The sequence below is a fragment of the Equus quagga genome, chromosome 5, assembly GCF_021613505.1.
Source record: "Equus quagga isolate Etosha38 chromosome 5, UCLA_HA_Equagga_1.0, whole genome shotgun sequence".
NCBI classification, from domain to species: Eukaryota; Metazoa; Chordata; class Mammalia; order Perissodactyla; family Equidae; genus Equus; species Equus quagga.
Window position 1 is genome coordinate 117,095,905 of NC_060271.1, and position 68,738 is coordinate 117,164,642.

General features: G+C 46.2%; 5 protein-coding genes, 2 long non-coding RNA genes and 1 pseudogene across 11 annotated transcripts in view; 6 read left to right on the top strand and 2 right to left on the bottom strand.

Moving 5' to 3' along the window:
• Positions 1-9,557: 9,557 nt before the first annotated feature.
• On the top strand, positions 9,558-10,540 carry LOC124240306 (glyceraldehyde-3-phosphate dehydrogenase-like; annotated as a pseudogene).
• An 8,484-nt stretch (positions 10,541-19,024) lies between these two features.
• Positions 19,025-34,562, bottom strand: TCF23 (transcription factor 23). Of its 3 annotated transcripts, none has more exons than XR_006888450.1 (4): positions 34,207-34,562; positions 33,226-33,468; positions 28,791-31,404; positions 19,025-19,594 (listed from the first exon to the last, which is right to left on the bottom strand). XR_006888450.1 is itself a non-coding variant. In XM_046660147.1 (3 exons), the coding sequence occupies exons 1-3, from the start codon at positions 34,393-34,395 to the stop codon at positions 31,225-31,227; spliced, it is 612 nt and encodes a 203-aa protein (XP_046516103.1). In that variant the 5' UTR covers positions 34,396-34,562; the 3' UTR covers positions 27,706-31,224. The 3 variants fall into 3 exon arrangements, 1 of the variants encoding a protein (XP_046516103.1); XR_006888451.1 differs by lacking the exon at positions 19,025-19,594 and having other exon boundaries at positions 29,072-29,083; positions 30,320-31,404; XM_046660147.1 differs by lacking the exon at positions 19,025-19,594 and having other exon boundaries at positions 27,706-31,404.
• LOC124238923 (uncharacterized) lies at positions 26,486-27,427 on the top strand. The gene is made up of 3 exons (XR_006888452.1): positions 26,486-26,495; positions 26,734-26,849; positions 27,248-27,427. It is a non-coding gene; the product is annotated as an uncharacterized LOC124238923 (long non-coding RNA).
• On the top strand, positions 33,380-35,749 carry LOC124238924 (uncharacterized). The gene is made up of 3 exons (XR_006888453.1): positions 33,380-33,486; positions 35,268-35,322; positions 35,435-35,749. It is a non-coding gene; the product is annotated as an uncharacterized LOC124238924 (long non-coding RNA).
• A 14,998-nt stretch (positions 35,750-50,747) lies between these two features.
• On the top strand, positions 50,748-52,077 carry PRR30 (proline rich 30). Its single transcript, XM_046660611.1, has 2 exons — positions 50,748-51,687; positions 51,718-52,077. The coding sequence occupies exons 1-2, from the start codon at positions 50,748-50,750 to the stop codon at positions 52,047-52,049; spliced, it is 1,272 nt and encodes a 423-aa protein (XP_046516567.1). The 3' UTR covers positions 52,050-52,077.
• A 2,138-nt stretch (positions 52,078-54,215) lies between these two features.
• PREB (prolactin regulatory element binding) lies at positions 54,216-58,112 on the top strand. Of its 2 annotated transcripts, none has more exons than XM_046661543.1 (9): positions 54,216-54,580; positions 55,151-55,343; positions 55,540-55,622; positions 55,950-56,030; positions 56,130-56,254; positions 56,445-56,618; positions 56,768-56,840; positions 57,033-57,192; positions 57,361-58,112. In XM_046661543.1, the coding sequence occupies exons 1-9, from the start codon at positions 54,446-54,448 to the stop codon at positions 57,453-57,455; spliced, it is 1,119 nt and encodes a 372-aa protein (XP_046517499.1). In that variant the 5' UTR covers positions 54,216-54,445; the 3' UTR covers positions 57,456-58,112. The 2 variants fall into 2 exon arrangements, with proteins under 2 accessions (XP_046517499.1, XP_046517498.1); XM_046661542.1 differs by having other exon boundaries at positions 54,217-54,580; positions 55,540-55,760.
• Positions 58,060-63,391, bottom strand: ABHD1 (abhydrolase domain containing 1). Of its 2 annotated transcripts, none has more exons than XM_046661539.1 (9): positions 63,147-63,391; positions 60,334-60,494; positions 59,788-59,970; positions 59,544-59,589; positions 59,256-59,368; positions 58,952-59,125; positions 58,726-58,774; positions 58,459-58,624; positions 58,060-58,334 (listed from the first exon to the last, which is right to left on the bottom strand). In XM_046661539.1, the coding sequence occupies exons 1-9, from the start codon at positions 63,354-63,356 to the stop codon at positions 58,141-58,143; spliced, it is 1,296 nt and encodes a 431-aa protein (XP_046517495.1). In that variant the 5' UTR covers positions 63,357-63,391; the 3' UTR covers positions 58,060-58,140. The 2 variants fall into 2 exon arrangements, with proteins under 2 accessions (XP_046517495.1, XP_046517497.1); XM_046661541.1 differs by having other exon boundaries at positions 63,143-63,259.
• Positions 63,392-67,764: 4,373 nt separating this feature from the next.
• The window catches only part of CGREF1 (cell growth regulator with EF-hand domain 1), a 13,672-nt gene continuing 12,698 nt past the window's right edge, over positions 67,765-68,738 (top strand). Inside the window, exon 1 of the mRNA XM_046663464.1 lies at positions 67,765-67,897. The gene's annotated coding sequence lies outside the window, so the exon portion shown is untranslated. The remainder of the gene's footprint in view (positions 67,898-68,738) is intronic.

Consider the following 68,738-nt stretch of genomic DNA (forward strand, 5'->3'; position numbering starts at 1 on the left):
CCATTTGTTAAAGTTCAAAACAGAAAAAAATTAAGCTCTCTTGTTTATGGACCCATACAAACGTGGTAAAATCATAAGGAAAAGCCAAGGGGGGCTGGCCCAGTGACACAGTGGTCAAGTTCCAATGCTCTGCTTCAGTGGCCTGGGGTTCCCAGGTTCGGACCCTGGGCACAGGCCTACCACCACTCCTCCAGCCATGCTGTGGTGGCATCCCACATAAAATAGAGGAAGATTGGCACAGATGTTAGCTCAGAGCCAATCTTACACAAACACAAAAAAAAAAAAAAAGAAAGAAAGAAGGAAAGGAAGAAAGAAAAGTCAAGGAATGATTAACTCCAAAGCTGGGGGAGTGGTTACCTTGAGGGAAGATGATGGATGATAGGATCGGGGAGGGACTTTGCAGGTATCTGCAATGTTCTAGTTCTTTGCTGGCTGAGAATATCATAAAGGTTCACTGTAAACCTTACAAATATGTCTTATATTCTCTATGTATATTTCACAAGATTTTTTAATCTAGAAATATATGACTGATTTCCAATATATTATTAAGAAGAACAGCAAGATGCAGAATAACATATAATGTGCCACCTTTTGTAGCAAAAACAATGAGGAAAAGACTACAATTGTCGATGAAAATAATCCATAACCAATGTGTAAATGAAAATTTGGGTGAGTTTATTCTGAGCTGAAATCTGAGGACCATGGCCCAGGGCCTTTCTTCCCGAAGGAAGAAAGGGCACCAAAGAAGTGAGGTATACAGAGTTGGTTATATACCCCCATAGAGGACGTTTCACATATGATTGAAATGTCCCTCCCACAATAGTCACAAGATTGCCCTGTCAGCACAGTGCTTGACGGTCACAGCAGGAGGCAAGTCTATTGTCTTGAGCTGGGTGGTCACAGGTGAGCAGCAATCAGTGCCTAGCCTAAGGAAAGATGCTTAATCCTTAAGGGAATGCCAGCGTTGGGAGGGGAAGGGAAGTTGCACCTTTATCTCAAGGGCCTTTGCTCTTGCCATAGGGAATATCTAAAGCAGATATACAACTGCATGCTCAACGGCCTCGGTCAGGCCCTTTTGGAAAGACAAGTTCAGGCTGAATTAGCTTTACACCAAATGGCTTCCTCATAATCTCCAATATATCCTATTGCTTGCCATTTTTATTTGTCACAATAATACTTGTTCGTAATTGCACAAACTCTCTCTGGAAGGATGTAGAAGAAACTAGCAACAAGGAACTCCTGTGAGAGAGGACCGGATGGTAAGACGGAGGTCGGAGGGTGGCCTTGCCTCTCATCTCTCTACACCTTTTTATACATTTTGATTTTTCACAATTCATATTTTACCAGTACTAAAGTATTTTTTAAAGTCCTGTACATCTAGAAGTTTAAAAAATACTTCTAAATAAGCCTTATTAAAGATAAAATCATCCTGGAAATTATAAACCATTTCGAGAAGGACTGCGACTAGAGCATTACATAGCAAAAACTGTGGTTTTAGGCAAGCAATCTTTTTTTTATTGAGGTAACATTGGTTTATAACACTATACAAAATTCAGGTGTACATCATTATATTTTGATTTCTGTACAGACTACATCGTGTTCACCACTGATGCGGGGTCGGTGAGCCGAGGAGTCGAAAGAAAGATTTCTTAGACTCTTAAGATCTGGCAGTAGTGCTCTTTTATTTAGAGAATAGTGTAGCATGGGGACAGGACCCATGGGCAGTCAGAGCTTTTGCTGCCGCCGCTTCTGCTGCCCCCGCTGGCATGGGGACAGGACCCATGGGCAGGCAGAGCTGGTGTGTGGGGACAGGACCCACGGGCAGTCAGAGCTCCTGCGGCTGCCCCGAGTTGAGGGTTAGGGCTAAATTTAAGGCATAGGTATATGATTCATCTCTTTACAAGACAAAGGAAAGAACATGAAAAAAAAGTTAAAATGGTATCAGTGCAGGTGGGGTCTGGTCATTGAGTGATCCCATGACTTTTAGACAAGAATCAAATCGGATTAAGTAAAGGTTAGAAAGGTTAGACGCCACCACCCTAAACCAGTTACATGAGATTGCCAGACAGCAACCAACTTAAGTTCTTGCCTTCCCCATTAAGAGCTTCTAGAGATAAGACCATTCCCCCTTCTTCCTGGCACAGAGAGGGAGGCATCTTCACAGATAGAGGTTTCCCTTAGAAATGTAAATGTCTCCCAACAAAGGGGCAAACAAATTCCACTCCTTGGAGCCTGAATCTCATCTGTAGTTTTAAAACTAACCAGCCTAAAAATCCTCATCATAAGCCATTTTAAAATTAAGCAGCCTAAAAATCCTCATCAACCACCAAGAGTCTAGTTGCCATTCGTCACCATGTCCTTTTACCCTTTTCACCCTCCCCCCACCTCTTCTCCCCTGGTAACCGCCAATCTGTTCTCTGCATCTATATATATATATATATATATATATATATTTTTTTTTTTTTTAAGATTGGCACCTGGGCTAACAACTGTTGCCAATCTTTTTTTTTTTCTGCTTTATCTCCCCAAACACCCCTGTACACAGTTGTACATCTTAGTTGCATGTCCTTCTAGTTGTGGGATGTGGGACGCTGCCTCAACGTGTCCTGACGAGTGGTGCCATGTCCGCCCCCAGGATCTGAACCCTGGGCCGCCGCAGCGGAGCGCGTGAACTTAACTACTCGGCCACGGAGCCGGCCCCTGTATCTATATGTTTGTTTGTTTATCTTCCACATATGAGTGAGATCATGCGGTATTTGTCTTTCTCTGTCTGATTTATTTCACTTAGCATAATACCCTCAAGGTCCATCCACATTGCAAATAACAAGATTTCATCTTTTTTTTTATGGCTGAGAAGTGCTGTGTTGTATATATGTACATCACGTCTTCTTTATCCATTCATCCACTGTTGGGCACTTAGGTTGTTTCCAAGTCTTGGCTATTATGAATAATGCTTACACAAGCAATCTTCTAAACGTTGACCAATCTGATGGGCAAAAAAAAAAAAAAAATTTAATTTGCTTTTCTTGATTACTATTGAGTTTGAACACTTGTTCTTTTTTCTCTTCCTTTTCTTCTTCTCTTTCTCCTCCTCCTCCTTCTTGTTCTTTTTTGATTTGGATATTTCTGTGAATTTCCTGGTCATATCCTTTGTTAGTTTAAATAATTGTTATCAAAATTCTGTATATAATCTGTATATTAATTCGATGCAACTTGTTTCTCCCACTCTTTCTCTTTTCTTTGAACTTTTATTATAGTATTTCTTTTAACAGAGGTTTTAAAATACATGAGAACAAATCTCCCAGTGTTTTATGGCTTCTGAGTTTTGTATCTTGTTTAGGAAGGCATTCTCCACCCTGATATTATTAAAAATATAGTTTAAAAACTTTCGAAGTTGATGAGGATTTTAGGCTGGTTACTTTTAAAACTGCAGATGAGAAGCAGGCTCCGAGGACTGGAATTTGCTTGCTCTTTCGTGAGAGATATTTGCATTTGGGAAGCAAGGGGGGATGACCTTGTAGGGACCTGAAATTGGCCACCCCAGGATATGTCTCTTTGGCATCGGGACTGTTTGGGGCTGATTGCTTTTGATAAACTGGGACAGGGAAGGAGGCTCTGAGGAATGGAACTTGCCCTTTGTTGGGACACATCTACATTTGTAAGGTAAATCTCTATCTGTAAAAGGTACCTCCCTGTCTGTACCAGAAAGAAGAAGAGAGATGACCTTATCCCTAGAAACTCTTAATGGGGAAGGCAAGAACTTAAGTTGGTTGCTGTCTGGCAATCTCATGTAACTGGTTTAGGGTGGTGGCGTCTAACCTTTCTAACCTTTACTTAATCCGATTTGATTCTTGTCTAAAAGTCATGGGATCACCCAATGACCAGACCCCACCTGCACTGATACCATTTTAACTTTTTTTCATGTTCTTTCCTTTGTCTTGTAGAGATGACTCACATACCCATGACATAAAATTAACCCTAACCTTCAACTCAGGGCAGCAGCAGCGGCTCCTCCTGCCCGTGGGCCCTGTCCCCGTGCAGCAGCCTGACTGCCCACGGGTCCTGTCCCCATGCTATTCTATTCTCTAAATGAAAGAGCACTACTGCCAGATCTTAAGAGTCTAAGAAATCTTTCTTTCGACTCCTCGGCTCACCGACCCCGCATCAAAGTGTTTTAACTTTTTTTCCCTAAATGTCTAACTACTTGTGCCATCTGTGGTTGATGTGAGAGGGTAGGAGGTTCGACCTAATGCTATTTTCCCTTCAGTAGATAGCCAGTTATCTCATGTGATTTATTGAAAAAGCCACCCTCGCTTCACAGATTTATTGTCGCCTCTATTGTAAGCTTCATTTGCACAGATATATGGATCTGTTCCTGCACATCATTCTATTCCACTGAACTATTTGTCTATTTTTATCCTTTTAGTTTTATATTGCTAAATCTATTTGTATTGTGTTGATAAAGCTTTATGTATTCTTATATTTACATTTCCATATATTGTAGGGTAAATTCCCACTCAATAATCTTTTTCAGATTCTTTTGGCTGCTATTGAACATTTTCTCTTCCAGAAAAGAATCGGAATTCTTAAATTCCAATTTAAAAATCCTGTTAAGCTTTGCTTGGGATTGCGTTAAATTTACAGGTTAATTTTGATTGTCCTGGATGGCAACACCATAGAAACTGCTTTTCCTGGGTTATGTAAGCAGCAGATCGACTGACTTTCCATGCAGTTTCCTTTGCGAATTTTTGTTACTTAATTCTGACAGGCGATTCCAAGGAGCCATCGCTCTGTCTGAATTGTCCACAAGGGGTCCTCGATATCCAAGGCACGGATGGTGCTTGTAGTGGGCGCTTCTCTGTCTTTGGATAGGCACTATAATTTCGAAGTAGCAAACAGGTTTAGATGCAAAAGGCCCATTTAACTTGCAATATTTCCATGCAGAAATGCAGCAGTAATCCTGACCAAGCTCTACTTAACCACCTCAGCAGATTGAGATGCTCCCCATTTAGTCTGCAAAACATACTGACTGGTTGCCAAAACTGATCAAAATCCCAGAGCTAGCAGGCTCCTATCTAAAGCAATCATATGCCCTTGTCTCCTGCTGGTTGTGACACATACTTGCCAAGAATCAGTTCTGTTTTTTCCCAAACCTGTATTTGCCATTTCTACTTTTTCTTGTAATTACATACAAATCACCCTGTTGTCAGGGGGGAATAGAAGTCCGGGTTCCCCACAGAGCCTGTTTTGACACCCTGGGAGGGGCAGGCTCCCTGCCAGGCCTCTGCTGACAAATCCTGGCTGGTGGAGGAGGGGTGCTCCCTACTGGTCTCCAGTGACACTGTGGGGGTGAGATTCTACTTTCTGACTCTGTTGATGTGCCTATTCTGAACATTTCATATAAATGAAATCATAAAATATGTGGTCCTTTGTGACTGGCTTCTTTCACACAGCACAGTGTTTCAAGGTTCATCCATGTTGTAGCATGTATCAGTGTTCATTCCTTTTTATTGCTGAATGGTATTCCGTTGAGTGGATGTATCACATTTTGTTTATCCATTCATTAGTTGATGAACATTTGGGTTGTTTCTAGTTTTTGGCTATTATGAATAATGTTGCAATGAACATTCATGTACAATCTCTTATGTGGATACACGTTTCCTTTTCTCTTGGTTATATACCCAGGAGTGGAATTGCTGGGTCATATGGTAACTCTATGTTTAACCTTTTAAGCCATTACCAGACTCTTCTCCAAAGTGGCTGCAAATTTTACATTCCTACCAGCAGTGTATGAGAGTTCCTATTTTTCCATATCCTTACCAATTCTTTTTTTTTTTTAAAGATTGGCACCTGAGCTAACAACTATTGCTAAGGTTTTTTTTTTCCTGCTTTATCTCCCCAAACGTCCTTACATAGTTGTATATCTTAGTTGCAGATCCTTCTAGTTGTGGCACGTGGGATGTCGCCTCAACGTGGCCTGACGAGCAGTGCCATGTCCATGCCCAGGATCTGAACCAGTGAAACCCTGGGCCGCTGCAGCAGAGTGCGTGAACTTAACCACTCGGCCACCAGGCTGGCCCCTACCAATTCTTGTTATTGTCCATCTTTTGTATTCTAGTGGACATGAAGTGGTTCTCATTGCAGAGTTTTTTTTATATTTTACTTTTGCTTTTTTAGGGCAGTTTTAGGTTTACAAAAAATTGATTGGAAAGTACAAAGATTTCCCATGTATCCCCTCACCTTGGGCAGCAATTTCCCCTATTGTTTACATCTTGTATTAGCAGTACATTTGTTATCATTGATAAACAATATTGATACATTATTATTAACTGAAGTGCATACGTTACATTAGGGTTTACTCCTTGAGTTGTACATTCTATGGGTTTTGACAAATGTATAATGACATGTCTACCATTACTATATTATACAGAATAGTTCCACTGCTGTAAAGATCCCCTGTGTTCCACCTATTCATTCCTCCCTCCCATAAACCACTGGCAATCACTGATCTTTTTACTGTCCCCATAGTTTTGTCTTTTCTAGAATGTCGTATAGTTGGAATCATACCGTATGTTGCCTTTTCAAACTGGCTTCTTTCACTTAGCAATATGCTCTCAAATTTCCTCCATGTCTTTTTGTGGCTTGATAGTTCATTTCTTTTTATTGCTGAGTAATATTCCATTGTCTGGATGTACCGCAGTTTATTTCTCCATCCACCTACTAAAGGACGTCTTGGTTGCTCCCAAGTTTTGGCAGTTATGAATAAAGCTGCCATAAACATCAATATGCAGGTTTTTGTGTGAATGCAAGTTTTCAACTCATTTGGTTAAATACCAAGGAGTGCAATTGCTGGATCGTATGGTAAGAGCATGTTTAATTTTGCGAGAAACCACCAAATTGTCTTCCAAAGAGGCTGTGCCATTTTGCATCCCACCAGCAATGGATGAGAGCTCCTGTCGCTCCACCTCCTTGCCAGCATTGGGTATTGTCAGTGTTTTTGGATTTGGGGCATTCAATGGTTGTGTAATGTTTTAATTTGCATTTCCCAATGACATATGTTGTGGAACATCTTTCCACATGCTTCATTGCTTATTTGTCTTTGGTGACATGTCTGTGAAGGTCTTTGGCCCATTTTTTAAATTGCACTGTTTGTTCTCTTATTGTTGAGAGTTAAGAGTCCTTTGTGTATTTTGGATAACAGTCTCTTATCAGATGCGTCTTCTGCAAATATCTTCCCTCAGAGCAATTCCACTTTTAGGTCTTTATGTCACAGATTTACCCCACACAGGCACAAAGATGTACGTGGAAGGATAATCGTTACAGGGTTTTTTCCCCTAAAAAATAAAAAATTAGAAGGAAAACAAAACATTTGTCTCAGAGTGAGCTCTTGATTGCGAGCAGCAGAAGTGACTCTGGCCAAGGAACAGAAACCCATTTATTATAAATATAATTGTTGGGAAGGCTTGATGCTAAACCTCAAGGGATGAAGCCATAAATCACATATAGAAATAACCTGATGAGTAAAAGGTTCGGAGCTTTGTGCTGTGACCAAGAACTAGATGCCACAATTTGTACTGCTGCCCGGAACTTGACTGTGACTGCACCTATTACATCAGTGCCACCAATGTCTCCTCTGCATCAGGAATTTGCTTTGTAATCCCTACTGTCCCCAAAGCCAGAAGGCTGTGTTGCACCCTTGCCAGCAAAATGGATGTCCTCCTCACAGCACAGTGCCTCCTGGGGCCCACTTCCGATCTGCAGACTGGCACGGGTGCAACTGGTCGGTGGAGCTTCAGAGAGGACAGCAGAGTGAGGTTTTCCACAAACACGAGAAGTGTTTCAAAGGAGCTGGCCAACCAGAGAACATGACAGATGTCCATTATTGTGTCTATCAACAGGAGATTGGCTAATATCTTATGGCACATCCACGTGTTAGAATACTATACAGCCCTTGAACAGGATACGGTAGTTTTAAAGGTAACAACTTGGGAGGAACTCCATGATATGGTTCATGTATGTTATGTTCTACCATTTGTATTTAAAAAGGAGTTGTACGTTTTTATACATCTGTCCATGCATACAAAAGTCTGGAAGGATATAGAAGAAATATAACAATGGTTGCAATGGAGTAGGAGGAAAGGAGATTACGATGGAAGGGAGTCTTATTGTTCTGAATTCTATAGATGCCATGTGCATATATTTTTTTAACAAAAATGTCCGCCACACACAAAAATTGCGGCTATTAAACATCTGATAAATTTTCTCTGTTTTAGAATGTTTAGAAATAAAACCAACAAACAGTGGGTCTTATCCATGTTGTGACTGTAAGTGACAGCACAGATGCCATAGATGATAATCTTATCTCAAGATCACCAATGCCAACTTCTTCTGGGCTAAAGGTTGCCCGTTTCACACCCACGATTGTGAAACAATGTCTCTCTGTGCCATAAAACTGGCCTGCCTGGCTAGCTCTTCCCCGTGCAGCCAGTACAGATTTCTGTAGCTGTCAAAGGCACTGTGGATATAGAAAACTGTTAATAACTATTCCACCCTAAGAGGCAAGAATCACTGTCTTCTATACACCTTCCAAAGTCTGTGGGGGGGTTTCTGTGATTCGTGGAAGTGTGAGAGCTTGAGAAGGACCCATGTGATACTCTGGGCCAGTAGATCTTGTAGTAAAATAATTTTGTTTAGCTAGGTGGGATAAGATTCTTTGGCTGACTTCTGAGTCTATCTGTTAACCACAGCCGTTTAACACCTGCTGAGTGAGATTCAAAATACTTTCAGTTGAATCATGCAGCAGCATAAATAGAATACTTAACTATGAGACTCAAATAGTGAGGACATTCATTATTTGATCACAAGAAGTCTGGAAAAGAGAATTCCAAAGTTGCCTAATTCAGGTCAACAATGTAAGGGCTCTGGCTCAGTCTCTCTGACCCTCTCAAGTCTGTTTCTCCACAGTGACAAAATGACAGCTGCGGTTCCCAGCACCACATCTTCACACGAGCTGAGTGAAGGCAGGAAGCCTGAAGAACTTCCCGCATCACTCTCTCTTTCTCTTTCTCTCTATGTTTTTAATCAAGGAGGAAAATCTTTCCCAGAAGCCCCCAGAAGTTTCTCCTCAGATGTAATTGGCTGAACTATGTTATTTGCCCACACCCAAACCAATCACTGGCAAGGGGGAAAGGGATTGCCACGTTTGGATTGACCAATCACAGCTTATCCTCGGAACCTGGGGAATAGGGTCGCCTATTAGTTGTTTGTCTGAAATTCAGTTTGAACTGAGTCTTCTATAATTTTATTTTCTAAATCTGGCAACCCTAGTGGGTGACATCTCCATCTTTCCTGCACCTGTTAAGAGCCCATACTTAACAAAATCAGAGTTCCAGTGGCAAGCAGAAGAAGATAGTGCCTAAAAGTAGCCATCAACAGTCTGCCTCATTGCTTTACGAAATTTCCTATAGCTCATGAAAGTCCTGGTTTGGCTCTGTTCCTTCTGGTTCAACACACAGCCGCGTCTTCTTGTGCAGTGCCAGCTGCATCCCTGAGACACGATGGTAAAGGTCAGAGTAAATGGATTTGATCCTTTTGGGCACCTGGTCAACAGGGCTGCTTTTCTGGCAAAGTGGATATTGTTGGCATCAATGACCCCTTCACTGACCTCAACTACATGCCCTCCATGTTCCAGTATGAGTCCACCCATGGCAAGTTCAATAGCACAGTCAAGGCTGAGAGCGGGAAGCTTGTCATCAATGGAAAGCCCATCTCCATTATCTAGGAGCAAGATCCCACCAACATCAAATGGGATGCTACTGGTGTTGAATGTGTTGTGCAACCCACTGATGTCTTCACTACCTTGGAAAAGGCTGGGGTTCACTTGAAGGGTAGAGCCAAAAGGGCCATCATCTTTGCCCCTTCTGCTGATGCCCCTGTGTTTGTGATGGGCATGAACCATGAGAAGTATGTTAACTTCCTCAAGATTTGTCAGCAATGCTCCTGCACCGCAAACTGCTTAGACCTTGGGTCAAGGTCATCCACAACAACTTTGGCTTTGTGGAGGCACTCATGACCATAGTCCGTGCCATCACTGCTACCCAGGAGACCGTGGATGGCCCCTCTGAGAAGCTGTGGCGTGATAGCCAAGGGGCTGCCCAGAACATCATCCCTCCTTCTACGGGCGCTGCCAAGGCTGTGTGGCAAGGTCATCCCTGACCTGAATGGGAAGCTTCTTGTCCCCACCCACAATGTGTCAGTCATGGATCTGACCAATCACCTGGAGAAAGCTGCCAAATATGATGACATGAAGAAGGTAGTGAAGCAGGCATTGGCAGGCCACCTAAAAGGTATCCTGGGCTATACCGAGGACTAGGTTGTCTCCTGTAACTTTAATAGTGACACCCACTCTTCCATCTTTGATGCTGGGGCTGGCATTGCCCTCAATGACCACTTTGTCAAGCTCATTTCCTGGGATGACAATAAATTTGCCTACAGCCACGAGGTGGTGGACCTTATGGTCCACATAGCCTCCAAGGAGTAAGAGCCACTGGGCCAGCAGCCCCAATGAAAGAAGGAGAGTAAGAGAGAGGCCCTCAGCTGCTGGGGAGTCCTTGCCCCAACTCGATCCCCTGACATACTGAGAATCTGCCATCCTCCACGTGTTGTCTACCCCAGATCCCCCGAAGAAGAGGAGGACTTTATGGAACCCTACCGTGTCATGTACCATCCACAAAGGACACTGTACCCTTGCCAGAAAAGAAAATCCTGGTTTACGCGGCCCAGGGTTTTCACATAAGCACAAGTGTGGTATGTGTCTGTGTGTGTGTCTGTGTGTGTGTTTGTGTGTGTATGTGTGTGTTGGGGGGTGGGAGGGAGGGAGAACCAGGATCATAGTTTTATAATATTACAGAATAATACCAAAAACTTCAGGGTCAGCTGGCAAAGATAAACAGTGACAGAATTGTTAAAAATAAGATGTGTGTAGGGCATGTTACAACCTACAATTTACATTTGTGTGATCCAAAGTTTTAAAAGCCACAACCTACTGTTCTTTAGCTTTGCTGTGGCATCTAAAGAAGAAGAAACACCAACTCAGCTTCTTCCTGAGACCCTGGAGTTTTCTCCATGTGGAAGATTTGAGCATTACCGCCTTTTCAAAGACCACTTGGGATTGAAGATCAAGGTGCCATAAAAATGATGAGACAAAATAGGAATGTTTCCTATGGGAATCAGTGCCATTTCAACACTATTTTTATGCCTTTATGTAAGGGGATGATTATGATGTAAGTAATGAAAAGGCATTTCTGGGTCCTAATTATAAGTGTGACTACTGGAATGCTACTCATAGACATACACAGGCCCACAACTCCTTTGCCAAGTTGCCAGTTTACCACTATTAGCAGGCTGCCCCAGCTCCCAGCCCCGTGTAAAACCACTGGTTTGTCAGATCTCCATGAACTCTGGCCCACAGCCCAGGCCGTTGTTGGAAATTCTGGCTGTCAGACTGGAAACCGTGTGACAACCTTTTTAAAGTGTCTCCTCTGGGAAACAAAAATCCAATAGCTTGCATCGAGATATTTACTGGAATTGTGTCTGGTAAACATTTGTTTTCTGAGGTTGGCCAGAGAGAAACTTTGTATCTGTATATATATTCATGAGAAAATAATATCCATTTCCTAAACTATATTTATGTTGTAGACTTGATTAAGGAAGCGCTTGTGTAAGTAAACACGAAAGATTGAATATGTATTTATCCCTTCCCTCCCCAATCTCCACCATAATAACAGCAGAGAAATAAAAAGAACATAAACCCACAGGGTTAAGGAGAAGGGAGAAATGATGACAGGAGTCAAGAGACGTCAACACAATTTCGGAAAATGAAAGCAGACGGAGGAATGCGAACTGATTTAGCAGAATGAAGAGGCTGAAACCTAAGGGAGCTTGTAGGAGGGGGGCTGCGGGTAGAGGCCGGGAGTGGGGGGCACAGCAATAAAGAGAAAGTTGATTGGCTCAGCAGGACACAGGAATGGGTCAGGAATTGAAGGTGCAGTGTATCTCCGGCAACCACTGAAGGGTTCTCCAACCCTATACTTTTGCTTTTTCTAGGATGTTACATAAATGAAACCATGCAGTATGTGGTCTTTCGAATCCGGCTTCTTTCATTAAGCATAATGCATTTGAGAGTCATCCGTGTTGCTGTAGGATCAATGCTTTTTTTCCTTTTAATTGCCAGCTAGTGTTCCATTTTATAGATGTGCCACAATTTGTTGGGTTGTTTCCAGGTTTCGGTGATTACAAATAAAGCTACTGTAAACATTTGTGTAGTGGTTTTTCAGTTTTTCTGTGAACATAGATTTTTATTTCACTTGGGTAAATACCCAAGAGTGAGATTCCCGGGTTGTGTGGTATGTGTACGTCTAAGTCTATAAGAAATTTCCAAACTCTTTTCCGGGGTGGCTGCACTGTTTTGCACTCTTATCAGCAATATATGAGAGTTCTGATTCCTCCACATTCTGAGTACTTAGTATTGTCGTTTTCGTTTTGTTTCATTTATTTTTTTAAATTTTGGCCACTCTAGCAGATGTGTGGTGGTATCTTACAATGTTTAAGCATACAATCCAGTGGTTTTTTTGTATATTCACAAAATTATGCAACCATCACCACTAATTCCAGAACATTTCCATCACCTCCCTGCTATAGATCGCCCCCTAAATTCATATGTTGAAGGCCGATTTTATGGGACATAGAGACATTGCTTCACAATTGTGGGTGTGAAATGGGCAACCTTTAGCCTAGAAGAAGTTGGGTTTGGTGGTCCTGAGATAAGGTTAGCAACTGTGGCATCTGTGCTGTCACTTTGGGTCACAATATGGATAATATCCACTGTTTGTTGGTTTTATTTCTAAACATTCTAAAATAACTAAAACTTACCAAATGTTTAATAGCCATGGTTTTTCTGTGTGGCAAACATTTTTATTAAAAAAAAATGCACATGGCATCTATGGAATTCAGACCAATAAGTCTCCCCTCCAGCCTAGTCTGCTTTTCTCCTGCTGCATTGCAACCACTGTTATGTGGTCTCTCTGAAACCTTGCTTTCAATTCTTTGGGTATACGTCCAGAAATGAAATGGTTGGGTCATATGGTAATTCGATTTTTAATTTTTGAGCAAGCACCGTACTGTTTTCCACAGTGGCTGCACCATTTTGCATTGCCACATACAGTGTACAAGGGTTTCACTCTCCACAGCCTCGTCAACACTTGTTATTTTTAGATTTTTTTAATAGTAGCCATCCGAATGGGTGTGATGAGGTGTCTCAGTGTGGTTTTGATTTGCATTTCCCTACTGATTAGTGATGTTGATCATCTTTTCATGTGCATATTGGCCATTTCTATATCTTATTTGAAGAAAAGGCTATTCAAATCCTTTGCCTGTTTTTGAATCAGGTTGTTAGTTTTTCCAGCTTTCTTTTAATTAATGTCTGATGGTATATCTTTTTCCACCCTTTTACTTTTAGTCTATGTATATTTAAAATGAGTTTCTTCTAGACAGCATATAGTTGGGTCTTTTTTTAAAAAAAAATCTAAATTGGCAATCTTTTAATTAGTATGTTTAGATGAATTTACATTTAATATATTTATTAGGCTTAGCCTGATTAGTTTCCAGGCTTAACATGATTATTTTTCTCCTTTTCTTCTTTTTTTGCTCCTCTTTTAATCCCTTTCTTGGCTTTCTTTTTTATTATTTGAATTTTTTGTATTCTGTTTTAACTTATTTTTTGGCTTTTTGGCTATATCTGTCTGTATTATTATTTCTGGTGGTTTCCCTAAGGATTATAATTATATAATATGTAATTATTTTACCTAACTTTTTGCGGTTTGTTGAGAGCTAATATTCAAGTAAAATATAGAAGCCATACCACCATATATGTCTTTTTTCTTTTGGAGGAAGATTAGCCCTGAGCTAACTACTGCCAATCTTCCTCTTTTTGCTGAGGAAGACTGGCCCTGAGCTAACATCCATGCCCATCTTCCTCTGTTTTAGAGGTGGGACGCCTACCACAGCATGGCTTTTTGCCAAGCGGTGCCCCAGGATCCGAACCTGCAAACCCTGGGCCGCCGAGAAGCGGAACGTACAAACTTAACCACTGCGCCACCGGGCCGGCCCCATCTTTTTTTTTCAAAGATTGGCACCTGAGCTATCTGTTGCCAATCTTCCTTTTTTCCTTTCCTTCTTCTCCCTAAAGCCCCCCAGTACATAGTTGTATATTCTAGTTGTAGGTCCTTCTACTTGTGCTATGTGTGTCATGCTAGGTCCGTGCCCAGGATACGAACTGGTGAAACCCTGGGCCACTGAAGCAGAGGATGCGAACTTAACCACTTGGCCATGCAGCCGGCCCCCATATGTGTCTTTTTATCTTCGCTTTATGTTGTAGATGGCATATGTAACTCATCTTCACAGACTGAAGTCCCCCCAGCAACATCATACATTTTGCTTCCAACAGTCCCACAGATTTTAAAGAACTTAAGAGGAGAAAAATAATCTATTATACTTACCCAGGTATTTACCATTTCTGTTACTTTCCATTGTTCCTGAAGTTCCAACTTTCCCCTTGGTATCATTTCCCCTTCCTTTAGGCCTTCTTTTAGAGAAATTCTGCTGGTGATGAATTCTCGTAGTTGTTTTTTTCTTTCTGTTTATTTTCCTTTTTCTATTCTTCTTCTTCTTCTTCTTCTTTTTTTTTTTTTTTGCCTTCATTTCTGAAGGATATTTTTGCTGGAATAGAATTCTGGGTTGACAGCACTTCTACTGTCTTTTAACCTCCATGGTTTCTGATGAGAAATCCGCAGTAATTTGATTTTTTTGTTCTTGTATATGTAATGTGTCCTTTTCTCTGGTTCCTTTCAAGATCTTTTTCTTTGTCTTTGGTTTTTAACAGTTTGATTATGATGTGTCTGGGAATAGTTTTCTTTGAGTTTTCCCATTTGGGGTTCATTGAGTTTCATTTTGAATCTGTAAATTTATGTATTTCACCAGGTTTGGGAAGTTTTTGGACGTTGTTTCTTCAAGTAATTTTTCTGCACCAATTTCTTTCTCTTTTCTTTCAGGGGCTTCCAAGACATAAATGTTAGACCCTTTGATACTGTCCCACAGGTAACTGAGCCTCTGCTCATCTTTTTCAATTTTTTTCTCTCTGTTCTTGAGATTGGATAATTTTTATTGACCTCTCTTCAAAGTGTCTAACTCGTTTTTTTGTGATGAGGAATATTGGCCCTGAGCTAACATCTGTTGCCAATCTTCCTCTTTTTTTTTTTCTTGAAGAAGATTAGCCCTGAGCTAACATCTGTGCCAGTCATCCTCTATTTTGTATGTGGGACACTGCCACAGCATAGCTTGATGAGTGGTGTATAGGTCCGTGCCTGAGATCCGAACCTACGAACCCCAGGCTGCTGAAGCAGAGCACGTGAACTAACCACTATGCCACCGGCTGGCCCAGCTCTTTTTTTTATCATCTCCATTCTGCTATAGAGCCTATCCAATACATTTTTTTATTTCAGATATTTTATTTTTCAATTCTAAATTTTCATCTTTTTTTAAAAGTAGTTTCTGTTTCTCTACTGAATTTCTATCTTTCTCTTCATTTTAAGAATGTTCACCTTTACCTTGTGGAGCATGATTATAATAGCTGCTTTAAAGTCTTTACCTGATAATTTCAACATTGGGATTGGCATCTGTTGATTGTTTTTCCCTTTGAGAACTGGTCAGATTTTCCTGGTTCTCGGTTTTTGAATGTTATGTTGTGAGATTCTGGGTTCTATTAAATCCTCTGAATAATGTTGATTATTTTGTTGTAGTTTTAGCAAGCCACCAATCCAATGAGATTCAGACTACAAGCTCTGTCTCACTTCTGTGAGAAGTGGTTCCCATGTCAGTTTAGTTTTAAAGACTCTGTTATGCTGTTTAGGTCTGTCCCTTCAAGTATCACTCAGGGGTTGGTCTGGGACTCGGGTGTTGATTTATTTTCATGTTGTAGTTCCGTTCTTGAAGGCTTTGTATGCTTCTTTGGGTGTGTCCTCACATGCACAGCTTGGTATGAGCCTGAGACTTATTCATACACAAAATTAGAGCTATCTTTCTTCAGCTCTCTCTTCTGTAATTTCCACATTACAAACCATTTGATCATGTGGCTTTTCTTGCCCAGTCAGAGCTTATTTTGAATCATGAAAAGGATGCCAAATTCTAGTGCTGTAAATGTTTAGTGACAGCGTTTGGCTTTCATCTCCATTCCCTATTCTGCCTCTCCGGTCATCTACAACCACTGTGTTCACACATTTCTCGTGAAATAAACTCATTGTCATTCTGTGTTGTCAAGAGGATTCCCATTGACAGAATGTTTGGGAAATGTGTTGTAATATCCTGCACAAGGGCTGCCAAACAGCCATTGCACCATGTTATTTTTTCTGGCACTTTAGATACTCTTTAACCACCCTTCTGATGTAAAAAAAATTCTCCGCCAATTAGTTTTTCTCTAAAATAGACTCATGCCAGGATACAGACACGCACAAAATATTTTTGCAATTGTACATGTAGGCCTCAGTAGCCATAAGGGTGCATTTCAAAACTTTTGGATACTTTTTTAAAAATGGTATTCTATTTTTATCTTATATAATATTTGCCCTTTATGATATATAATGCTGGTCTGTTGCATAAGTATCTTTGCTTGGTTCAGCTTCCCAAATTGAGCAGTGCTTAAGCACAGGGTCTTTTAAGCTGTCAAAATGGACTTTGGTGCCATATCCAATAAGAATCCTTGCACCGCAATCGCATCCTTACCACCTGTAATTTCATCCTTCTGTGAATTGCAGCAACAGAAACAAATAGGAAGGTGTTTCTCTATTGGCAGTTTCTGAGTCTCTTTCAGACAAAGACATCACAAGAAAATAAAACTACAGACCAAAAACAAGGACAGTCATTATCTCACATAAGATGTGTGGGGGCTAGGTGGTTTAGAGTCAGCTCAGAGCTTTGATAAGGTCGTTGCAGATCCTGATCCACCAAGCCCGTCTTTCTGCCATGCCATCCTCAGCACATCGGTAATGTTTCCACTTGGGGTTTCCGAATGGTTGCAGCAATTCCAGACAATGCATGAAGGCATGATTTCATCCAGCAAAAAGAAAAGGGGGTGCTTTTCCCATGCATCTCTTTACGTTGGAATAGACACAAAAACTTCTTAACACATTATTTTAAGACAATAAATATGCTATATTAGAGATTGTATTAATAATCCTTTGGCAAAAGGAAGAAGCCAGCAAAATAAAACTACAAACCCTTTTGGCAAACAACACAATCTAGAAAATTAAGTAGATGAAGTACAAACCTAAGACTGACTGCTATTTTATAGGATAATTTATTAGCAAGCCTTGGAGATTGATAACCGCCCTCTGCAGGGGATAATATGAAACTTTTGGAGGCCGAATGTCTACAAGAAGGTCTGACAAATAGCAGTAAAATATATTTTTATGATTACAGAAAATGAACAGAAGATCAGAAGATATTGTACAGGTAAAAATTTCACAACAGAGTCCCTTTCCTGAATGTAGGTCCGCACAGTTCACTCTGACTGGATATATATTCAACATAACTTCTGGGTTGGTGAAGTGGTCTGTATCTTCTGTATGGCATCACAGTGATTAATGCTGGGAGCATAGAAATGGAAGCAGACAATATGTGGCCTTTATGTCTGCCTTCTTTCACTTAAAATAATGTTTTCAAGGTTCGTCCATGTTGTAGCATGTATTGGTACGTCATTCCTTCTTATTACCAAATAACATTCCAGTGTGTGGATATACTACATTTTATTTATCCATTCATCAGTTGATGGACATTTGGGTTGTTTCTACTTTTGGGCTGTTATGAAAAGGATGGCTATGAACATTCATGTACAAGTTTTTATTTGAACATTTGTTTCTTATTCTCTTGGGTACATACCAAGGAATGGAATTGTTGTATTATATTGTAATTCTATGTTTAACGTTTTGAGGAACTGCCTAACTGTTTTCTACAGTTGCTGCACCATTTTACATTCCCACTAGCAATGTATGAGGGTCCGATTTCTTTATTTCCTTGCCAATGCTTGTTATTTTCTGTTTTTTCTTTTAAATTATGGCCGTCTTTTTAGGTATGAAGTGGTATTGATTTGCATTTCCCTAATGACCAACGATGTTAGTTATTGTTTGGGTATTTGGTTTGGGTATTTTCTTTCTAGCAACTAAAAGCATCCAACTGATGCCAATGCTTCTGGTGAAGGTGGTGGTTAAAGCAGATATCAGTGCTAGCTGGTGCCCTGGTAAAATTTTGAGTCTGCAAATAGCCGAGTCATGAATCCAGTGTACAGTATAGATCAACATATGCCTGGTGATTCTCTGGTCAATCGTCATAAACGTCCTTCGAGGCCATTATGATCATCACTGAAGGATACAGGATTCAAGTTCAACTCAGGACTCATACAGCCTGCTTGTAATAATACCCTAGTTCCCTCTAGGATGAAACATGTTTGTTTGTGTTCCTTAAACCAATGCACAGAAAAATTTCACTAGGAAACTCTTTGGACTATAGTTCTTTGTTTCTCTTTAAAAAAAATATATAATGCATTCATATGGTTCAAAAACCAAATAACCTAAAAAGGCATACACTTAAAAGACTCAGGTCCCACTTTGACAAGTAAGTGCTTTTCTTTTTTTTCTATGATTTTATTTTTCCTTTTTCTCCCCAAAGCCCCCTGGTACATAGTTATGTATTTTTAGTTGTGGGTCCTTCCAGTTGTGGCATGTGGGATGCTGCCTCAGCATGACTTGATGAGCGGTGCCATGTCCGCGCCCAGGATTCCAACCGGCAAAACCCTGGGCCGCCAGAGTGGAGCATACAAGCTTAACCACTTGGCCACGGGGCCAGCCCCAGTAACTGCTTTTCATTGTTTTGTGTGTTTGTGTGTGTATATGTAATGTGTGTCCGTACGCAAATACAAACAGAAATCATATATGTTCTGGGAGCATAATATACATGTTATTTTGTAATTTCCTTTTATCAACTTAAAAATCTATCTCAGAGATCTTTTCATATTAATGTCGCAGCAATATGTTAGACCTATTTTCCCACAAAGCACCTTGTGAAACTTTTGAATTTTTATCGTCATAGTTGAAAATGATATTTCATTACAGTTTTAATCTTTATTTCTCTGTATTATTAATGACTATGTCTATCTCTTTGTATGTTAAAGGGCATTTGTATCCCTTTTCTGAGATCCATCTGTTCATATTCTTTCTCCATTTTCCTATCCGGTTGTTGGTCTTTTTCTTACTAATTTCTAGGAGCTCTTTGAATATTAGGGATATTATCAAATATTAGGGATACTATTAACTATGTCCATGACCTGAGCTGTAAACACTGTGATCCAGTTTGTCATTTGCCTTTTGACTTTGCTTGTAGTGATGTTTTCCTGGTGAATTTTCTCAGTGCTGCTTTTATATTTAGAAGTGAAACAGAGGAGGAAGAACCAGGAAGAAGACCAGGAAGGCACAGTTAACCAGCAGGGAACCTAGAGAAGAAAAGTGTTTTGGAGTTGTCAAAAGTCTCAAATGATGCCTGAAACAAAACCAAACACTGCTATAGAAATGGACATTGGATTTGGCCAAAGGGAAACCATCAGTGACTTTTTACCAGTGCAATTCTAGAGGTGAAGTGGAAACGGACATCTCGTTGGAGTGATTGAGTGAATGAGGAAAGACACTGGAGAGTACTTTTTTAAAGCTTTGCTGTGAAGTGAGACAGAGAAATGTGGTGGTAGTGAGATGGGGGTGTGGGGTCATGGGAGAAATGATGCTAGAGAGTGTTTGTATGCTGACGTAAATGGCAAAAATGATTCAGTGGTGAGAGAAAAGTTAAGGATGCAGAAGGAGGCAGAGGGAATCATTTTAGGAGTGAGGCCTTTCAGAAGGGAAAGAGGGGGTGGGATTGAGGCCCACGTACAGGACAGGCTTCATCCACTGTGAGGGTGGGGACACAGCTGGGAAATTGGTAGGTATGGTAGTTGGAATGATGGAGGGGTTCCTGCCTGATTGCTCTTGTTTTTTGGGGGAAGTAGTGGTGAAGGCAAGCTGAGAGGTCTCGAGGAGAAAAAAGAAGTGGAGAGGGGCTGGCCCCGTGGCCGAGTGGTTAAGTTCGCGTGCTCTGCTGCAGGAGGCCCAGTGTTTCGTTGGTTCGAATCCTGGGCGCGGACATGGCACTGCTCATCAGACCTCGCTGAGGCAGCGTCCCACATGCCACAACTAGAAGAACCCACAACGAAGAATACACAACTATGTACCGGGGGGCTTTGGGGAGAAAAAGGAAAAAATAAAATCTTAAAAAAAAAAAAAAAAAAGAAGTGGAGAATAAATGTGTTAGAATGTGGGAAGGAAACCATATCAGGGAAGGTTGCCACAGAGTGTTGATTACCTATTTGATATGGTGAGAATTCCAAGGGAGGCCAGTGAGCACAGCTGTGTGTTCATCACCAGCTGTGTTCAGGCAAAGCCTGGTGTGGGAAGATAGTACAGGGTCTGGATGTTGCTAAGCAAAAACATTAGGTGGAGAGAGGAAGGGAAAAGGGTATTTGCAAAGGAGCAATTATAATGATGAACATAGCATCTGAGATGAGGAAAGAGGAAATGAGGACATGAGGGAAGATGGTTAGTAAAACAGAAGGCTGTAAATGAATCAGAAGTTTTAATGAGGTTGAAGAAATACTGGATTGCAAACACCAGCCTAAGGGAGATGGAAGGATGGGAGACAGAGATCAAAAAATCAAATCAGAAAGAGAGGCTTTGGAGACGGTACTGTTATTGGTGATGGCAAGGTAAAAAAGGCACGACCATAGGAGTGGGTGGCTGAAGTGAGGGAACAGGAAATTGCATTTGAGGAGGTCAGGAGCTGAGATCCCAGGATGTTGGATTAGGCCTCTGGACAGAATCAAAAGATTGGCACAATCCAGAATATACTCATTAGGAAAATCTTATGAGAACACTCTGAGTTAATGTGTAAATAAAAATAGATTTTTGAAAAAGCAGCTTGTGTTCTGCCTTATTTAGACAGATTTTAATGGCGGGAACTACGGAGGCGTGCACTTAATCGGGTTAGGAAAATTATATACCGTGAGGGACTTTTTGAGAGAAGGAGAGTAGACTGGGTTTACAAGAATTTGTGATGGTGGGTAAATCCTGCTGCGGGAAGAACACTGAAAGATCATGGCCCATCGAGCGAGGTCTTACCTCACGTTGTTTTGCTCACAAATTGCACAACCTTCTTGTTCGTTTGCTGGGCAAGCTCTGCACACGTGTTTACAATCTGGTTAAAGACTCAGCCCTTACAATGACGTTATTAAGCACACACTTGCACAATGGTAGCCATAGTAACAGCAGGGCACCTCTGGAAGTTGATGTTATCAAATTCGGTCTCCTCAGCAACTTACCTGAAGAGGGTTGTGAAGACTCTAGAAAAGATTCCATTTTACTGTGCACATTTGCAGGAGAAAAAAACATCCAGCCAGATAATGTTCACAAGAGTTAGTGTGACCCTAGTTGTCCTCCTGGCCAGCAGTCACAGCAGCAGACACCCAAGACACTCTGCCCTCTTTGGCTCTGGTTGATTTCTGTAACTGTGTCAAGATGCCATGGGCAATGAACCAAGGGAGGCTGTGGGCATTGCAAACCTTATTGCACGCAGCCCTCAGGTTGCCTATTTAAGAGAGGAGTGGTGTTCAATGGATTCCTGGTCAGGAGGCAGGTCAGATGCCAAAAGAATTGAACCTTGGATGGTGTATCAGTCAGGAACATAGAATTCATACTAGTTACTTTAACAGAGGGAATTTATTGCAAGGACTGCAGAGGCCAAAAGGCAATGTCTAGGAAACGTAGAGGTGGCAATTGAAGGAAGTCCCTGGAGGGGTGGCAGTTAACAAAGGGAAGAGGTGGGAGTTACTGGAACCCAGAAGCTTGGAGGAGGAGCTGGGTGGGGAAGTGAAACTCAGACCACAAGGAAGGAGTAACCGACAGTTGGTGCCGGTATCTACAAGGCGCACAATAAAGGCTGGCTCTGAGAAGGGGGAAGTTGGCAACTCAACCAAGAGCAGCTGCCAGGGTAACGAGCTGTTGCCACCATGACACTCAGGAGTGGGAAGCAAACTGCAAGAAGCAAGTCCCTCCTTTCTCCCCCTACTTTGCAGGCTTCCTTCAGCACCCTCTTTGGCAGGGCATAACAAGGTGCCACTGGCAAAGAGAAGTAAGGCTTGCAGAAGCCCATCCCCAGCAGCCACAGGAAACAAATACAGTTTCCAGTCTTGGACTATTATAGATAATGGTGTTTTGAACATTCTTGTGCATATCTCCTGATGCACTTGTGCACTCATGTTTGTGGGTATGTACCTAGGAGTGTACTTGCTGGGTTTAATAGACACACATATTAACCATTCTGGTGAATGTGTAGTGATATCTCATTGTGATTTCAATTTGAAGATTTCCAATTATTATTGAAGTTGACCATCTTTGACCACTTGGATATCCTCTATGGAAAGTGCCTATTAAGTCTCTAGCCCATTTGCAATTGGATGGTTAGTCTTTTTCTTATTGCTCTGTGGGGATTTTTCTTTTTTTCTTTTCTCTTTTTTTTTGAGGAAGATCAGCCCTGAGCTAACTGCTGCCAACCCTCCTCTTTTTGCTGAGGAAGACTGGCCCTGAGCTAACATCCATGTCCATCTTCCTCTACTTTATATGTGGGACGCCTACCACAGCATGGCTTTTGCCAAGCAGTGCCATGTCCACACCCGGAATCTGAACCCGTGAACCCCAGGCCGCCGAGAAGTGAAACATGCGAACTTAACTGCTGCGCCACTGGGCCAGCCTCTCTATGGGGATTTTTAATAGATTCTTGATACAAGCCATTTTGATTTTAAGTGTTGCAAATATCTTCTCTCAGTCTGTGAACTTGCCTTTTTTACTCTCTCAATGGCATCTTAAGATGAATAAATATTCCCCTAATTTTATGCAGTACAATTTATCAATTCTTTCCTTTGGAGTTAGAGCTATTTGTGTCTTCTTTAAGAAATATTTCCTTATTCCGGAGTCATGAAGATATTCTTCTGTGTTATATTCCTTTTTTTTCCTGTTTTCCATCTCTTTGTCCATATGTACTGAATTCTAGTAATTCCTTCAGATCTCTTTTCTGATTTACTAGTTCTGTTTTCAACAGTTTCTGATCATCTACTGTGTTTCTAATTAAAAATTATATTTTTAATTTCTAGAAATTCTATTTTTTCTCCAATTCTGCCTGGTCATTTTCAGCCTCTGGTTCCTGCATCGTCTTTTTGAAATACTCTTTATTTCTTTAAACATATTAAACATATTTAATGTATATTATGTACCTAAAAATTACAGTATCTGTAGTCATTGCAAGTGTGATTCTACAGTTCAATGTTTCTGCTGTCACTTGCTTATAGTGGCATGTTTCCTTCTGATTTTTATAATTGTTTGCTATGAGCTCAAGTTTGTTGGAATTTTATCTATGGGAATGCTTCAAAGCCTGGATTTAAACTATGTTCTTCCAGAAAAGAATTGTACTTGCTTGGGCTTAGAAACACTACTAAATTGAGATCACTTGATTTTTTTTTTCTTGCCTCCAAAAGTGTAAGGGCTTGGAAATCTCTGGGGGACTCCCCCAGCCCTGGACCTGAGCCAAGACCTATTTGGGTAAGTATCCTCACGTCTCTTTTACTCACCGAGGGTGTTGCCTTTTGAGGATTCCAGCTTTATGACAGGGTCTCTGATCCAACTTCCCATTTTGTATGGGCTCCAGGCTTTGTCTGGTGTCCCTGAATTTGGCCTGTTAAAACCCTGGCCTTGGGCGCCAGGAATCTGCAGTTGCTACCAACGCAACGTGGCCTCAGTGCAGGCTTACCATTTCTGGTTTTATGCTTTCTTATCTCTTCTCCTATTTCTTTCCCTTAATTCTGCCAGCCCAGCAATACATTTAAAAATATGTTTTTAATATTTTATCCATCATTCTGAGTGTTCTCTGCCAGGAGGGTTTCTCAGCACATTTAGTCCACCATATTATCAGAATGGAAATTCTAAAATTCTTCTTAGAAGATATGTCACTCATGCAGGAGCCCCATAAGGCAAGTAGTTTCTATTTCAGCAGTCGGTTAAGTATGTTTTACAAACCCAAGTTTTCTCTTTCCTTCATGTTTGTTTAAGGTGTCTCTGAAGAAAATCCTTCTATAAATTGCATAGTTGCCATAACTGAGCACAGATTGAATGAAAGCTTTGTAAGGATAGCAATTATTGCACTGCATAATGAGACGGTCATCCAGAACCACCTCAACTTGAGAGAAAACAAAGGCGAGAGAGAACTGATCAACCCTGTTAATACCCTTCTTTTAAGATCAGGGCCATCTTCCTTCACAATGTTGCAATTTAAGAAGAGCTAGAAGTTGTTTCAAACTAGATGATCTCTCTGGCTTGGGGATGTAAATTTAAGTGGAGAAGATTCTGGTAAAGACAGAGAAGATATTTCAACATAGATACTTTGTCAACTTAGGTCTATTGTGGGCAGCTTCTGGATAATTCCAGTTCTGACCTTTTACAAAGATTTCTTGCAATGCTTTACAGAAAAAAATCCTCCAGTAAAGGTGATGGGGCAAAAAGCCCTGCCAATTTCTGTCTTCTCAAGCTAGAAAGAACACTTTTCTCCTTCTTAAAAGGGCTTTAGGAGGATCAACATATAATGATTGACTTAGGATTTTTACTATTTTCTGGGAGGCTGCTGATGGCTCTGGCTTCTTTTAGTATGTGTGAGGCCAGCCCTTTTCCGTTCTAGGTCTTAAATAAGCATGGCGTTAATAACACACCCCATCGCTTCACTGGTAGTGTTTCCAACAGCTGGTTTCTTGGGAAGATTTGCAATATCAAGATCTCGTCTACAAAGTGTCACTGCCCTTTAAAAAAGGCTACCCAGTCTTCTTCCCCAGTGCCCCCATATATGGCTCACACATAACAGGAACCCCATGAAAATCTGTTAATCCTGGGTGCTGTAATCCTCAAAACACAGCCTAGTATTTTCACAATTTTTTAGTAACTCCATTTTTTTCCCCAAGTAGAACCTACCTTTCAAAGGCACAAGCAGATATTCGTTTTATAGTAATGTATGAGGGATATCTTCATAATGACCTTCCAAAAGCAAAATAGGTCTATCCTGGCCTGCCCTTATGTCTAGGGAAATAATGGTGGCAGCATGTTGTTGCCGATAGGCACCTGGTGAGGCTGATCAAAAGGGAGCCTCACCTCCTTGGCCAGTTGGTGGAGTAATACAACTGTGCTAATCACATTGAACCAGCCTTGGCATGTGAAGGAAGAGGAGCTTTGCTGACTGGCACATCCCACATCTGGCAACTCTCCCAGCGTCAGGGCCAATGGCTTCTTGCGATGAGATGGAGCCCTTCCCAGTAGGCTTGGCACACGCCCACACGTCAGCGACTATGGCTGAGCTTTGCTTCACCTTCTGGTTTATGCTGCTGAGTTTCTTCTCAGAGCATATCAGAGCTTGACAGTTTTACATTCACCTATCGTGGGTGCATCAGTTATGGCTGGCTCCCTCCCCAAGCCTTATTCAAAGTTTGCATCTTTAGAGAGCGTGTGACCCTTATTTTCACCAGGACTCCAGAGCTCCAGGGGCTCTGGCAGCCACCAGGCTGTTAGCTGTGGCTTCTGCGATGTGTGACACAGAACGTATTTTCATCCAACTTGAACCCAACGCAGAGGTTCTCACCCGCTGAAACCTTGATATCACTGTTGTTATTTGGGTCAGCCCGATTTCTTTTTTCTCCTTCCAGCATCCTTAATGTGGAGGATTGTTTCTATCTTGATTCCTGGATCATAATTTTTTGTAGGTTAAAAACCCTCAATCGTCTTTACCCCTTCATAACTTCTCAGCTTATTCAATGGGATTGGTCCTTAGCGACCGCTTCAGTCTCCACTAATGTCTCACTGGTGGCTGGTGGTCAGCTCCTCTATCTTTCAATTATCTCCTCTGGGGTTACCCATAATCCTGCAGCTCCTGCCCTAGGCAGTTGAGGTGGTCCCTTGTCCTTTGTTTCGCTGCTCAGCGGCTGACCCCTTGCCATGTTGGAAAGGCTCCCATCCCAACTTGAGGCTGGGGAGGCAGAGCCCTCACAGAGGGGGAACACCCCTTCTCACTTCCCAGGTACCTCCAGCAGCCAACCTCAGGGTAGGGGGAGAAGGAAACCCAGGTTCAACAAAGAGGAGATAGATATTCACTCCTGGGGTTTCTCATCATCGAAGCAGGGACTGTGGCAGTTCTTTTGGAGGCCACTTGCTGGCCAGAGCACAGGGACCTGTGGTTGGTGGCGAATCCAGTGGGGGTTGGGGAACCAGGCAGCCTGCTCACTGGTGAGGGGGTGTGGAGTGGGGGCACAGAGAAACAAGGAAGGGCTGAGGGAGGGAGCTCAGGGAATCTGGGGTCTGGAGCTCAGGGAATTCTGGGCTCCTGGGTGTCTGTAACAGTCAGGCTTCTTGGCTGAGCTCTGCGAGGTGGGTGGGGCTGGGGGCTCAGAGCCCCGAGAGCAGAGGGCTTGCTGGGTGTGCACTGGTTCCATGGTAGGAGACCCAGAAGCGTCTTTACCTTCAGGGGGAATGCGGGGCCGGACCCTGAACCCTCGGACCATTTACCCAGTGTTGCCGAAACTCCTTGCCCTCCTGCCCATGTCCTTTCAGAAGCGACTTCACTGCAGAAGCTGTAGCCAGGTAGGACCTATGTTGTGCAGATTGGCTCCTCCTTTCCCTGTCCAGACTCCTAGTGCACCTTCCAGGTTCCCTTCCATCCCTTTCTTTGTCCTCCCCCAGCACCCGTTTTGCTGATTATTTGCCTGAGCCTGGACTGTCCCACAGCAGCTGCCCCGGCTCCTTCCCACAGGGCAGTGCTGGCTTGGTGGGCAGAAGGGTCTTAGCCTGGAGAGGCGCACAGTGTGCTGGTCCCTGCACCCCTGTGCTCTGCTCCCCCCTTTCTCCCCTGCCCCCTTCTTGCTGATCTCCTTTCCAGCCGAGGTCAAAGCAGGGTCTTTCACCCTTTCCGCATGGGTTCCTTTAGCACCCCTTTGTCTCATGTTCACCCCACCCCGCTGCCTTTGTTCTGTGCTTCTCAGGACCTCTCCATGGACACTGCTATGTTTCCAGAGAAGATGAGTAATGGGATGCTGAGGGGCAGCAGAGACAAGGAGGCCATGGCAGTGCCTGAGGAAGGCTCAGCCCACCAGGCGAGCAGCCCCACCTTCATCCTCCAGGAGACCTCACTGTGATCTGGACTCAGGACCCAGGCGTCTGTCCACACTCTGCCAGGCACTTCCCCTCACCCCAAACCCTTTGTCTCTCAAAGACGGGGACTGATTCACTGTCTTCCCTAGGCAGACGGTAGAGCTGTCGCATACAAGGGTCATGGGGGTGGGGTAGGTGCTTTCTTTGACCATCACCGATCTAGTCTAGAGACGAGATTCCAAAAATTTTTGATCTTAGGACCCCTTTATACTCTTAAAAAAGTAGGGCTCTTAGGAGCTTTTGCTTATATGGATATTTCTATTGATATTTACCATATTACAAATTAAAATAGAGAATTAAAAAAATATTTATTTAAAAATAACATTAATTAGCCCACTAGATATGAATATATCTAACATTTTTATGAAAAACAATTATTTTCCATACTGGAAAATATTTAGTGAGAAAAGTGGCATTGTTTTACATTTTTGCAAATATCTTTAACGTCTGTTGTAAGAGATAGCTGGATTCTCCTACCTGCTTCTACATGCCCTCTGTTGTTGCAATATCACATGTCATATGACTTCTGGAAAATTCCATTACACCAGTGAGAGAATAAGGGTAAAAAAGGGCAAATATCATTTTGTATTATGAAAATAATTTTGGCCACTTAGAGCACCGAAAGGGTCTCAGGGACCCCCAGGGTTCCAGGACCACACTTTGAATATCTCTGATCTGGAGCAAAGGTCAGCAGATTTTTCTGTAAGTGGCCAGAGTTCCTTCACAGGAACTCTGTAAAAATGTAGGCTTTACAGTCTGTTGCAGCTATTCAACTCCGCCATGGTATCAGGAAAGCAGCCGTAGATCACATGTAAGCCAATGGGTGTGACTATTCCAATAAAAATTTATTTAAAGGGGGGCCAGATTTGGCCCCCCGGCCACAGTTTGCCAGCCCTTGATCTAGAATATAAGCTTGCAGGGGCCCTGGGTTTAGAGCTTGCCCCACAAAAGGGAGAGGACAGCACCATCTGACTCATCCTAGCTGGGCTCCTTCCAGAGGAAGAGAAAAGGAATTTCTCAGAGAAGACTAGATTTTCTGTTTCTGATTACTCTAGTTCCCAATTTGGTAAAATCTCCAGTCTCCACCTTCACACTTAGATACCCTTGGCCAGCTCTGTTCCTCCCACAGTACATCTAGGCCTCTGCCCTGCTGTTCTGCTGCTCCTCAGAAAGCGCAAGCACATCCAAGTCTGAGGAAGCTGTCCTCACCTCACTGCCTCCACCCCCACCTCGAGTCACGGGCACCTGGGGATTCCGAGGGTGGTACCAGATAACCAAGTGGACCAGCCATCCCTCTGACTCCTGAGCCAGTGACTTGAGTGTCATTTTGTCACCTGTGCTCCTGTTGCCTTTTGGAGCCTCTTTCCCACTTACCCCTGTTCCTGGGGAATAAAAGCCGTCATTGGACCTGAATCTCAGCCGTCTCCCAACGAGAAGGTGTTTTTCTTTCTCTGCTGCAGAGGCAAAGGGAGTTACTCCTGGTTCTGGTTCATTTGTGGATGCAAGTCTCTGACCTGATGCTTCCTCTGGTTTTCCCCCTTCACGCATTCGTCCTTCTCTTGGCTCCACCTGCCCCGTTGCGGCCCGTTTGCTCCCTGGCCTGATTGCGCTGGGTGTTCTCCGGCTGGAGGAGATGGTCACTGGACCCCACAGAACTGTCTCAGCCACTAAGGAAAATAGTTTTGTCTGGAAAGAGCCCAAGGCAGTCTTAGAAACTTATAATGACACTTGCCCTTCCTCAGCCTTCCACCGGCCTCATCCTTCTTTTGCCCTCTTGTCTTCTCCACCAGGGTAATGTGATCACCCTTGAGGGGTCTGATGTTGTAGGCAAAGGCTTGAGTCTGAGCAGGGTGGGGTGGGGCAAGTTCCAGACCAAACCAGGAGAAGCCCCAATGCACACCCACAGCCAGCTTCCCCAGTTTCATCCCCAGAAAAAGATTACGTGCCACCAGCTCAGGAAGAAATTTGTCTGCTTCTCTTCCTGCCACCCTTGAACTCAACCAGGAAGATTCTGCTATTTGGCTTTAAAAATAGAACACTCAAGCTGGACTTTTATGGTCTTGTGGAGAACACTGTGTTCATGCCCACCCACACCTGGTCTCTGCCCCTGCCTGGCCCCGTCCAGCTGCCCAGAGGCGGCTCTGCACAAGCTCTCCAGGCCCCTCAGCAGAGACTTGGGAGATTTACGAGTTCAGCCTTGGCTAAGACTTCTCCTCTTGGCTCCCAGCCACAGTCCAGCTGCTCTCCCATATCCCATGCAGCCGAGGCTGGGACGTTCTGTGTCTCCTTTTCTGCCTCCAGCCCAACTTGCTGAGTCACCCCCTCAGCCCCTTTTCCCCTGCTGCCCTGGCCAGCCCTGTGGAGGAACAGCAGCTCATCACGCCAGAACCCAGACCCTTGGCCATCCCCGCGTGCCCAGAATCTCACGTATTTTCACAATGGCAGTGGTGGCTTCTGTCTAAGGCCACCCCTATTGTGACTCCAGTTGGCCCAGTCCATCCCCTCCCACTCTGAGGCACTGAAGTTTAACAAAAAAGTGGTTCCTTCTCTATCTAGACTTCAGGTGCCTGATATGAAGCTACACCTGATCTGGAAAGTTACTTTCAGCATGTGTAGACTCTGTGATTATCCCTCAAATTATTTCTTCAGGGCCAGAGATAAATTCCACTAAGACTCTTGGATTTCTGGCACCTTGTGGCAAGACATAGGGAGAGCCTGGGAAGCAGTGCCTGTGAGAAGGAGCTAACCCTACAGAGTTAATCTGTAGACTGATTGTAGAAATAACCCCAGAGCCAGTGAAGCCCTAAGCCAAAATCATACAAGGAACCCACTGAACCCAGGCCTATCTCGTTTTTCCTGGAGGTTAGTTTTCTAACATAATGGAAAGAGAAGACTGTAATTACCATTCCCTGGGAAAGATACACGTTCTCCTTCTAAGGTCCCTCCAGGATGTAATTGAGTCTAGCGATATCCTCCACGTGCAAGGCCTGAAGGCGCTACCTGGTTCAGCTAAGGTAGAGCCGCTTGGGGGTGAGATCTTCTCAAACTAGGCAGCTGGGACTATCCAAAACTTTCTCTGGAAACTGGAATGTAAGCAATGTAAACTTTATGGCTTAACCTGTAAATATAACTCATATCAAGAAAAAAGTGGAAGAGTGCAGGGCCCAGAGAGGGAGAAAACGGAGTGACGACGGGCAGCTGGAGAGACCATAATGCAGAGACAAGACTCCTAAATTCCTCCCTGCATCTTTGACGTTGAGGAAGCATCTTGTGGTGCCATAATAAAGCAAGTTCTCTTCTTCAGTTTCCCCCTGGCTATGCGACCCCTGCCTGGCTCTGTTCACACTCACAACTGCAAGAGTCTGTTTGGCTCTTGGCTTTCCCAGCAGCACCTGCGGCCGCTGCCAACCTAGGCCCCTCCCTCTGTACCTGCGCAGCAATGTCTGTCTTCTTGGAATCTCCAGAGGGTTTGTGCGAACCTCAGGGGAGAAAAGCAAGGGGCGGTGCCCTAACAAGCTGCAACCCAATCAAACCTCTTCCTCTCCCACTTCGCTTGTAGCTGCCACAAAAGAGCCACTAGGGAGTCATCCCCTGGGTGCCGAGCTGAGGATTTGCTCCCTGGTGCTCCTGAGTATTCTCCATCACAGAAACGCCTGCTGCTTCGCCTGGTCTGGGTGCTGGAACCTGGGAGCTGAGTCTGAGTCAGATTCAGCGTGTGAGAGTCAGCGTGTAGACAGGCAGGGCCTGGTAGAGAATCCAGGTCCCTAAGCTTGAGTTGCAGTCTAGGAGAAAAGGGTGAGTGTGATGATCATTTGTCACCAAGAGCTGGTGAGAGTGGCCTGGTGGGAAGGAGAGCAGCTGCCTCTCCAGAGACGTGGGCCCCAACCTCTGCCTCCTTTGTTCTTTGGCCTGAGGTGGTGGCTGTGGTGGAGTCGAGGCCAGAGCACCCCAGGCCTCCAGCATAGAGACGAGATCGCATCGGCCACTTCTGCAAGACACAGGGATGGGAAGTGAGTGATGCTCACTATTGCAGCCCCTTGTGGTCCCTGGCACCCAAAACTGGGCCTTCCCTAGCCCTCCTCCCTGAGACACTTCCCCAACATGATACCTTTAGGGACAGTATTCTCAGGCTCACCGCCACTTACAGCCCCACATGTTCTCCTGACCACTGAGCCTGGCTGAGGCACATGAGGAGCCATCTGAGGAGAGCAAGGGCCCTGTGGCGAGGGAGGTGGATGGCAGAGCTGGCAGCAGCTAGGGGCTGGGCAGTGGGGAGGGCAGCGGAGGCAGGCAAGGAGAAGCTCCTCCTGACATTGGACAGTGCTCACCCCTTCTCTCGCCTAGCCCGGGGCCCAAGTACCTCTGGCTCCAGATGTCAGTGCTATCTGCTTCCTCTAAGCAGGGACCTCCCAGGATTGTTCATCCTTCCAGCAGGAAAGTGGGCACTCCCAGAAAATGCCAGGTTGACTCTGCCCTAAAGTCTGCCTTCCTCTTGGCAGCCCCTCCACCTGGGGCTGAGGGGGCACTGCTCTTAGCTAAGTATCCCACCCAGCTGCCAGAGTTCTCAGCCTAACTGGGCTCTCATTTGTTCATTCTTCAATAGATTTATCCATCACCTGCTACCTGCAAGGGCTTTACCTTGGCCGTCATTTTACAGCTTAGGAAATGACTATGTCTCCCCAAGATCCTGCACCAGGTTCCACCATTGGCATTTCAGACTCGTCCCCATTTAGTCTCAAATTCTTACATTTTAGCTATATTTGCATGGAAGAAAAAAATCTCAAGTTTCAAGACTTTCAGAACTATGATGTTTAGGGGAGAGAGATGGTGAAAAGCATCCTCCATAAAAATAAAGTTGACCCCATTACAGTGCTATCCTCAGAGGGCAAAGATGACTCTTCCCTTACAACACAGGTATACTCTGCCCCCAGCGGCTGGCCGTGCTGCCCCTGGGCCTGCTTGGTGGCTACTGATCTCTCTAAACTCCGGGTTCCTCATCTGTAAAGTCATCCTCATTTGGTTTTTGTGCAGATTGAAAAATTAAAATGCACTAAAGTACTTAGCCCAGCTCCTGGCATAACTTTAGCCCCCAAATAATGTTAGCTGTTACTGCAATGGTGATTATTGTTAATTATACTTTTCCTTCATGATCTCATTTCCTACCCTGGAAGAGAAGGAAGGCTCATGTTATCTTCCATTTCACATAGTAAAACTGAGGTTCAGGAAAGGGAGGCTGCAGTCTGGTAAGTGGTGCGTGCAGGAAGCCCCCCTGCCCCCAGCCCCAGTCCCCACCCCTCCCCCTCCACTGGGTGGGGTGGGGGGAAGGGGTGCACCCACCTCCCGTGAGCTTGGTTGCTTGTAGAGTAATGCTTTCTTAGACCATTGTTCTGCCGAAGGGGGATCTTTCCTGAGGCAGAAGTCCAGAGGACACTAAGGCCACTCTACGTTGGGGTGATGCCCCCCAGAATCTAGGACTCTCCTCAGTGTGGTTTCTTTTCTCAGGCTCAAGCCTTGCAACCTCTTCCTTTTTCTCCCCTGCCTCTAAGCGCCCCAGAGTCTTGGTGCCTCCCTGAATTTCCCTCCTCTTGAGGAACCACATTCTTATGAAGGCATTCCAATCACCACCCCCACCACATCCCATGAGAAACACAGGGTCAGCCCAGCCCCAAGAGCCAGCCTCCGCTGTTCTCCCTGTGAGAGAGCAGGAAGCAGCTGTCCCCAATATTAGCTCTGCTCAGGGCAAGGAGCCCAAGTCCAGTGTCCCTCCGTCCCAAACCCCCTTCCCCGAGGTCCTGGGCCCGTGGCCTACCTTGAGAGGGTGCAAGTAGCGGAGTCCGCGCAGGAAGGGTGACCAGGCGGGGCCAGGTAACTCGTGGCCAAGCGTGCGGGTGAGGTGGGCTATGTAGCTGGTGGCCAGCACCAGCACGTCCAACTTGGAAAGCTTGGTGTTGGGCGGCACAGCAGGCAGAGCAGCCTGCAGGGCCAGGAAGGCCTGGCGCAGTGTCCTCACCCGGCTCCGCTCCCGCGCAGCGTTCTCAGGACTGGCCTCAGTCTGCACAGAGGACCCCAGGTGAGTGCATCTGAGCGGATCCCCATCTGTTCCTGGTTTCTAAGAGCATTCTAGTGCGAGGTTTCCTACAAGAGTAGTGGTGCTCTGAATGGCAGAAACCAAAGGGCCTGCTCTCTCTTTGTCCACTCTTAGCCCTGCCCCGCTTTACAGCTGAGGAAATAGAGAGAAGGCCTTGCCTGGGGTCAGATGGCAGCAGGACAGCAAAGCTTGGCTCAGACCCTGAGAATCCTGTACTCTCTCCTCTAGCCCTTGCTCCATCCACACTCAAGTCTGAATCCTGCTTAGCGGGGTGCTGTGGGGCCACGGGAACCACAGCCCTCGCCCTCCTCTGTGGGGCTGACCCTTGGCCCAGCCAGGTCCCAAGATGAAGAGGTAGCTGTGGCAAAAAGGAAAGGACACCAAATCTGGGGTCAAAACACACAGGCTGAAGTCCTGGTTCTGCTGCTGACTGCTGCCCTGGGGCCTTGGGAAATCCGCATCACTCCCCAGGCCCCAGTTTCCTTGAGAGAAGTGAGTTGGTGCATCTCAGAGAGCCAGTTAAGACCAGCTCTGATTTGTCCCAACCACTCAGGCATGGAGCCTTGGAGTCAAAGGGGCCAGTGGCCCCTTTCTTGGGCAGGAATGGTAATACTGAGTGAAGCTCTGCCATCAGAGGTGACATGTCAGCCCCTTCAACCTCTACCTCCCCCAGCTCCCTCTGCGTGTCCAGTATTTCCTTACCCTGCCATGAGCCAGGCTTCTGGCCCTGGCCCCTCTCGGGCTAGGGGCAGCTCTGCTCCACCTTTCATTGCTCCAGCTGGTCTCTTCCCACAGGTCCTGCCTTGTCCTGCTCAGGCGGCTCCTCTTCCTGTCAGTGCCTGCTAGCAACCGTGGCTTGGCCTTAGCCAGGCTCTGCCCCATTCCTGGCATGGCTGTTGCCCCTCTGGCCTCCCTCTGTGACACGCCACACCCTTGGGGTGTGGTGCTGAAGCCCCCAGGACAGCAACACAGTGCCCGAGGGAGCCCTTGGGCTCAAGCTAGCTGGGGCAAGCTGGTCATCCAGTCAGCTATGTCTATATCTGAGGCAGCTGGCGCCAACTCAGTCCTGCTTTGCTCCTTGCTCCGGGAAAACCGCCCACCCGGCACAGCCCCCGCAAAAACCTCCTGCCTGCCTCCCAGCCGGCTGAGGGGTGGGGGTGCTGGATGATGGGAGTGGCCAAGCCCTGGGAGGAGGCCCCTGCTGAAGAAGGCAGGAGGATGGTGGGAAGGCAGCTTCCTTCCTGGAGCCTTGCCTGACCCTGACAGTAGTCCCGTGATAGACCTGCGACTTCATCTTTGGGGCTCAAGTCCATGGGGGCCCTGAACCTCCTCCTCTGTGCCAGAAACCTGACTGTGCACATCCCTGAGACGACCTTTGCTCCTCTTGCCAGTGAACATGACCTTCCAGCCCCAGGGCTCCCTCATCCCTCAAGCATGCCTCCTGTTTCCGGCCCAGTGCTTTTACTTTACCTTTCCTCCCCCGATGCCTCCACCAGCTCCTGCCAGGGGAAAGACCGCCCATCCTTCGGGTCATCCCTGTCATTTGGGAGGGCTTCAAAGCCCACAGAGCCCAGGGCCCACGTCTCCCTGTTTGATTGGCACCCCAGTTTATGCGCGACCACACCCTGGCTAGTTTCCTAACAGGTCAATGTTCGTCGATCACTTTGTACCAGGAACTGTGCTAAGCACTTTGTGTGTATTAGCTTCTTTATTTCTCAGAACAATCTTATAAGAAAAAAGACTCTTATATCCTCATTTTACAGGTGAGAAAACTGACGTATCAGGAGGCAAAATAACGTGCCCAGGATCGAACATCCAGTAAGTGGTGGAGGTGATGAAAACCCAGGCAGTCCGTTGGGCTTGGAGGGCTGCCCCTCACGCTATGCTGTTTCGCCTCAGTGGGTTTCTCGCCTGTCTGACCCCTTGCTAGATGCTGTCTCTGAAGGAAAGGACCAGGATGTTTGCGGCGTTGCATCATATCCTTCATACAGCTGGTTAGGAGGAGGAAGACTGGAGGAATAGAGAGCTTCCCACAGGAGCCCCTGCTGCCCTCAAGTTACAAACTCTGCCTGCAGCAGAACCATCTTGCGTGTCCCTTGTCCCCCAATCCTGATCCTATTTTCTGAAACAACTTTTTATACAAGATAGGAACTAACTCTTCTTTGAAATTCTGGTAAAACTTACTTGTAAAACCTCTGGGCCTGGGGCCGGCCCGGTGATGCAGCAGTTAAGTGCACATGTTCCACTTTGGCGGCCCGGGGTTCGCTGGCCCGGATCCCGGGTGCGGACATGGCACCGCTTGGCAGGCCATGCTGTGGTAGGCATCCCACATATAAAGTAGAGGAAGATGGGCACAGATGTTAGTTCAGGGCCAAGTAGAGCAAAAACTCCATGTCTTTCAGACATAACAAAACTGTCTTTTGTACTTCCATATATATGTCGCTACTCTGAAGGTATCCAATGCCAACCTTCAAGTGATGAGCTAACAGTCGTGACACAGAGGCTCCTGTCTCAAGACCCTCAGACCAGTTTCAAAAAGCCTCCCACAGAAGCCTCCTACATGGTTGGTGGGGATGCAAACTGATGCAGCCACTACGGAAAACAGTATGGAGATTTCTCCAAAAATTAAAAATAGAAATACTGTACAACCCAGCTACCCCACCACTGAGTATTTATCCAAAGAACTTGAAAGGAACGAGTCAAAGAGACTTATGCACCCCATGTTCATTGCAGCATTATTCACAATAGCCAAGATGTGGAAGCAACCCAAGTGCCCAGTGACTGATGATTGGATAAAGAAGATGTGGGATATATATACAATGGAATACTACTCAACCATAAAAAAGACAAAATCGTCCCATTCACAACAACATGGATGGACCTTGAGGGTATTATGTTAAGCGAATTAAGCCAGACAGAGAAACACAAACACTTACGATTTCACTCATATGTGGAAGATAAACACGTGGACAAAGAGAACAGATTAGTGGTTACCAGAGGGGAAGAGGGTTGTGGGGGGTGGGCATAAAGGGGTAAAGGGGCACATTTATATGGTGGGTGACAAATAATCATGTACAACTGAAATTTCACAATGTTATACAATTAAATTATTTTTTTAAAAAAGCCACCCACAGAAAACTCTACCACCACTAGGAGGCTAATTAGGCAGCTGAGAGTTTCTCGCATTCTAACCGTCTGTGAGATGAGCAGTGGACTATGGAATGAGTGGTGAGGATTCTTAGGTTTTCAATTCAATATTCTCTTTCTTAGAAGACATTAAGTTGTTGCTAAGACAGGCCTCTTCCAGAACATCCCATTCAGAGGCCATCTGAAATTTAACGACATCAGTGCCAAAGCCAGACTTATAGGGGAACCCGTGAAAGCCCTTATCAGATGGAAAATGGGTATGACGTCTTTCCTTCTGTAGGAACTTACCTATCAGGGAAGGAGGGTGATCTGCCTCCAACTTTTCTGAGCCTTGGCAGGACACAGAGAAGGAAGAAAGCAGGTATTAAAGTCATACCTGCAGCCACATAGAAAGAGATCTTCCTGTGCCCAAGTTCATTCCAGAGTTAGGGGACCTGGACACCCACAGGGAACTCCTCCACCTGAAGGCTCAGTCCTCAGAAGGACTGCAAAGTCATGGTCAGATGAACCTGGGATTCTCAGACTTTCACTTTAGCATTGCATCCACAGTAGGGATGCTGGCATAGAAAGAAACTTATATGTGAAAAACAATGCCCACAAAGCCCTAAGTGGTGAACCAGGAGAGAGTGAGATTAATGTACAAGGAGTGGTGCTTCCCAGGCCAAAAGGTGCAGGGGCGGTTTCTAGTGCTCGAGCTTCTTGCACAAGTTCCCTAGCAGGCAGCAGAGAAGGCAGACTGGGACTCAGCAAGCTTGTCTTGAGGGTAGTAGGGTTCTGCATGCTAAGACTCGTCTCTGGGGCACAGCTCTGATCCATGCTGTGCTTGGCTATCTCTGCTGTCTGGCACTATTTGGATGCATGGGTAAGGGCAGCTCTGTGAACTAGAACTTTCTCCCAGCCTCAGGCTTCATCTTCAGCAGCCAAGCCTTAGATATAGCAGGGCAGGTTCTGCCACACTGATCTGAGTGGGCTTCAGGGAGAACAAAGGCAGCGGACGGGTGAAGGCACAGCTTCTCTCTCATACCTTCTCTTTTTTAAAGATTCTATTTTTCCTTTTTCTCCCCAAAGACCCCCGGTACATAGTTGTGTATTTTTAGTTGTGGGTCCTTCTAGTTGTGGCATGTGGGATACCTCCTCAGCATGACCTGACGAGTGGTGCCATGTCCATGCCCAGGATTCAAACTGGCGAAACCCTGGGCTGCAGAAGCAGAGCGTGCGAACTTAACCACTCGGCCACAGGGCCGGCCCCCTATCATGCCTTCTCTTTTGAAGTTGGTTTGGGATATCTACTTCTTGAGTAGGACATAGGTACTAGTCTTCATTCAAGGAAGTTGAGCCTTGTGGCTTCCACCTTGGCCTCTAGTCCTGATGACAGGTTCTCCTCTTCCTGGGTTTTGTTTCAGCACAGCCCCATCAGCCCCCACTGTTGCTGGTTAAGGAAGAAGCCCGTGCACAGTCCCATTTGGGTGAGATTGGCTCTGTCCACAGAGATGGGGAGAGGAAGTGGATATAGAGTAGGATCGTCTTCACTCCAACACTTGAACCCTATCTCTCAGGAGTTGTCATCTACACCTGCAACAATGACTTCTTGGATACTGTTTGGGGTCCTTTTGAAAAAGAAGTACTTGGCAAGCTCAAGATCCACCTGCATGACCATGGGGCCAATGGTAGGGGACAAGAAGAGCAGCCTTCTTCCTCCCCTTCTGGAACAGTCATTCATACTTCTCCTGTGCGTCAGTGCTACAGAAGTGCCCTGGAAGTCTCACTACGTCTATTCCTGAATGGGAGTCCTCTATTATAGTATACGTATATATATGGGTGGGTTGGTTTTCTTTTTTGGTGAGGAAAATTCACTCTGAGCTAATATCCACTGCCAATCTTCCTCTTTTTTCACTTGAGGAAGATTCACCCCGGGGCTGGTCCCGTGGCCGAGTGGTTGGGTTCACATGCTCTGCTTTGGTGGCCTGGGGTTTCACCTATTGAGATCCTGGGTGTGGACATGGCATCACTCATCAGGCCATGCTGGGGTGGCATCCCACATAACAGAGCCAGAAGGATCTACAACTAGAATATACAACTGTGTGCTGGGGGTGCTTTGGGGAGAAGAAGAAGAATGAGGAGGAAGAGGGGAAGGCGGAGGGGGAGGAGGAGAAGGAGAAGAAGAAAAAAGATTCACCCTGAGCTAACATCTACTGCCAGTCTTCCTCTATTTTTGCTGGAGGAAGATTAGCCCTGAGCTAACATCTGTGCCGATCTTCCTCTGTTTTGCACGTGGGATGCCTCCACAGCGTGGCTGATGAGCCCATGCCTGGGATCCGACCCTGCGAACCTGGGCTGCTGAAGCCGAGCATCTGGAACTTTAACCACTCGGCCATGGGGCTGGCCCCAGGAGCCCTCTTTTATTATTTTTAAATCTCCATTCTGTCTCTAGATATTTTCCCTTTTTTCGTTCTATATTTTATTTGCACTCAACTCTCTTTTTGTTCTTGATCAGTGTTGCCAGAAGTATGCCTAACTTAACAATCTTTTCAAAGACCAGCTTTTAGTTTTTTTTTTTTTTTCATATTCTGTACCTTTTTGTCTGTGTGTGTGAGGAAGATTGGCCCTGAGCTGACATCTCTTGCCAATCTCCCTCTTTTTGCTTGAGGAAGATTGTTGCTGAGATAACATCTGTGCCAGTCTTCCTCTACTTTATGTGGGATGCCACGTCAGCATGGCTTGAAGAGCAGTGCTAGGTCTGTGCCTGGGATCTGAACCTACGAACCCTGGGCCACGAAAGCAAAGTGCACAAATTTAACTAGTATGCCACCAGGCCACCCCATCTATATCCTTTAAAAAATTATTTATTTATAAAAAAATTGTGATAAAACACATAAAATGTACCATTTTAGCCATTTTTAAGTATACAGTTCAGTGGCATTAAGTGCATTCACATTGCTGTGCAAACGTCACGACCATCCATCCACAGAACATTTTTCATCTTGCAAAACTGAAATTCTATACTCATTAAACAATAACTCCCTGTTCCCCCTACCCCCAGCACCTAGCAACCACCATTGAACTTTCTGTCTCTATGAATTTGACTATTCTAAGTTCCTCATATGAATAAAATCATACAGTATTTGTCCTTTGTGTCTGGCTTATTTCACTTAGCGTGTCTTCAAAGTACATCCATGTTGCAACATGTGTCAGAATTTCCTTCCGTTTTAAGGCTGAATAATATTCCTTTGTATGCATATGTCACATTTTGTTTATTCATTCGTCTGTCGATGGACATTTGGGTTGTTTCCACCTTTTGGCTCACGTGAGTAACGCTGCCATGAACACGAGTGTACAAATATTTCTTTGAGATCCTGCTTTTGATTCTTTTGGGTATATACCCAGAAGTGAAATTGCTGGATCATACAGTAATTTTATTTTTAATTTTTTGAGGAACTGTCATACTGTTTTCCATAGTAGCTGCACCATTTTACATTCCTTTCCACCAACAGAGCACAAGGAAGTGTTCCAATTTCTCCACCTCCTCAGCAAAACTTGTTATTTTCTGTTTTGTTTTTGTTTTATAATCACTATCTTAATGGGTGTGAATCTATATTCTTTTCAAGTCTCCATTTCATTAATTTTTGTTCCTATCATTTTTATTTTCTTCCTTCTCATTTCTTCAGTTTTGCCCTAGTGTTCATTTTCCAACTTCTCAAGAAGAAAGCTTGCTTGGTTTGTCTTTAAAGTTTATTGTGTTTTGCTAAATGATAAAAGGAACAATAGGAGAAGAAGACAATCATCATAAACATATTTTTGCACCTGAAAATACAGCCTCAAAAATATATCAAGCAAAAGAGGCCAGCCTGGTGGTGTAGTGGTTAAGTTTGCACACTCCGCTTTGGCAACTCTGGGTTTGTGGGTTCAGATCCCGGGTGAGGACCTACACACCACTCATCAAGCCATGCTGTGGCGGCATCTCATATACAAAATAGAGGAAGATGGGCACAGATGTTAGCTCAGGGCCAATCTTCCTCACACACACACACACACACACACACACACACACACACACAAATATATATATATCAAGTAACAACTGACAGAAATGCAGGAAGAAATAGGTAAATCAACAGTTATAGTTGATTTTAACACACCCCATTCACAACTGACAGATTAGAGATACATAAGCAGAGATACTGAATTATAATTAATAAACTCAAGATATTAGCTATATCCAAAAATAGAGGACATCCCTGGACAGAGTGAAAATATGAAGAGGGTCAAGGCCAACATTTAAATCTTACTCTGTATACTTCTGTATTGTTCGAATTTTGTACAATGGAATTTATTTCTGTGTTATTTGTATACTTCAAAGAACAATAAGAGATAAAAGCAAAAAAAAACAACAGTAGGGGGCTGGCCCAGTGGCCGAGTGGTTAAGTCTGTGCGCTCCGCTGCAGGCTGCCCAGTGTTTCGTTGGTTCGAATCCTGGGCGCAGACATGGCACTGCTCATCAAACCACGCTGAGGCAGCGTCCCACATGCTACAACTAGAAGGACCCACAACGACGAATATACAACTATGTACTTGGGGGCTTTGGGGAGAAAAAGGAAAAAAAAAAAAACAACAGTAGTTCAACTGGCTGGCTCACATTTTCCCACAATACTCTGTCAAAAGCTTTGACGAAATCAAAATACATAGAGATTATTATAATTCCCTGGCTAGAAAACTCATTTACAAGGTAGGAAGTAAGAGTAATATGAGCAAATTTATGTAATAAGTACTTAAGAACTATAACAGGTACCTACAAGCACTTGCGGATCAGGTAAATTGCACCGCTGAACAGCAGAAGCAATTCACAGTGGGTCACAGCACAGGGGAGCGAATTTCAGCTCCCATCTACCAAGTCTGCATAGTAGCTAGTTTGAAAGAATGTGTCAATCAACTTTGGAAGAGTAAGAGGAGAGTCACAGAGACAAATGTGGCAATACTTATCCCAGCACTGTTCAGAAGCAGGTGGAGGGAGGGCGAAATGGGTAAACAGGTCAACTATATGGTGATGGATGGAAACTACACTTTTGGTAGTGAACATGCTGTGGTAAATACAGATGTTGAATTAAAACGTTGTACGCCTGAAACCTATACAGTGTTATAAACCAAAGTTACCTCAATTAAAAAAAGAAAGAAAGAAAAGATAAATCTTTGCCCAACAGACTTTGAGTATTTGTATTGAGATAAACTAACTCTCAACTTGGTGCTATTAGGCAATCAACTTATTAATTTGCGCAAATTCCCTTGTTCTGAGACCACGCATCAAGGACCTTTCCGACTCCCAGGCAGGTCTGACTACATGATTTGAGAATATTGATGATGTTGAAAGCGGTAGGTCAGTCCCTGCAACTATGATTTCTCGTGGTAAATCAATGATGTGGATTCTGATTACATTTTGACTTCCCAAATAGCTAGACTATAGAGAGAGAATATGCTAATTATTTCCCATCTAGGTGAGCTACTTTTTTAGGGCATTTGGCATTCTGGGGCTTACCACAGGCTTCTGTGTTTTAGTTGGCATGGTCAAAGTACATTTCTTATCCTGGAAGGTGAAAGGCCAGATGTAACTGCCCGCCCTGATGGCACAGGATATGTACCGCTTCCAGATGGCTGTATGTTCTCTGCAAGTTGTTTTACTGGAACCCACTCTGGCCATTGTGATCATCTGTTTCCTTTCTAGGAGCTCACATACATTCTGCTTAATAATTCAGTTTAAAATTTTCCTGGCAAATAACTAGAAACTGAGTGATTTGAGATTCTAGAATTTATCTTTTTTCCTTTTTTGAATATTTGCCTCTCTGCAGTTGTCTGACACCTCTGTTATAATCCTGATTTCTCCAAGAACATTCCAGGTAGTTCTGCAAGCAGCCCCTTCATATCATATTATAACGTACAACCCAAACAGAAAAGAAAGGAAAAGAAACAGAACGGTACGAAGGTCAAATTATCTTAGCTAACTATCAATTTACACATTCATTCATCCTCTCAACAAACATTGGCTGATTTCTGGACAGAGCACGCTACATAGCATTTGAAAGAAATAGAACAAGTGTTTCTGCCCTGGGGTAGAGTAGTGGGGGGTGGGAAGAGTGTGTGGTAGATAACATCTACAACAGGAAACAACTAGCAAACTATAACAACCGCCTTACAGTATCACATTTCCAACTTGGATGCCAAATGCTTAGAGAACTTCCATTCACTTGGTAATAACGTTTTACTAAGCATATAGTAATTAACACAAAGTAAGGGAGAGAGTGGTTAGTGTAAACTGAAGTTACTGTAGAAATTTTTTTGTGAGAACAGCAATCTTCAAAATGGGGTCCTCACGCCCTTAGGGAAACGTGAATATTTTACAAGTGGACTCAAGTTCTGGGTTGACCAAGTGTCCAGTTCGCCCAGGACTGTTTGGTTTTAGCACTGAAAGTCCCACATCCAGGGAAGCCGCCGAGTCCGTAAGGCTGGATCTCAATTTCCATATTCCCTCCTTCCTAAAACTGATAGACTGAGATTTTTGTCTGGTTGTCCATTTCCACCAACAACCTTTTAACAAGTGTTCCTCTCTCACTTTGTACAAGCCACATCTCTTACTCATTCCTAATTTTATTATGATGACTTGCCCTGGGGTGAAAAAACTTCCTTGGTACCAAAAAAGGAGACAATTACAAATATTTGCGGCAACTAGAAGGACCCACAACTAAAATATACAACTGTGTACTTGGGGGATTTGGGGAGAAGAAGCATGAAAAAAAAAAAAAGAAGAAAAGGAATATTGATAAGGGCAAAATCTCCTTTAATCTAGGTATCACAGATCCTTAGAAGGGCATCTTATCTTTCACTTACATACTATGATGGTTAATTTTATGTGTCAACTTGACTGGGCCATGGGGTGCCCAGATATTTGGTTAACCGTTATTCTGGGTGTGTCTGTGAGTGTGTTTCTGGAGGAGTGTAACGTGTGAATCAGGAGACTGAGTGAGGCAGATTGCCCTCACTAATGTGGGTGGGCTTCATCCAATCTATCGAAAGCCTGAATAGAACAAAAAGGAGTAAGGGAGAATTCTCTCTCTTTGCCTGCCTGTTTTCGAGCTGGGGCCTCAGTCTCCTCCTGCCTTTGGATTTAGGCTTGAACTGGAACTTACACCATCAGCTCTCCTGGTCTCCAGCTTGCTGACTGTAGACCTTGGGACTTCTCAGCCTCCATAATTGCATGAGGCAATTCCTTATAATAAACCTCTCTCTCTATCTATCTGTACATTTCTCTGTCTATCTAGATCTATAAATAAGATATAGATATACACAACCACTGTATGCCAACAAAAAATATATAACTTAGATGAAACAGACAATTTCTTAGAGAGACACCAATAGGATATATCTCTATCTAGATAGTTAGCTGATGATATAGATATAGATATATCCTATTTGTTCTGTTTCTTTGGAGAACCCAGACTAGTACACATATATGTCTGTTAAAGGCAAATCCTGGCATTGGAAACAAGGTATTTTGGCCCTCTCTAAGATAGTCTTAATTCAGATTTACTGTGGAATGGAGAAGAGATGGTATTAGAAATTTTTATTTAATGACCTTGACTCTTCCATCCCTTGGCAACTCTTTTTTTTTTTTTTTTAAAGATTGGCACCTGGGCTAACAACTGTTGTCAATCTTCCTTTTTTTTTTTTTTTTAAGGATTGGCACCTGGGCTATCAACTGTTGCCAATCTTTTTTTTTTCTTTTATCTCCCCAAACCCCCCTGTACACAGTTGTATATCTTAGTTGCATGTCCTTCTAGTTGTGGGATGTGGGACGCCGCCTCAATGTGGCCTGATGAGCAGTGCTATGTCCACGCCCAGGATCCGAACCCTGGGCCGCCGCAGCGGAGCGCACGAACTTAACCACTTGGCCACGGAGCCGGCCCCCCTTGGCAACTCTTTAAGGGAGACTTGCTTTTGAGGAAGAGAGAGTCCTGAGGGCCTCACTGAAGATTGCAGGACCTTCTTTCATCCAAGCAATGAACTCAGGAAAGGCTCACGCCTGGTCTATCAATCTTAACTTTACAGTGTTCAACAATTAGGCAGAAAATCAGTAAGGATATAGAAGACTCGAGCAACACTGTAACCTGACTAAACCTAACAAACATCAAAGAATACTCAACGACAACAGAATATACAGACATGCGTCGCTTAATGATGGGGATACCTTTAGAGAAATGTGTCAGTAAGTGACTTTGTTGTTGTGTGAACATCACAGAGTGCACTTACGCAAGCCTAGATGGTATAGCCTACTACACATCTAGGCTACATGGTACTAATCTTACAGGACCGTTGTCATATATGTGGTCTGTCTTTGACCAAAACATCATTATGTGGCATATGACTGTACATTATTCTGAAGTGCACATGGAACATTCTCTAGAATAGACCATATGTTAGGGCATAAGACAAGCTTCTGTAGACTTAAAAAGATAAAAATCTTACAAAATATGTTTTCTAACCACAATGGAATTAAGTCAGAAATCAACAGTAGAACTAAATCTGGGAAATATATAGAAATTAAACAATGTCTTTTTCCTTCTTTCTTCCTTCCTTCCTTTCTTTCTTTGAGGAAGATTAGCCCTGAGCTAACATCTGCTGCCAATCCTCCTCTTTTTGCTGAGGAAGACTGGCCCTGAGCTAACATCCGTGCCCATCTTCCTCCACTTTATATGTGGGATGCCTACCACAGCATGGCTTACCAAGCAGTGCCATGTTTGCACCTGGGATCCAAACCAGTGAACCCTGGGCCGCCGAAGCAAAATGTGCGAACTTAACCGATGTGCCACCGGGCCAGCCCTAAACAATATATTTCTAAATGACCAGTAAGTCAAAACAGAAATTGCAAGGGAAATTAGAAAATACTTCAAAGTTAATGAAAACAAAAAAACCCAATAGGGCCCAGCCCAGTGGCGTAGTGATTAAGTTCGTGCACTCTGCTTCAGCAGCCTGGGGTTTGCAGGTTTGGGTCCCAGGTGCAGATCTAGCACTGCTCATCAAGATACGCTGTGGCAGCATCCCACATAAATTAGAGGAAGATTGGCACAAATGTTAGCTCAGTGACAATCTTCCTTAAGCAAAAAGAAGAAGATTGGCAACAGATGTTAACTCAGGGCCAATCTTCCTCACAGAAGAACAAATAAACAAAAAAGATAAAAAACCCACAGGGCCATCCCAGGTGGCCTAGTGGTTAAGTTTGGTGTGCTCCACTGCGGCAGCCTGGGTTCGGTTCCTGGGTGTGGACCTACACCACCCATCTGTCAGTGGCCGTGCTGTGGGGGCAGCTCACACACAAAAAGAGGAAGATTGGCAACAGATGTTAGCTCAGGGCAAATCTTCCTCAGCAAAAAACAAAGAAAAAAACAACATATGAAAACTTATGGGATGCTGCTAAAGCAGCGGAAAAGAGGGAGAATTTATAGCTATAAACGTTTACATTAAAAAAGAAGAGGGCGATCCCCAGTGGTTTAGTTGTTAAGTTCAGCAAACTCTGCTGTGGTGGCCTGGGTTCAGTTCCCAGGCACAGACCTACACCACTCATCTATCAGTATCCATGCTGTGATGGTGGCTCACATACAAAATAAAGGAAGACTGGCAACAGATGTTAGTTCAGGGCAAATCTCCCTCAGCAAAAAAAAAAAAAAAAATTGTTAAAGAAAAGAAGAAAGATCTCAAATCAATAATCTAATCACCTTAGGAAACAAGAAAGGGAAGAACAAACTAGATTCAAAGCAAGCAGAAGGAAGAAAATAATGAAGATTAGAGCAGAAAAAAATAAAATAGAGAACAGAAACACAATAGAGAAAATGAACAAAACTAAAAGTTGGTTCTTTGAAAAGTTCAACTAAATTGACAAAACTTTATCTAGACTGATCAAGAATAAAAGAGAGAGGACTCAAATTACTAGAATAGTGAATGAAAAAGGGGATATCACCACTGACCTTGCATAAAGAAAAAGGATTAAGAGGGAATACTATGAACAACTGTATGCCAATAAAAATAAAGACCTTAGGTGAAACAGACAATTTCCTAGAAAGGCACAAACTACCAAAATGAACTCAAGAAGATATAGAAAATCTCAAAAGAAATATAACAAGAGATTGAATTAGTAATATAAAAACCTCCCACAAAGATCCAGATGGCTTCACTGGTGAATTCTACCAAACACTGAAATAAGAATGAATACCAATCCTTCACAAATTGTTCCAACAAGAATAGGAGGGAACTCTTCCCAACCCATTCTACGATGCCAGTTTTACCCTGATACTAAAACCAGACAAAGACATCACAATAAAACTAGAGACCAATATCCCTTATGAATGTAGACACAAAAATTTTCAGCAAAATACAAACAAACAGAATCCAGGAACCTGTAAAAAGAATTATACACCATGTCCAAGTGAAAATGCAGAATTGACTTAACGCTCGAAAATCAATTACTGTAATGCACTATATTAATAGAGTAAAGGACAACAACCACATGATCATTCAATAGATGCAGAAAAAATATTAGACAAAATCTAACATCCTTTTATCCATTCAGCAAAGTAGGAACAGAAGGGAAGTTCTTCAACCTGATAAAGGGCATCAATGACAAACCCACTAAATGTTTTCTCTATAACATCAGAACAAGACAAGGATGTCTACTCTCATCACTTCTGCTCAATACTGTTCTGGAGGTTCTAGCAAGGCAAGTGGGCAAGAAAAAGAAATAAACAGCATCCAAATTGGAAAGGAAGGACATTTATAGTTTTGATATACAGGATAATGCCTCCCCAAATGCCCATGTTCTAACCCCTGTAACTGGTGAAAATGTTAGGAGAAGAGAAGGGGAGATTAAGGTTGCTAACCAGATGACTTTAAAATAGATTATCCTGGATTATCCAGCAGGGCCCAGTGTAATCACAAGGGTCTTTGAAATTTGAAAAGGGAGGCAGAAGAGTTCGAGTCAGAGGGAGATGTGTCTATGGAAGAGTGGTCATAGAGATACAATGGTGCTGACTTTGAAGATGGAGGAGAGGAGCCACGAAGGAAGGAATGTGGAAAAGCTCTAGAAGCTGGGAGACACAGGAAATGGATTCTCCCTTACAGCCTCCAGAAAGGAACACAATCCTGCCAACATCTTGATTTTGGCCCAATTAGAGCCATGTTGGACTTTTAATCTACAAAACCATAAGTTAATATGTTTGTATCACTTTAAGCCACTAAGTATGAGGTAATTTGTTACAGGGGAATAGGAAACTAAAACAATGATCAACTGACTTTTGACAAGGATGCCAAGACAATTCAGTGGGGAAAGAATAGTCTTTTCAACAAATGGTGTTGGGACAATTGGATATTCACAGACAAAAGAATGAAGTTGGACCCCTACCTCACACCAGATACAAAAACTAATTCAAAATGGATCACAGACCTAAATGTAAGAGCTAAAAATACAAAAGTCTTAGAAGAAAACAGAGCAAATCTTTGCATCCTTGGATTAGGGAATGGTTTCTTAGATAGAAGCAAAAGCAAGAAAAGAAAAAATAGATAAATTAGACTTTATCAAATTTAAACTTTTGTGCATCAAAGGAGACCATCAAGAAAATAAAAAGATAATGCGGAGAATGGGAGAAAATATTTGCAAATCATATATCTGATAAGGGACTTGTATCCAGAATATATAAGAACCCTTACAATTCAACAATAAAAACTCTTACAACTCAACAACAAGAACACAAGAAAACCTAATTAAAAGTTGGGCCAAAGATTTGAATAGATATCTCTCCAAAGAAAATAAACAAATAGCCAATAAGCACATGCAAAGATGCTCAACATCATTAGTTTTTAGGAAAATGTAAATCAAAACCAAAATATTATACTACTTCACACCTGCTAGGATTGCTAAAATCAAAAAGACAGACAATAATGTGTGTTGATGAGGATAGGAAAAATTAGAACCCTCATACCTTGCTGGTGGGATTGAAAAATGGCACAGCTAATTTGGAAGGCAATTTGGTAATTCCTCAAAATGTTTAAATATAGCTTCCCATGTGACTGTGCAATTCTACTCCTAGGCATCTACTCAAGATAAATGAAAACATATGCCCATACAAAACTTGTATGAGAATGCTCATAGCAGCATTGTTCGTAATTACCAAAAAAGTAAAAACAAGGAAATGTCCATCAATTGATGAATGGGAAAACAAAATGTAGTATATCTCTATAAAGGAATATTATTCAGCAATAAAAAAGGAATAAAGTAATGACATATGCTACAACATGAATGAACCTTGAGAACATTTTGCTAAGTGAAAGAAGTCAGGCACAAAAGGCCACATATTTTATAATTCCACTTATATGAAATGTCCAGGATACACAAATCCATAGAAACAAAAAGTAGATTTATAGTTTCCAGGGACTAGGAGGGGAGGGAAGAATGAGAAGTGACTGCCAAAGGGTATGGGATTTCTTTTTGGAGGTTACAAAAATGTTCTAAAAGTAGATTGTGGTGATGGTTGCACAACCCTGTGAATATACTAGAAAACAGTGAATTGCACACTATAAATGGGTGGATTGTATGGTATGTGAATTATATCTCATTGAAGCTGTTGAGAAAATAGTTATTAAAACATATAAGCATATCCCAAGGAGGGAAAAGGTATAGAGCATGAGGCACTGCTCAGAAAGCAAAAGAAAACAGGAAGTTGAAGGGAGGGCCCAGCCCAGGTAGGCTGTGTGGTTGGGGAGAACCCCGGAAGGAGATGGTGGGAATTGTAAAGTACACGGGCAGAGAGCAGAGGCGGGGGCTAGGGCCTGAAGAGGAGGCAGAGTGCCCCGAAGACTTTTGCCTTCAGCTCTGTCAAGAGCCAGCCTTTGGATGATCTCTGAAAGAAGGTCCCAGAGCCTTGAGGGGCAGATTCTGTGATGTCAGCACCTGACCTTTGTGACATAGGCACGAGAGCCCAGGGAGAACTGCCCCCAGGGAATGGGGCTCCCAGCTCCCAACAGGGGTGGCAAAGCCACCCCTTAGACAAAGCCCCAGTCTTAGAGGCTTTCACCAGCTGGCCCCACTGCTACTGCTGCTGCTGGATGTGAAAAGCCATCTCGGCCAGGACCAGGCTGAACAAGAGGACATCAGCATTAGGGGCGACAAGAGGTCAGGGAGCCAGAGTGGCAGGAGACCAGGATGCCTGCAGAATCTCTGATTCAGATTTAGGACAAAAGTCTGCGAGAGAAGACCTCCACCTGGCTTAAGGAGGACTGAGGGCAAGGCTCAGACAGAACTCGGGGTCAGAGTGAGTTTACGGTGACAGAAGCTGAGGCCAGAGGAGGGTGTGTCCACCACTTGGTGACTCTGTTCCTCTCTCTCCCAGGTCCCCTCCTCACTGAAGTGCTTTGTGAAACAAGCCCAGAGGACTCTCACTTGTAAGAGCTCACAGCACCAACACCCTCAGTTCCTAATATCATCTCAGCCCCATGCCCCAAACCGCCTCCTATCCTACCCTCCCTCCCTCCCTATTCCTCTCCTCCTCAGCTCTCACCTTCGCTGGTGCACTTTGCCAGCTCTTCCGACCCCAAAGGTAACAGGGATTTAGGGTTTTGGTGAGCCAACCTGGAACTAGAACACAAGGCAGAGCCAGAAATGGATGAATTCTCTCAATACCTCCAGCTCTGTTTCTTTCTCTGTAGGTCCTATGGGCTGTGTCTTCCTACCTGGCCCACCCAGACAACTGCTACTGCCCTTCAGCTCCCAAGAGGCAGCTCTGATTCTCCATCCCTACACATCCCTCACCAATGGCTGACTGCAAAGAAGTAAGAGGCCAAGTTTAAACCCAAGCTCCTGCCTGAACACCGAGAGAGCCTGGTGCTACAGGGCTGGGTGTCTCCTTGGCCTGCTACCAACAGCTGCACCAACACCAGGCTAGAGCCACACTCTGCGCACCAAAGGCCTTGATTTCTTAGCCAAGTCTGGCCTCAGAGATACGGGGTCCTGACTCTGCCAGTCTCTAATCTCTGGTCTTGACACTCCAATCCCTTCCAGATTCAAGGCAATGTTGCCTCCAAACAAGGACCAGGTACTGCTACAGAACGCAGTGCCCCCTGGGCAACCCCTTCAGAGCCCCTCACAACTTGTGGACTCCCCTCCCCCCAACCTACAGCCTCTGCATCCCCAGCAGTCACTCCCTCCCTCCCACCCACCTTGTTCCCCTCCCCTTTGGTCCCACTCTCCCGGCTCCCATTTCTACTCTTCTGACTCAAATTCTGACTTTGTCCTACATCCCTACTCTTCCTCTCTCCCAAGGTCCCCGGCTTTCTTTCATCACAATTACCCCTCTCTCTCCCTTCCACGTTCCTCCTCTCCCTCCCCCCGGCTGTACCCCTCTCCTACTCTTATTCATTCCTCCTCTCCCTCTCAGCCACAGAACTCCTGTCTTCCCCACTCACATTGCCAGTCTCCTTCTCACCCAGAAGACCTACCTAGCCCCAGCCAACCCTCTTGTGGGGTCCACTCTAACAGGCAGACATGGCACTGGCATCAGTACAGGGACACCGGGTCCCCTGGGGTGGTGGGGGGATGTGTGGCAAGCGAGAGGGACCCTGCAGAGTTCAGGGACCCAGGAGCCCTGGCCCAGGCCCTGGTGGTACATCTGGGGCACCGCCGCATAGCACACGACCTGCGGCTACTGCTTTTGCAGCGCCTGTGGCTAGGCAGAACCGGCCAGCCTCCAGTCGTGGAGTATCCTATATGCCTAGAGTGTCTCCGGCCCCGCGGCCCGTCTTGCCCCATCCCCAGGTACGGGACTGGACCCCAGCTGCTTGCCTTCCCCCAACTACTGCCCTGTGCTCAGGGCCAGGAATCCGAACCATTTCGCATGGGCATCGGCTTTGGCCTCCGCCTGCCTCGGGGCCAGGCCAGGGCCTTGCATCTGTTGCCAGAAAGAAGGCGGGAGGAAGTAGGGCCTCAGGGCGAGGCTGCTCAGGCCCATGGGTGTCAAACCCAGGCATCTCAGGCCCCAGCAGCTCAAGCCCCAGAGGCTCGAACCCCAGCAGCTCAGGCCCAGGCAGATCCAGCCCGAGGCATACCCTCCCAGACCGGGAGCCTCAGGTCTGCAGGCCCTCAGTCACCAAACCCCATACCCTGTTCAGGGCCTCCACCTCAGGCACCAAAACAGGCCCCTATCTCCCTGAGGCCCAGGCCTTCCTCTGCCCTAAAGAGGCCTGCCTCTCTAGAGCCCATTCCCCAAAAGTCATCACCCCAGTTCCAGAGCCACGGAGGCCCCCTGGAGCACCTCCTCCAAACCCCACAGTCCCCACCAGGCCCCAGACCTCAGGGAACCCCCGAGACACCCTGAAGGGCTGGCTGGCTGGAGGTCAGGTGTGTTCTCCAGCCCTGAACCCTGGGAGCCCCTTGTGGAGTCTGCTCTCTCCTGGCTGAAGAGGACCAAAGGCACCTAAGGCCCCACTCAGTCTTCAGTGTACCCAATAAAGCCAGACCCTGCAAAACTCATGTTTGTGTCCTGCTGAGCAAGGGGCTGTACCTGTAAGGGGGCCAGAACCCAACATGGGTTGGGGAGAGTAAAGGAAACAGAGTTACTAGGGAGAGTGGGTGCCATGTATCTGAGGAGGGCATGGGATGCACCTGAGATGTACACCAGGCTCTGCCAGGCCCTTCTCACATTTAATTCAACTTAGTGGGACAGATGACGGCATCCCCAAAGATGAAGCCACTGGGCCCCTTCCCCTAGGTGCGCCTTAGGTTAACAAGGATGCATGCTGATGCAGCTATGGGGGAGTAGCAGGAGGTGTCTCCTTGCAAGGAAGAGCATTCCTAGCGTTCGCTTGCAAAGAAACAAGGGGTCCTCATGTTACCGGCACATTGGGGTTCTTGTTGTCCCCCAGGATAGAAATCAAGGGAAACAACAAATGTGAGTAGAAAAGTAAAAGTTTATTAGCCTGGGGGCTGGCCCCGTGGCCGAGTGGTTAAGTTCGCGCGCTCCGCTGCAGGCGGCCCAGTGTTTCGTTGGTTCGAATCCTGGGCGCGGACATGGCACTGCTCATCAAACCACGCTGAGGCAGTGTCCCACATGCCACAACTAGAAGGACCCACAACGAAGAATATACAACTATGTACCGGGGGGCTTTGGGGAGAAAAAGGAAAAAATAAAATCTTAAAAAAAAAAAAAAAAAAAGTTTATTAGCCTGTGCACAGGAGAGGCACAAGGGAGCCGACGTGGAAAGGAAAGGGGCAGGTGACTGGCTCCTTAGGGGCCAGGATTGTGGGGTTTTTATTAGGCAAAGCCTGGGAAGGAATGTCTTGCTGTGACATGTACAAGTGGGGTTGCACTTGCACCTGCGCTGTCACAGAGTATGCTACTATATGCGACTCATATCATTAGCACGCTAGCTCTCCACCCCTGCATGTGATTTTTACTATGCTAATGAGGGTCACATTCAGTGGACTCCTGGGTGCTAGGGTGCATGCCTAAGCGGGGAAAGTCCAGACACTGCAAAATGTGGACCTTGCTGGTCTCTGTTTGCTTCTCCTAGCTTGCGGGTTGGTTACGGGCCTTATGCCAGGGGCCTTGCAGATGGCCCTGTCTTCTTAGGCTGGTTCCTGTCTCTCACATTGGAGATCAGAAACCCAAGGGTCCCCTCAGGAGGGTGGGGTGTCAGGCAGAGATGAAACCTGCTCTTCTTGGGAGCTGAGTCGCCTCCCTCTGAGGGTGTCAGAGGGATGCAGCCCCCATCCACAAAACCTCAGGCAAAGGAGCAGGGTGTGGAGCCGTGAGAATAGCCAAGTCCCACCTCTGTCCACCACGGAGGATAGGTGTTTTGTTAAGGTACATAGTGACTTCCTCATACTAGGAAGAGGTGGATTCAGGATTTGAAGCCAGGTTTGTTTTAAAGTCCTCTCTACCTCTGTTAAAAGGCAAGAGACTCAGGTCATGTTTCTGGTGTGTGACCTTGGACAAATCACTTCCTTCTGAGGTCAAGGCCCTGCTTGTATGAGTCTGTGTATCACTCCTAAAGCGTGGACAGCCCTACCACAAGAATTTCTTTATTTAAGATTTATTAGGGGCCAGCCCCGTGGCCAAGTGGTTAAATTCCTGCGCTCTGCTTTGGATGACCAGGGTTTTGCCGGTTTGAATCCTGGGCACGGACATGGCACCACTCATCACACCATGCTGAGGCGGCATCCCACATGCCACAACTAGAAGGACCCACAAGTAAAAATACACAACTATGTACTAGAGGACTTTGGGAGAAAAATAAAATCTTAAAAAAAAAAAGATTTATTAATCTCCCTCAGCCTTTGTTAGCTCCCCTCCTCCTCCAGAATCATCAAGTGGGCTCCCTCGAAGCAGGGGCATGCCTCCCACACCCCCCACAAAAGATGGTAAGTCTGTCATCACAAGGGGACCGAGAGCGGAATTCTGGCGCTGTTGTTGCGTCACTCCGCAGGCGGCTAGTGCTGACTCGTATTGGCGGTTCTGCGCCTGCGCGAGGAGAGCGGGTTACGTGCGCGTGCGTACTACGCGTTGGAGAGACCGGGTTAGACGGCCCGGCGCAGAGTTACGGTTCTCTGCGTGTGGTTAAAGTTTTGGCAAGCCAGCAGGTGTGCTAGCGGTCGGGAGGCCTCCCGGTGGAGGCGGGAGCAAGTTCGGAAGCGGCCGGGGCAGTAGTCGAAGGCAGGGCGCGGCATGTCCCGGCTGCCGCCGTGCGGGCAGTGAAGCGCGCGGCGAGCGGGATGGGCCGGCGCCGGGCGCCAGAGGTGTATCGGGCCCCGTTTCCGTTGTACGCGCTTCAGGTGGACCCCAGCGCCGGGCTGCTCATCGCTGCGGGCGGAGGCGGCGCCGCCAAGACGGGCATAAAGAATGGCGTGGTGAGAGCACAGGGCCACTGGGGCCGGATCACGCCACGGGCTGAGGGCGATTCCGGGGGGGTCGCGGGGGCGGGCCGCACCCTATCTTTGGACGCTGCTCTTCCCGGGTGGGAATCCCCGGCATGCTGGGCGTCCCGACGCGAATTTCACCCGAGAACTTCATCACCGGGCGATTGAGAGTGCCAAGGTAAAGTGAAAACTGCACATAGCGCTGCGTAGGCAGGAACGCTTTAACTCGAGCTCAAGAACAGCCCCAGGAGTGTTATCCTGTGTTTTTCCCCGGAGACTACATAGACTTTGCCCTCTAGCAGCGGCGAGATTGGTGCATTTGGCTTTTAGGCTGGGTTTCGTCACGCTTCTGAGCGTCACCCTATTCTGTAAACTGGAGGTAATCCAACCGCGCTTGCTGTACAGATTTTTGAGAAAAAAGGCTCGCGTCGCGAAAGCCTTGTGAACTAGAATGTGCAGTAAGCAAAGGTGGAGGGCATCAGACTATCAGATGTAAGTTTGCCCTGGAGGTGTTCTCCAGGCACCCCTGAACCTTACTCATCCTGGTTCCCTCTCCGACAGCACTTTCTGCAGCTAGAGCAGATTAACGGGCGCTTGAGCGCCTCCTTGCTACACTCCCATGACACGGAGACACGGGCCACCATGAACTTGGCGCTGGCTGGTAACATCCTGGCTGCAGGGCAGGATGCCCACTGTCAGCTCCTGCGCTTCCAGACCCTTCAGCAGAAGGGCAAAAACAAGGCAGAGAAGGCAGGTGAGAAGCCCCCTCCCCAACCCTTTGGGAAAAGGGTTAATTGAGTGCGATCACTCTCATCTTGGTCTCTAAAGAAGTGGGGCTGGAGGTGGGGTTATAGTAAGAGGCGAGAAGCTGGATGTTCACCAGTTGTGTAGAGATGGGCAGTACTACTTACTACAGAAGCCTGGAACCTGGCAGACTGTTTGTGTTGCAGGTTCCAAGGAGCAGAGGCCTCGACAAAGGAAGGGGGCAGCCCCAGCAGAGAAGAAATCTGGAGCTGAAACCCACCAAGAGGGGGTAGAACTCAGTGTAGAGAATTTGCAGGCAGTGCAGACAGACTTCAGCCCTGATCCACTGCAGAAAGTCGTCTGCTTCAACCACGATAGTACTCTGCTTGCCACTGGAGGGACAGATGGCTATGTTCGGGTCTGGAAGGTGTGGTTTTGGGGGGTTAGAGGATGTGTGTCCGTAGCAGCAAGGCCAAAATTGTGAGAAACTGAACATGAGCTCTGGGAGGCTTGTGAGTGAAGCCTGCACTGAGCGGCCATTGGAAGAGAAGAGGGATGGGGGTCAGTGTACTCTTGCTGGGTACCTGGGCTAACCATGCTGGTGGTTTGGCTGCAGGTACCCAGCCTGGAGAAAGTGCTGGAGTTCAAAGCCCATGAAGGGGAGATTGAGGACCTGGCTGTGGGGCCTGAAGGCAAGGTGAGGAGGTGAGAGGGTGGATAAAGTAGGTGGTTATGCTGCTTGTCCAGTAAGTGGATTCCCTAACTGTCCATCCTTGGAATCTTGATTCCTGACTAGTTGGTAACTGTGGGCTGGGACCTTAAGGCCTCCGTGTGGCAGAAGGATCAGCTGGTGACACAGCTGCACTGGCAAGAGAATGGACCCACCTTTTCTCACACGCCTTACCGCTACCAGGCCTGCAGGTGTGAAGACCCTGAGGGTGGCTAAAAGAGACATGGCCTAGATGTGGTGGGGGAGTGGGCAAAGACTGGGGGAAGGCTGGGGAGGATCATAGCCTTAGCAGGTGTTACCGCAAGCAGGACCAGGGTGCAGGAGGGCACAAACCTCTGAAGAGCCTCCAGGAGCTGAACTAGCCCCTCACTCGCCCCCCAGGTTTGGGCAAGTTCCAGACCAGCCTGCTGGGTTGCGACTTTTCACAGTGCAGATTCCCCATAAGCGTCTGCGCCAGCCCCCACCCTGCTACCTCACGGCCTGGGATGGCTCCACCTTCTTACCCCTTCGGACCAGGTCCTGTGGCCATGAAGTCATCTCCTGCCTTAGTGTCAGGTATGAGACAATGCTAGTTTGACTGTGTGTGGGGGTGCCTGGGGGAGCTCAGGAAGGTGTCCTGTCTCAGTCCCTGAGGACTGTTGTTAGTGAGTGATGGTTGCTGCACAGGCATCCAGGACAATGAGCGCTTTCTTGTTTGTTGGCAGTGAATCGGGCACCTTCCTAGGCCTGGGCACGGTCACTGGCTCTGTTGCCATCTACATAGCTTTCTCTCTCCAGGTAATGGATAGAGGTGGGCATAGCTCTGAGGGCTCTTTGGTGTGGGGGCTCTAGGCTGGCTTCTACCCTGAGTGTGCAGGAAGGAGTCTGGCCCAGTCTGTAGAGGGAAAGCCTTCTGGGGGCAAGGGGTATGTTTTCTAGAAAGAATGTTCCCAACTGGGCCTTCCTCACTAGTTTTCCTCTTGTCCCCAGCGCCTCTACTACGTGAAGGAGGCCCATGGCATTGTGGTGACAGATGTGGCCTTTCTACCTGAGAAGGGTCGTGGTCCAGAGCTCCTTGGGTCCCACGAAACTGCCCTGTTCTCTGTGGCTGTGGATAGTCGTTGCCAGCTGCACCTGCTGCCCTCACGGCGTGAGTCATTGGCGTGGGGGGTATCACCTCACCTTTAGCTGTAGCAAAAACTTGCCCCCTGGAGAACGGGCTGCTTGTTTGTAGCTTCTTTCCCCTCCTTGAATGTGTCTGTTCCTTGGGCTATGAAGCCCCTCTGCCTGCTGACATCTCCCCTTGCCTTTCCTGCAGGGAGTGTTCCTGTGTGGCTGCTGCTGCTGCTATGTGTCGGGCTTATTGTTATGACCATCCTGCTGCTCCAGAGTGCCTTTCCAGGTTTTCTTTAGCCTTCCTGTTACCAGGGAATCAGGGGCCTGGACACTGCCGCCTTCTAGATCAGAGTGGAGGCCTGTTTCCCACTGCTGACTCCACTTGGATCCACAGCTCAGGTTACCTCTGATGAGGCTGATGGGCACTGCCTGCCCTTCCCAGTTAAAATTTGGCTGTGGCCCTGTGTGACTCTGAGTCCTGGGAACCTTGCATCCATCATCTCTGGATCCACCCAGGACAGTGGTGTCTGAAGCCCAGGCCATACCACCTGCCTCCTTCTGCTTACCCAGGGTTCTAGAGTTGAGCTTGTCATTTCTCCAGAAACATGTGAAGATGCCCAAGGACCTGGAGGCACTGCTGTCCTTCCTGAAGAAATAGTTATTTTCTCCTCCTCTCCTCACGGCGTTATGGCCAGTTGCTCTTCATGTGAGCCCCTGGCATTTGCTGGGACAAGCACTGGCCTGGGACTTGCTGTTAGGGAAGGAAGGGGCAAAAGGAAGACCCAGGCAGTAATCTATGGATTCACCTGGGTAGCTCGAAGCCGGCCAGGCTAAATATGCAGTAAGTTCCTGGATGGTCTACCCTAGCCTTGAGCAAAGGGAGAATGAGCCTCCGCCCATGTGGCAGGAAAAGTTGATCTTTAATAAACAAAGGAAGACTGAACTGAGACCCCAGATGCTACTCTTGTCAGCTCTTGCCTCCCTAAGGTGAGAGAGCCTTGAGGCTGAGCAGCTCCTCTTGGTGCTGGAAGATGGCTTTGGCATACTGATGCAAGAGGCGGCTCATGTAGCAGTGCTGCCAGGGGAGCAGTCCTTCCAGGAAGCCGATGTGGCCGCCGCGGGCTGTGATGAGCAGTGCGACATGGGGAGAGAGTTGGGCAGCCTGTAGGGGAAAGGCTGGGGGAGGGGTGGGAGAAGAGGTCAGGAACCCTGGCCTTTACTGAGAGCTCAGGCGCTCTCCACTTGCACCTCATGGCCCATTTTCCCTGGTGCCTAAAGTGTCCCGATTCAGGGTGCTCACTATGGACTGGAGAGAAGGGATCATCAGCTGCGTTGAGGCAAAGCACAGGGATCTGGATGGCCTCTACCTTTGTTCTTGGGCTTACTGCTTGGTAGTAAGTAATACAGTCTTGATATCCAAGGACCACAGCTGTGTACCGCTCGTCAAACTGGCGGATTGTGTGGGCCTGCAGGTAGTAGAAGGTGGGATAGGCTAGGATGAGGATGGAGAACAACAAGATATTGGAAGGACAATTTGGGGCAGAGGGGGATGGTTGAAAGACTATACCTGTAGCACAAAGTCTACATTCACCACCTTTTCTATCATCTTTCTGTTTCTGCAAAAGAGCACATAGAGGATTGGCTCTATTCTGGGACCTCACCCAGAGCCAGCCTCTGTCTTATCTCATGAGTGAGAAAGCCCAGATATAGGACTGATGCAAGCGCTGGGGAGAACCCAGCATATGTGCCATCCTGCCCTGTCTGCTGCCCCCTCTCACTTGCCGAGACCCTACCGGTCCACAATTTGGCAGAGCCCAGCAGCGAGGCGCTGATTGAAGAGCAGTGAGTTGAGTGGGGTCTCCAGGCAGCGGTTGGTCTCAAAGCAATCCCAGCATGCAGATATAGTCAGTGCTGCCACCAGCCCTGCAGCTGGTCCCATTCGTGCCAGGTAGTTCATTGCTAATATCCTGCAGGATTGGACCAGGGACCATGAAAGAAGGGTTTGCATTGGTGATTGGGGACAGAGATGAGGAGAAGACATGGAGGGGGAAAGAAAGGAAGACTGGGGCCTTTGGGTTAAGCCCAGGTATCCTTTACCCTCCGAAAGAGATGCCCACAGCCAGCAGTGGAGCTTGAGGGTAGCGGTTCTTTATGTGGTGCACGACTGTCTCCAAATCTGTAGTAGAGTTGGTACAAAAGGCCCTGTGGGTCTGAGGCAAACCAGATTATTGGGTAAAGAGGGAGGTCCCCATCAGATGGCAGAAAAATGGAAGGGCTCAAGAGATGGAAGGGAAATGAAAGAAGGATAGGTAGGTAGAGCCTCAGGGCCAAGGATCTCTAAAGGCAGTGGGGTGAAGGGCTACGATGAGGAAGGAGGGTACTCACCAGCAGTTCTTCCCCACGGCAGCCCCGGTTATTAAGTACGACAGCCCTGTGGCACACACAGGTGCATCTTAGCCAGACCCTCCCTAGAAGCCCCTCTCCCTTTTTGGTAGCCTTCAGACGGACCCCAGTCAAAAGGTGCCCTCCATATAGCACCTTCTCCCCATAGCTATCAGGGTCTGAACTGACCTCCCTATTACAAGTTCTCAGACCCCACCCAATTCCTCTGGGCAGTGCCGATCCTTACCTATACCCATCCCTCAAGGCTTGTTTAACCAGGTGCAAGATATATGAGTCTTGGCTACTGCCTGTTATACCAGGAAGCAGTAATACAATGGGCTGGGTGGTAGGGTCAGGGTATTGACTGCTGTCATGCTGGCCAGCCCAGTCTAGCAGGAGCTGTCCTCCATCTGGGGTTTGGAGGACTTCACTGTGGTTTTGGAGAAAAGAGTACACAAAGATACCGTTAGGAACTCCATGTACTTCTAAAGGTTTATCCCCTGCCCCACCCACAGACAACTCTCACAGCTTCCCATCAGCATGTTTGAGGGCATGCGTTATGCAAAACATTAAGACCATAACAAGTCTTAATTATATATAACAAGGTAATGGGGACATAAAAGATTGAATATTACCTCATGGTTGTGCGATTAAATAGCTTTTCCATTTAGCCACTCTCTTTACCCTCAACACAGAGGCAGATGGGGCAAAGATTACCTTCATTTTGAAAGAGGTAGACAGGATTCCCCTATGCTTGCAGCTGCATATTCATCCCCTTCTGTCCCTGTCTTACCTCCAGTAAGGGACTATAGGCTGAGACTGCAGTAAGACTCTGAAGATGGTTTGTAGCCGCCCCTCGAAACACCATAGTGTAGGATAGAAAGTCTCCATAGTGACTGGACAGTGTTGCACCAGGAAGGCTAGAAACCGGGAGCCAGTCACCAGTTGAGGCCTCTGTAATCACACAACGCAGTCTGCTTCACTGATTTTTGTACCAACCCAGTGAAACATCCAGCACCAGAGTGATCCCTCTCCAGAGGCCAGCGTGGAGGGCACTGCTTTGTCATGAGGAATCTTGCATATCTCTGCCTGGAATGGCCAACTCATCTTTGTTAATACAGTCTAGCTACATTCCCAAAGAACTGCACTCCTGCACTGTCACCTCTCCAGAACTGACGCTGAACCGACTCAGAACCAGGGCTGGGAGCTGCTGCAGCGGACTGGGTGCTGACTCCACCACTCAGCCCATCCATGCCCCAAACCGGTTTTGGAGAGAGCAGGTAATATAAAATAAATTGCCCAGCTGACCCCCTGCAGGAAGGAAGCGTCTGAAGAAATGCAGCACCGTTCAGTCTGTGACCTTTGCCTTGCAGTTGAATTATCCACGCAGTGTCATCTTCCCCAAACCATCTCTGGCTGGCTGGCTCCTCCTGATTTTAGTACTCCATTGTCATATATTCCTGTTCCCTACTGTGTGTAACCACTGTTGAAAGGCTTCTTTTCTACCACAGCACCTCATTTTCTTACTCGTGTGGCCCCTGCTGTTACACCATAGTGTAAGGGAGGGATAGTCCCAATGTGAGCAGATTTTCTCTTGTATGCCAGCCAGGAAGAAGGTAATGGGGATAGGATGACAGGGACAGATGAGGTCAGTGGGCACTCAGCCTTGACTTTCGGCCCCTCTGCTGGGTTCTTCTGGATAGACATCAAGGGCCTAGCCACATAGGAGGTTTATGAAAGAGAATGCTGTAGAAAGCCGCAAAGCCTCAGACTCAAGAAATAGAAATTGCGTTTCTGTCACAGGCCCTAAGGAACTTGAGGGCTGATTCCTAGCTCTTTTGCAGTCTTAGTATTCAGAAGGGGCTAGGTTGGTAGCGTGACTGTCATGAGATATGACTTGTCCCCTAGTTTTTGGGCCCTGGATTAACAACTGTGATTCACTGTGTGCCATATACAGGCACTAGGCTAAGCCCAAGCTTATGTAATAGGATATTTTGTAAGTGAATAAACTATGATTCACAGAGGTTAAGTTGTTTGCTCAAAGTCACACAGCAAGCAAGAGGCAAAGCAGAATTAATAATAATGATATTACCATGAATACTGGTAGGTAAAATTTGTTGAGTACTCATTATGTTCCAAGCATCGTGCTAAACGCTTTACGTGATTCTATCCTGTGAGCTTCGCAACAGCTCTCTGAGACATACTACTGATTCCCCTGTGGGAACAGGTTTGACTGTTGAGGAACTTGTCAAGTCACAAAGCTTGCCCAAGCTAATGGGTGGTGAAGCTGAGATTCAAGGTCAGGTCTTAGTCATTGTACTATATTAACTCCTAAGTGCCAAGATTTGAGTTGTCAATTTATTAAATTCTTGGTCAAACAGCTCAGTAGTGTGGAACAAGGCACTAATAAATTGGGTCACAGGAAGCATTTCTTGATTTATTCCTGAGAATTAATCAGTAATATGCCATTGGTCACTGTGGATGAATCAATACCAATCCATTATGGTGCTGGATAATCCAAACTCCATGTCCTCAGGGCCTCCAGAATGTTACTTTTCCTGCATTTTAACCAGTATTTGGAAGTCAAGGAAGGGTTTGGAATATAAAGTGGCAGAGGTCTCTGACTTCTGTGTAGCTGATTGCCAGCAAAGGAAAATGTTTAAGAACAGCTCTGGTCTGAAATGACTGACTTTCCAAATCAGACATAGAAGGTTAGATTTATAGTGTATTGAGGTTTGGATTTTTTAAATTGTTTTGTTAAGGCAGACTTATTTTATAAACAATACATGTGAATGTAGAAAGCTCTGAAAATACAGAAGAGTCTAGGTAGCATTAAAATTCGCTATAGGTCTTTTCAAAGGGCTTAAATCAATAAGTTTCTTGTTAGACTCAGCTACCTAGAACAGCGTTCAATGAAGATTAAAAGATTTAGATTTTTCTGGATATGTAAATTATGTGTTTTATGTAAATTGCAGTGAGAAAAAAGTCTCCAAGTTCATCAAAATCAGCCTCTTCAGACTTTCCCATTGCACTATACGTGGAGAACCTAGAACTTAACACAGGGCTGAATGAGAACCGGCAGTTAGGGTTATTCGCCAGTCCTGAGCTAGGAGGGGAACCTCTGCCAGCGTTTAACAGAAGCAAGCCCCTACTAAGCTGATAAGGTGATGTGGGGGTTAGCCACAACCCCACGGGCCTCCAGTTCCTTCATTTAGTGCAGCTAGTGAGAAACTCAGCTACCCTGCCTAAAAAGAAAAAAAACTTGCATATCTCCCTGACACCTCTAGATGACTTTCCCCAAATGTTTGTCCACAGCATAGGGAGTAGCACCCCTCCGATGCCTGAAAGGCCCAGCCGGCGTGAGGAACACGCAGGATGCAGAGAATCTAGGGAGGCAAAGAAGCGACTCTCCATTAGGTGATAACAGCAAAGCGACCCCGGCTAGAGCGGGGCGGGGTTGGCGGTGTGGTTGGGGCGTCAGATTTCACGTGAGGTAGGCAGCCAACCATGCTAGCTCCCACAAAGGGCTCGAGCCCCGCGCTGGAAGCTGCTCCCTAGACCCAAAGGTCCCAAACCCGCTGGCCAGAGCTCTGGACACTCACCCACCTGCGGCACACACGCCCAGTAGTATCCCAGGTAGAGGGCAGCGCCAAGACCCAAAAGCAGAGAGAAGGGCTCTGTCCAGATGCCATTCTGGGAGCTCAGGAAGGAGGTCAGCATCTTGCGTCGCTGGATTCCAACTCCCAAATTCTTGAGTGGTTCCAGGCCCTCGACCTTGTCTAGTTGTGCAGCAGGTGAGCGCCGGGCCCCGCCCATTCTACGCCATTGGACGGCCTGTGCGTGTCCTGCCTCCACTGCCCGTCGGTTTCGGGATCCGGCCCCGCCCGCTGCCGGTGCGGCCCGCGGCGACGGGAGGTGCTAGGACGTCTCAGGGGCGGGCCGGCTGCGCTAGCAGCTCCGCGCGGAGCTGATCCGAGGCCCTTGCAAATAGCCTGCCTGCTCCCGGCCGGCATCTAGCGCCTTCGCGCCTCTTGTCTGCTCTTCGCCGCCACAGCGGTGCAGCACCTTGCAAGGAGTAGCGGCCTCCCCCCCAGCACCATCTTGGTGAGGGGCATCTCCAGCTCCTTCTTCCTCAAACTCTGCCCCGACCACGACGAGTCAGGCAGCTTCGTCCGAGTCCCCCAGCCACTGACTCAGTCACACACAGGACACAGACACTCCCAGGGTGACAGTCTGCCCTGTCACACAAGGTACAGTCATGCACAATGACCTTCATGCTCAGGGCATGGCCACTCACATTGTGACACCCTGCAGTCCCACAGTGTTCAGCCAATTCACAGTGGTCCTCACACACTGTCCTCAACCATTCACACTGTGACACCCCACACTGTCACATAGTCAAGTTTCAGCTACTGAGTGGCTGGCATTACACGTAGAGTCACACACATATAGGTTAAAGTCACGCATGTAGTGTCTCTCTATGCTGTCTCATACAATCAAGGTCATCAGTACAATATTTACTCATCGTCCACTCTGTACCAGGCACTTGAGATACCCCAGGGATGCTGTCCGTGTCTTCACTGGGATGTAGAAACAAGTAATCTACAGAACAGTGGCTCTCAACCTTGATTTAAGATTAGAATCATCTAAGAGTCTGAAAACTACCAGTGCCCAGGTCCCAATGTTACTGAACCATGTTCATTTTTGCCCACCACCCAGAAAGCCAAACACCAAGATGACGAGATTGCAGAAGAGAGTTTACTCACAAGGCAGCCACGTGAGGAAGCGAGAGCATGAGCCTCAAATTCGCTTCCCTGAAAATAGGGACTCAGGGCTATTTATGGGATAGGGGGCAAGGTGGTCTGAAATGTGAAGAGAGGTGATTGGAGGTGAGGAGAGGTGAGGTAATTGATGGTCTGTGCGAGCATAGTCAGACCATACCTCTTCATAGGACCCATGTTCACAAAAGGGCGGCACTAGCATGATCTGAGGGTGGAGTTTTTAGCCTCTTGATGTCAAAAGGTCACCTATTGGACATCTGCGTGGGCCCAGTTGATGAGCTGGTGGTCTCAGCCGGCCTGAAATGGACAAGGAGCTCTAATTTGTGAAGAATAGCTCACACGCCCATTACCATGGTGACCCAGGCTCCAGGGAGATGTTAGCAATAGGAGCCTAGTGGGAGCCAGATAGCATATTACCTCAGCAGCACAGTTAACAATGAGTTGATTCAACAGCTAAAAGCTATGATCAGTAATTGCAAAAAGGAAAAAACTTAAGTTCCTGGATACTTAATCATCAACGGCTGTTTGCTGGTTTCACCACTCCCCGATAGAGTTGGTCTGGAGAGGAGCCTAGGTGTCAATATAAGTTAAAAGCGCTCTGAAGATTCAAATGTGTGGTCAGGGTTGCACCCCTGCAATGGAGCACAGTGCTGGATACGGGAAGTACTAGCTGCAGCAGGAGCACTGACGAGGGTGCCCAAACTCCATGGGGTCAGAGAAAGCACACTCAGGCATGAAATGCCAATACTCTACATTTAAGCTGAAAGCAAAAAACGAGTAGGAGTTTCCCAGGCAAGGGGGAGGTGGGGAGAAAGTAGTCGTTCCTGGAGAGCATAAGCAAAAGCCTGGATGTGAGAGACTTCTTAAAGGAACCAAAAGAAATTTGGTGTGGCTGGAGCATTAGATTGTTAAGAATCAGGTTGTGAGCAGCTACATAAAGGATATTAGAGTTTATCCTAAGGGTGGAGGAAAGCCATCAGAGAATTTTGAGAAGGGGTGGGTGACATGATCAGAGTCATGTTCTAGAAGAATCATTCAGACCGCTTGGAGCATGGATTGGAGGAGGATGAGAATGGAGGCAGAGAGGCCAATTAGGAGGCTGTGAACAGAACTTTGGCACAGATGATGGACTGGGGGAAGCCCTCGAGAGAAGTGAAAATCTTTAAGATAGGAGGCAGAATTAGTAAGACTTGGTAGTAGCTTGGAGATGGGGGGAGAAGAAGGAATCATGGATGACCCCCCAGTTTCTGACTGCACCATTCAGGGATGCACAGAAGTGCACGGAGGTGCCTTTCCCTCATAGGGAAACTGGGGGAGGGGAAGGTTTGAGGAGGAAGATGCTCCTTCTGACTGAGACACATAGAGGCTGGGGTGCTAGTAGGTGTTCTAATTGTGTTTTCTTAGATTCCATGTTTGTCTATCTGGCATCTATTAATCACAAGGCCAGACTAAGCGCCAAAGTTGTTTATATCTCCCCTGCAATCCAGAGCCCATATTCTGAACCACTTCCTTTATCTAACTCTCGCACATCAAACCAATATTTCCCCTGTTCCAAATCAACCGAAGCCCAGGTACTAGACAACTAGAGACAACCCCAGACAACCAGAGATCGCCCTTATGCCCCCAAACCCACCGGAATTATTCAAACTAGCCAATCCTAAACTGTTTGCCCTACCTTGCCTTTCCTGTTTAATATGGGCTGTGGCCCATGCCTTCCTCTTGCTCTTTTCTGCCTTCTCACTTACATGGATGCTTCCCCCTGTGGTCCTGTGTGGCTCTTGTTTCCAGGAGAACTGTAACATTAAACTTTTCTTATGGTGGCATTAGTCACTCTTATAAATTAAGACCCAAGCACAAATCAGTAGGATGCTCAATTCCTGAGGTGGGGTAAGCGACTGGAATTGGAGGTTTGGCAGTCATCAGCATTGAGATGCCATATTTGTTTGCAGGGCTGCCATAACGAAGTACCACAGACTGGGTGTCTTAACAACAGAAATCTATTGTCTCACAGTTCTGGAGACTAGAAGTCTGAGATCAAAGTGTCAACAGAATTGGTTCCTTCTGAGAGCTGTTAGGAAGAATCTGTTCCATGCCTCTCTTCTAACTTCTAGTGGTTTCCTGGCAATCTTTGGCATTCCTTGGCATGTAGAAGCTTCATTCCAGTCTCTTCTTGCATATTCACATACTATTCTCCCTGTGTATGTGTGTCTGTTTTCAAATTTCCCCTTTTTATATGGACACCAGTAACACTGGATTAGGGACCCACCCTACTCCAGTATGACCTCATCTTCACTAATTATATCTGCAAAGACCCTATTTCCAAATAAGGTCACATTCTGAGGTATTAGGGTTAGGACTTCAACATATGAATTTTTGAGGGACACAGTTCAACTCAAAACAGATAATGATAGAAGCCACATAAACACATGAACAGATAGGAAGTGAGGAGAAAGCCCAGAGGAACTGTGATGCATGAAGAAAACTAAGAAATGACTAAGAAAGAGAGGAATGGTGTAGCCGAAACCAATGGATACCATGATCCAAGGAGGCAGTGTCCTGTAGTGTCTACCACAGGAAGGAGAGCCACCGGGTGGCCTCAGTGAGTCTGGGTTTGTTGTGATGGATGCTGATGGGAAGGAGCTGATGGAGAGTGAGAAGTTGAAGATTCCAGAGAGAAAAGAAGTCATTCATTCAAAGCACTAAGTCCTTGGGTCAGTGAGTGAGGATGTAGTCCAGAGTCTAGGTGGAGGAACTGGCCACTGTGACAAAAATAGGTGACACTCCATTTTGAACACAAAGCTGCAGCCACACACCACAGCACTCTGTGCAGGCAAGCAACTGCCCCCAGCACCATTAAGATGACACTTCCCAGACAGTGCCCCCTCCACCATGTCTCATGGAGCCACTTCTCAGTGATGTGCACGGTCACAGTCATACAATGACAGCTTTGCTGGAAACCAGCAGTCTCAGCTGTCTCTCCAGCATCACAAACAACTCAGGAAGAGGTCATCCAGGTACCCTAGCACACATACCACTAATATCTTGTACCATCACACACCCAGACAAACAGTCACACATTGGCCATACTCTCTGAAGCCTGTACTGTCACACTGGTTACCCAGTCACACAAAATACCCCCCACTGTGTCACAAGTTCCTCATACACCACTCACAATCGCACAAACAGTAAGTTACATTCTTTGTCATACACAACTGGATCCTTGCAGGCAGTGGCATCCACAGCATCACCACAGTTAAAACATGCTTCTCACACACCCCAGGCTCACCATCTGTCTTTGACATACACACACACACACACACACACACACAAACACACACACTCTGTCTGTCTGTCTGTCTGTCTGTCTCTCTCCAGGACGGACTGCGGGGAGGAAGCCGGGGTGGAGGCTGCGGAGGGCCCTCTGGACTCTGGCCGTGCCAGGGCGGCGGCCACAGGCGGAGGCGACGTGGAGCGGCCACGTGGAGCCGCCCGGGGGAGGGCCGGCGTGGGGAGCCCAGGCGCGGGCGGCGCGCAGCCTCGGGTGACGACGAAGCCGGACCCGAGTCGCCGCCGCAGGTGGGTCCAACTCCCGCCTGGGGAGGGCGGTCAACGGGCTGGGCGATTCGGGGACCGCCGGGGACCCCAGCAAAGCCAGCCGGGGACGCGCCGTGCCGGGGGAGGGCGGGACCGCGGGGCTGAGGCGGCCTCCTGGCCTCCGGGTTCGGATGCTGAAGGCGCAGTCCCTCCGCGTCCCCTGCGGTTCGGAGGCGGCTGGAGCGGTGGCCCTCGCCTCTAGGCACTGCTCGGAGGAGGTTACCTCTGAGAGCAAGTGCAGGCAGGGGCTGGAAACCGAATTTTGAGCTCTCTAGGTGTGATGATGGGGTTTCACAATTCCCCAAGCGCTTTTCCCTCTGGTGGCTCATTTGTTGCTCCCATAGCCGTGGGGAGAGGGGCCCGAGCTGAAAGTGGGGGGGCTGAACCCAGCTCTCAGGTGTGGGACCCCTTTGGCTGTACAGCCACTGCCTCTTCTCTTTGCGGGGCGGGGGAGGGGGGGGGGTGCTGGGAGGCATAGCAGCACCAGAGGGATAAGTTAAGGAAGAGGATTCAGTTCCAAATAACTTCCTGGCAGTTAGACTCAGCCAGAAATGGAATGGATGCCCTATGAGGTGCTAGGTTCCTGTCCTGGAAAGACAAGCGGACCCTGAATGGCCATTGACAGGGATGCTGTGGAAGAAAGTTTTGCACTGGATGAGAAGTTATGGAAGATAAAAGGCCCCTGCCACATCCTAGAGTCTCTGAAGTACTCAAGGAGCATCTGCTCGTTGCCAGCCACTTAACCTACATTATCCTGTTGCATCCTCCCCAAACCCCTATGAGATAGATACTGTTATCCCAGGGCTCAGAGAGGTTAAGACAC

Excerpts from the sequence above, each read along its gene's own strand:
- PRR30 (XM_046660611.1), top strand. The coding sequence starts at position 50,748 with ATGTTGCCTCCAAACAAGGACCAGGTACTGCTACAGAACGCAGTGCCC. Across the intron at positions 51,688-51,717 it reads GGCTGCTCAGGCCCATGGGT|CTCAAGCCCCAGAGGCTCGA; the intron begins GTCAAACCCAGG and ends AGGCCCCAGCAG.
- PREB (XM_046661542.1), top strand. The coding sequence starts at position 54,446 with ATGGGCCGGCGCCGGGCGCCAGAGGTGTATCGGGCCCCGTTTCCGTTG. Across the intron at positions 56,841-57,032 it reads ACATAGCTTTCTCTCTCCAG|CGCCTCTACTACGTGAAGGA; the intron begins GTAATGGATAGA and ends TCTTGTCCCCAG. Across the intron at positions 57,193-57,360 it reads GCACCTGCTGCCCTCACGGC|GGAGTGTTCCTGTGTGGCTG; the intron begins GTGAGTCATTGG and ends CCTTTCCTGCAG.
- ABHD1 (XM_046661539.1), bottom strand. The coding sequence starts at position 63,356 with ATGGGCGGGGCCCGGCGCTCACCTGCTGCACAACTAGACAAGGTCGAG. Across the intron at positions 58,625-58,725 it reads ATGTAGACTTTGTGCTACAG|GCCCACACAATCCGCCAGTT; the intron begins GTATAGTCTTTC and ends TACTACCTGCAG. Across the intron at positions 58,335-58,458 it reads TCCCTTCTCTCCAGTCCATA|CCTTTCCCCTACAGGCTGCC; the intron begins GTGAGCACCCTG and ends CCCCTCCCCCAG.
- TCF23 (XM_046660147.1), bottom strand. The coding sequence starts at position 34,395 with ATGCCAGGAATGGGGCAGAGCCTGGCTAAGGCCAAGCCACGGTTGCTA. Across the intron at positions 33,469-34,206 it reads GAAGCCTGGCTCATGGCAGG|ACTGAGGCCAGTCCTGAGAA; the intron begins GTAAGGAAATAC and ends TCCTCTGTGCAG. Across the intron at positions 31,405-33,225 it reads GCTACTTGCACCCTCTCAAG|AAGTGGCCGATGCGATCTCG; the intron begins GTAGGCCACGGG and ends TGTGTCTTGCAG.